This window comes from Mytilus trossulus, chromosome 10 (genome assembly GCF_036588685.1).
Source record: "Mytilus trossulus isolate FHL-02 chromosome 10, PNRI_Mtr1.1.1.hap1, whole genome shotgun sequence".
Classification (NCBI taxonomy): Eukaryota; Metazoa; Mollusca; class Bivalvia; order Mytilida; family Mytilidae; genus Mytilus; species Mytilus trossulus.
Window position 1 is genome coordinate 34,981,037 of NC_086382.1, and position 72,089 is coordinate 35,053,125.

General features: G+C 31.6%; 1 protein-coding gene across 1 annotated transcript in view; it reads right to left on the reverse strand.

Moving 5' to 3' along the window:
- Positions 1 to 70,827: 70,827 nt before the first annotated feature.
- The window catches only part of LOC134687853 (ephrin type-B receptor 3-like), an 8,043-nt gene continuing 6,781 nt past the window's right edge, over positions 70,828 to 72,089 (reverse strand). Inside the window, exon 5 of the mRNA XM_063548312.1 lies at positions 70,828 to 71,004. Within this exon, the coding sequence (XP_063404382.1) occupies positions 70,828 to 71,004 (177 nt within the window). The remainder of the gene's footprint in view (positions 71,005 to 72,089) is intronic.

Genomic DNA, 72,089 nt, shown 5'->3' on the forward strand with positions numbered 1-72,089 from the left:
GCATTGGTAGTCGCTACGATGGCCGTTCATTCGTTTGTGAAACGGCTGTTCTGACTCGCCAACATACTGTTTACAACATTTACACTGTAAGAGATACACAACATTTGAAGTCTTGCAATTAACATTGCAAAATATGGTGTATTGTGTGCCAGTGGAGTGACTGTTAAAAGTCTGGGTATCCTTGCTGATTGAGAGCTGATTTATCCTCTCAAGCAGGCTTATCATCTATGGGATCTTGCAAGGGTTGCGGAAACAAACGATGTCTGACTTGCAAACAAATACTGGATACCCAGACTTTTAACAGTCACTCCACTGGCACAGAATACACCATATTTTGCAATGTTAATTGCAAGACTTCAAATGTTGTGTATCTCTTACAGTGTAAATGTGGTAAACAGTATGTTGGCGAGTCAGAACAGCCGTTTCACAAACGAATGAACGGCCAACCGTACAAAGAATAGAAGGAATCTCCCCTTTATGTTATTTAGCTCATTCTAAACAATGATTCGAATTAATACAAATTTTCAGTTTATTCTTTCTAAAGCTTTGCATGTATGCGCCCAAGGAGGGGTCACTTCATATATAAAAGTATATATACAGACATTCCGCTGGAATTGGTAATTTTTTAACTCGTCAAAAACATGACTGGGTATGAAATTAAATCCTTATTATATGACTTGGCCGGTAATTTCAGGCCTAAGAAATAACTAGGCGAAAATTATCAGGCAAATCTATGATTGGGGCAGAAATTTTGAACTATGAGACCAGCCATTTGAAATGAAAATGGGACTTGGGGAAGGGCATGTTAAAGGAAGGACATGTTGAATTTTCTCGTCAGAAATTATTTTTGTCTCTGCCATTTATAGCCATTCTTTATTCGTTTAGTCTCTAAGAACTTGGAATCAAGTTTTTTATTTAAAAGAATATCCTCCTCCCTTTTTCCATGCAAGTTAAATAATCGGACCCTAAACTCATGTTTTGGTCACAATTTCAACGCGAGATGCGTGGTTTGGGAGAGTTTGGTATTGCATCCAATGAAAGTTGTTACTTGTTTTTAAAAGCTTCAAGTTTGCAATAATGAAAAATAAGAGAGCCTATCTTTTTATCCTTATGGCCTGTCCTGTCTTTTTATTTCAGCCCTCCCCTTACAAATCATACGGTCCTTTCCTACTCTGGGTGCTGGCCAGAATTATTTTTTTACCAAAATCAGAATCAAAATATTTTGTTCTAAACAATATAACCCCACTCCACTCCCACCAGAAAATGCTCCGTGACTGACGACGACATACAAAATAAAAGGAATAAAACAGGCAGTACGTGTATCAATCAAAACAAAATGCACTTATAATCAAAGCGAGATACTCATGAACAGTTAGGCGTCCTAACTTTAAATTAATGATCCCGCTTCGTGTCATACGTCAAATTAGGTGATACGTACGTTCTATTAGAGGTAACCGGTGAGATCACGAACCGACGAATAATGACGAACGAACGTATTAGGAGCAGTGATTTTCATATTGGGTAAAGTTTATTAAAATCGAATAATCGACTAAAATACCCCTTGACACCTCACAAAGTTCCCTTTATTAGAAAACAACGATATAATACGAGCTTTCAAGTATAAGGATGGATATAAAAGACTATGTTTCTTTAACTTGTATACCGGAAGTGCCTATGTACGGATCAAAACGAAACAGTATGTTTAAATGTATACCTGTGGTGGTCACCTTCTTCACTTTTAATAGTCACGTGGAATGATAGCATGATTTAATCATGGGGACACTCGATTGATTATCCACGGTGCATGTGTTTGAAAGAAAAGCATATAGAAGATATTGAATATATATTTGCTCAAAAATAAACATTCTAACTAGTAGGGACCGACCATTTTAGTTGAGAAAAAAAATTATGCGGCGCGACAAACTATTTTTGTTTTACATTTAGAACTATTTTTTTGTGGTACAGATTATCCAAGATAAGATTTGTTTCCCTTAGAATTCAAAATCAAATATATTATTTTCAAAAGAACCCCGTCCCTCTCCCCCGCGCCACATTTTCATATTAATCTAAAATTTCTTGCAAGGGACTGTAATGGACACTGCCCCTTACAAGAAATTTGTAACCAATAATAAAAAAAAGTTTATTAAAATCGAATAATCGACTAAAATACCCCTTGACACCTCACAAAGTTCCCTTTATTAGAAAACAACGATATAATACGAGCTTTCAAGTATAAGGATGGATATAAAAGACTATGTTTCTTTAACTTGTATACCGGAAGTGCCTATGTACGGATCAAAACGAAACAGTATGTTTAAATGTATACCTGTGGTGGTCACCTTCTTCACTTTTAATAGTCACGTGGAATGATAGCATGATTTAATCATGGGGACACTCGATTGATTATCCACGGTGCATGTGTTTTAAAGAAAAGCATATAGAAGATATTGAATATATATTTGCTCAAAAATAAACATTCTAACTAGTAGGGACCGACCATTTTAGTTGAGAAAAAAAATTATGCGGCGCGACAAACTATTTTTGTTTTACATTTAGAACTATTTTATTGTGGTACAGATTATCCAAGATAAGATTTGTTTCCCTTAGAATTCAAAATCAAATATATTATTTTCAAAAGAACCCCCTCCCTCTCCCCCGCGCCACATTTTCATATTAATCTAAAATTTCTTGCAAGGGACTGTAATGGACACTGCCCCTTACAAGAAATTTGTAACCAATAATAAAAAAAAAACTAGTTAGACAACCCACCCTCATTTTCCTCCGTCTTTTTCCTATATATTATTTTATATCGCAGTTAAAGCGGGTATCGATCATCTAGCTTTGAGGAGGGTATAAGGAGGCAATCATTCTGAGGGGACCGGCCTGGTATATTTGGTTAATCAGATTATTTCTTTTAAAAAAAAATCCAACTGCTACACGCAAGATTATTTATTACACATGTATCATTTTACCGTATAATAGAATTTGGAAGCCAGTTTATTTTAGGTGGGAGCCAGCATATTTATAACTATTATTTTCCTGACCAACAAATTTATTGACGTGACCTGCCAGCTCCGGTCCTAGAATCAAAGGGTCGTCTGCTAACCCCCATTTAGTATGCAGTGTTGTTGGTATTATTTAGTATATTTGGTCCGGGAAAAAAGAATAGAACGCCGAAAAGAATTGGAACTTTTAAATACGATGGAATTATAAAATTATATTATTATATCTCATTTAGTTATACATCGTTTCTTCTGCGAAAGAACACATAGTATATATATATGAAGTGTTCTGTTAAGTATTTGGTATTTGATTTTTTTCTTTTTTCCATGAGTACAAAGCGTAGATGGAATATCCCCTTTTTTGTTATTTATTTCATTCTAAACAATGATTTGAATTAATACAAATTTTCAGTTTATTCTTTCTAAAGCTTTGCATGTATATGCGCCCAAGGAGGGGTCACTTCCTATATAAAAGTATTTATATATACAGACGTTCCGCTAGAATTGGTAATTTTTCATCTCGTCAAATACATGTCTGGGTGTGAACTTTAAACCTTATTATATGACTTGGCCGGTCATTTCAGGACTAAGAAATAACAAAGCGAAAATTATCAGGCGAATAAATGATTGGGGCAGAAATTTTGAACTAAGAGACCGGCCATTTAAATTGAAAATGGGGCTGGGGGAGGGCATGTTTATGTAAGGACATGTTCATTTTTCTCGTCAGAAATTATTTTTGTCTCTGCCATTTCTAGCCATTCTTTATTCGTTCAGTCTCTAAGAATTTGGAATCAAGTTATTTATTTCAAAACATACCCTCTCCCCTTTTTCTATGCAAGTTAAATGATCGGACCCTTAATGCACAATTTCAACGCGAGATGTGTGGTTTAGGAGAGTTTGGTACTGCATCAAATTAAAATTGTTACTTGTTTTATAAGGCTTCAAGTTTGCAATAATGAAAAAAAGAGAGCCTATCTTTTTATCTTTTATGTTTTCCGTATGTCCTGTCCTGTCTTTTTATTTCAGCCCTTCCCCCTACAAATCAAACGGTCATGTCCTGTTCTAGGTGCTGGCCAGAATTATTTTTTTACCATAATCAGAATCAAACTATTTTGTTCTAAACAATTTACCCCACTTCCACTCCCACCCGCAAATGCTCCGTGACCGACGACGACATACAAAATAAAAAGAATAAAATAGGCAGAACGCGTATCGGTAACCCGCGTATCAATCAATAAAAAATGCACTTATAATCAAAGCGAGATACTCATGAACAGTTAGGCAATTAATGATCCCGCTTCGTGTCATAAGGCAAATTATGTGATACGTTCGTTTTTCGTACGTGATTCGTGATCTCACCGGTTACCTCTATTAAAACATCATTACGTAATGTCAAAACCATATTAAGTAAAGATAAAGTATCATTAAGTAATAATAAAACAACATTAAGGAATATCAGAGTTCCACATAAGACAGCTGTGGCGTTATATACATGATAGACAAATTGCAGAAAATAAACATAATTTTAAACTGTTTTATATCAATTCATCTACCTACTCTACGAAAATATCATTGAAAAATACATCATAATATTTCAGGAATTAGTTAAAATCGCGATTTTAGCAAATGCGTATTCCACTTTCACATAATCTTTAGATAAGTGAAGATACTATCATAAAACTAGGCTTTTAAGTTAAGTACGACAACAAACATCCAATCTACATAATCATATAAAAAGTTATAAAAATGGTCGGATCCGAATATCATTGGCTTTAAACTTGGTGTTTGGTAAATGAACAGATACACATTCAATTTTATATGTGTCTATACAAAGACAGGAGTATGTAATTAGTGATTGTCGTTTATGCTGTTTATCATATTCATTTATTTGATATGTTCGGGCACTTTAAAATTGACTATGCGGTATGCATATTTGTGAAAGGCATGGCAATCCATAGTTGTTATAGTGGAACTTTTTTTATGTAATTTGGTTTTCTTATGTGTATATGTAAACGTTTTACAAAATATCGAATCAAATACGATTATCTTTCCCTATTCTTTTTTTTTATAGAACGATGACTTTGGGCTTCTTCTCCATAATGTGTGATAAGTAAATTATGAGGTATATGATTTTGTAACCATGAAGTACTTAAAAGCTTTTTAAATAATGTCACAGAAACAATAACTAAAAAAGCATGATATAAAGTATTTATATTTACTGGTGTTTTTTTTTTAGTAAAATTGATTTATTTTCATATATATACGATTTGCTCTTATGCTATATATTGTGATAAACATATTACATCTATCGAATCTGCGTTATTGGTGTTAGACTGCAATATTAAGTGACATAACAGTTCTGTTTTTACAAGACTTTCTTTGTGGATACGGTTATGATTAAAGATTTGCTGTTTTTAAAACTTAGAATTTTTCAATATGTTCGGGATATTTCAATGTGTAAAGGATGTTTGATTTCAATACCAGAATATATGACAAACAAGACGATTTCATTCACAAATAATAAATATTCCCCACCTTACAAGTAAAATACCAACTTCATCTGCCTTTTGGATATACATTTCCCAACTCATTCAGTATTCAAAAGTTTGAAATAACTACTCAGACTTTGTAATACGTCACCACTGTCCTCATAGCTCTTTAATTTGACCTTTAATTTTGAAGGATGCGATCGTGAGCGTCACTGTTAAGTACAGAACACGCTTATCTGCTGTACACAATTATACAATCAGTTTAATCAAACTCTCAGTAGCCAGTGAGTTTGTAATGTCATGAAATTTTGTTGCTACATGTACGCATAGTTGGAAAAATTTCAGCTATATCAAACATATGTAAAAGGTATATTATGGACATTGTTATATAATAGGTCGTGTCTGTGTGTGTTATAATTAAATATTTTGTTTCTGTGGTGTCGTAGTTTTCTTATATTTGATGCGTTTTCCTCATATTTTTCTCGGATTTTTTTTTCTATCGATTTATGAATTTCGAACAGCGGTATACTACTGTTGCCTTTATATATTATAAAACTTACTGTTGACAAAAAGGTAAAGTCATGTAGAATCTTTTTTACTTCAAATCTGCCAGACAAAAAATTTATCATTACTTCGAATTCAGGTGGATAGAAAGAATGAAACGAAGATATTTCCGAACCTCGATTGTGGTAATTCATGACCAGATGTACAGGATCAATTTGACATCCACATGTCAAGCCAAGGTCAGTTATTGCTTGAGGACAGGCATTTTGAGAAGTATATCTACGTGCCATTTCACATAGATCGTCGTACACACTAAAATATACAAAAATAAACATCATGCATGTCAGAAAAATAACACAATACATTACATAACTTTCTCAAAACTCTTTGGATAAAAACTTAACCCGGCAGTAATTTACCGATGTTTAATTCTCGTAATTAGATTATGGAGAGACAAAAGGAGGTTTCAGTTAAAAGTGACTTGTACAAAGTCAGGAATTAAACAGATGTTATTCATTCGTTTGATGTGTTTGAGCTTTTCATTTTGCCATTTGATTTAACTACAGACTTTCCATTTTGTATTGTCCTCGGAGCTTATTTTGTTGTTGTTGTATTACTATTTACAGAAAACAAAATGAAACCGGATACAATTCAAGAGGAACGAGACATGATAAGCGTTTCCTTCGAAAGATGCCTCGTTCGTCATCCAAATTCCCGTTTAGTCCAACTGTTTAAATTGAGAATAGGATACTATCGGCAAAATCACGGATACAACGGCTGTACTAGTAACTTAAGATCTAAGGCTGCGAAAACATGCAATTAGTGAATAGCTAGACTGACAAGTTAAACCGGTCAACTGATTTGAGTAGTGACCGTAATTCTATCGTATTGTCGATTTTTACATGTACTTGATTTCTTTCTAAGTCGATTGGGATTAAATGCACACACCTGTATTGTATGAACATGTATAACGTAATTGCTGAAATATGAGTACGCCAAACGATAGACTTGAAGGTATGTGTTTGAGAGTGTATAGTTGACAATTAAAAGTTAAAATCATCTCGTTTGCCATATATTCCAGTTTGAAGACTACCAAATTGTCATTTTCGAAAAAGAAACAAGGTGGACCTTCTGTCGTTGGTAGTAGCTTAAATCTGGAGTTCACAGGCATACGAAATGTAAGCATTCATTGAAGTGTCAGTTGTTATCTTTTATATATGTGAAAGTTAAATAATTGTTTTCAAAGATGCGTTTTCGACAACAAGTACACATTTAAAAACCGACTGTCGACTAAAGATTGTTCTCCCAAACTAATTAAATATGTTGCCAATATGAAATCTGGTATTTTGATGATATCACTACAACGTAGATTTTTAGCGGAACAATCCACAAATTGCTTTTAAAAAAAAAAGATATAGAAACTTTGATCTAAATGACTGATTTTTATGTATTCCGAAGACGGACAATCGCACTTAATTTGTTAGAAGAGCAGACATTGGGTAAATTACTTTTGGAAGTAGTTTATAACATTCGATTACAATTGCATTACACATAACATTTCTCTTTTTTTACAAATGTAATAAATTACTTCCCAATTACTAGGCAAATGTTATTGATTGCTTTACTACCTTTGAAATGAACATTTAAAGAAAATTTTGTGAACATTCATGTTTTTGTTGATATGTACATAAGAATCATTATCGCTGTACAGTAATAACAAATGAAATCTACAGCGCCTTTTTTTTTTTAAATTTAGCCATTACCAACATTACCAAAGAGGAGTTAAAGTAAGATATCTGTAACTCGGAAAACAAAACATATGATACCTTGTCGGATCATTAAGACTGGAGGTCTGATTTTAATTAAGTCTCGAAATTATGAAAGGCTAATACAAATTTTGAAAATCATAATTTTTTGTTGTAATTACCTGTTGATTTATTTTTTTTATTTTGATGTATTTCCTTGAAATTAATAAAAAATTTCCTTGAAATTAATAAAAAAGAGAGCTTTAATTATGATATTTCGAAATGAATTTTGAGTTTGACAACTACTAGTTAAAATTGTTTTTCCTAAAGATTTTTTTTTATCACAATTAATTAATTTTAAAAAATCTACTTGTATTGTATATTGTATTATATCTCTAATTGGCTTAACATCAGTTAAAACACGTGAAGATTACTGTTTTAAAAACAGTCATTATATAAATAATGAAAAACAAATAGTTAGAGGTTCTATTTATTGAAAGACTTTGTCCATTAATGTTAATTATGTTAACTTAACGTCTAACACTACACATCTGAATACGCATTTAGGTAACAAGCTAATTAATGAATACGTCAGTGACTTACTAATGGTATTTTTAAGCACAAATTAAGACATGTCTTATCGGGGCCTTTTATAGCTGACTATATGCAGTATGGGCTTTGTTCATTGTTGAAGGCCGTACGGTGACCTATAATTGTTAATGCTTGTGTCATTTTGGTCTTTTGTGGATAGTTGTCTCATTGGCAATCATACCACATCTTCTTTTTTTATATTTTTTAATTATTTGTATTACTTCTTTTCTCTTTTGTTAATTCCATATAAGACAAGGAATCTCCCATGGTTGTGTTCATTTAAAGAGAATAATTTGTTGGCGTTGTCTTTTCAGCTAACTACGTTTCTAAGGCATGTCTTTTTTTCAATTTAAACACAAATTCAATATAACTGATCCAAACTCTAAATGTTATTGAGTTGTAATTATCAATTATTGCATATGTTGGCTATGCCATTCATTACTTTCAATTACATGTCATTGAACAATGTCAAATTACACATTAATTATTATTTCACCTAAGAAATTGAAATTAATTAAGGTGAATTACAATTTCACAGGTCAATAACAATAACCCATGTCCGTCTCGGAGAACATAATTTATATATTGGCTTTTGGACCAGCTTTCTTTTTGCGCCACCCATTTTGTCACTGTGTATCTATTGACTGTCTGTGTTTCGTATTAAGTTGAAAGTACAGTCGTATTTCACAGAGTTTACAATTGTTTTATCATTTTGTTATTTTTACCAGTGTCCCTGATTAGGGGAAGATTTAAAGTTTGCTATTGATGTACTTCGTGTATCGCATTGTAGATAAGGTACATCAAAAGTCGGTAATTGCATCTAGGCATCCTGTGTTGTTTTTTTAAGATCACGCAATTGTTTTTTTTTTTTTTTTTACAGATTTTAACCTTAATTCGTATTTTCCTAACTTATTTTAGATAAGGTTTGCACATCGTTAACTACTGTCATGATCAAACTGACTTATCTCCGATAATAGTAAATTATGCCGAATGTTGAGAATGATCTGCCTACCCTAGCTTCTAGGGCACTTAAGATCAACATCGGTTTTTTGTTTCATTATTGTGTCCAGTATTTAGTTACCAATGTTTTATGTACTGTTTATTTGAAAGTATTTTTTGTTGTTTTATGTCATTACATTATCGTGATAATTAATTTGGTTTGAGTTTGCATAAGCATTTAGTATCTTCTTATTTTCTTTAACTATAAAGCATAACACAAAGTGGAGAAATATCAATAAAAATATTCCTTCAAATTAGTGACAACTCAGCTTAAACACGTGTTAATATTTTGGTATTTATATGTTTATGACACAGATATAAATACTGCAATTTCAAAATGCTCAAGTCAATAAATCTCTAAAGTTGTTTTATTGACTGAATTTGTTTAATCATTATCGGAAGTTACAATTTTCATGTGCACCATGACGTTGATTATTTTTCTCTAGAATAGACAAAATTTAATAAAACAAACATTAATAACGAAATAATGAAAATATGTGTTGATACTGGAAGAATTATCTGAGTTTGAACAATGATATATATGAAATGCTAAGTTACAGGTATACAGAACGCTTTCGGGTGCGGAAATTTCTCGCTACATTGAAGACCTGTTGGTGACTCGCTGCTGTTGTTTTTTCTATGGTCGGGTTGTTGTATCTTTGACACATTCCCCATTACCATTCTCAATTTTATAGACAGATGGTAGATTCATGAATGTGTATATGTATAAAACATACTAGTAATATTTAGGTTGCTTTTAATATACTGATAACAAAATCAATATTTATACCAAAAAAAATATTCAATGGTCGTATGGTATAAGATACAGATACACAGCCTTACCATTAAAGCTTTACTCAAAACAAATTTTAGAGCAATAGAACAATCATGCTTTTCATGAGTATAATTATAAGCGTTGTGATGAAAAAAAGTTAACAATTTACGAAACATGTGCGTATCATGCATGTGATAATGTTCAAATAGTGGATTTTGAATAGTGAAAAGTATGTTCTTCTTGGCTTCATGTTGCATAAACCTTACTCTATAGATTAACCTTTTTTATTTAGCTATTGTGTTAATGTTTTTAGCATGTACTCATGTCCTGTCTCTGTTTATTTACTCGTATATGTGTATATCTTTCATACTGCTACACTCTTACCCCGTAAATGACCGTAGCAAAACAAGCATTCATTAATGAACTGAATCTTTAGATATTCTAAAACCTATAGACATTTATAGGAAATCTAAAAGTTCCTCAAATAGATCCTCAGAAGTACATTAGATATAATTAGGTGATTGGAAACTATTAATGTTAACAAAAAAGGCCGCACAGCCCTATGTTTGGACCTTTGTATAAAATAGTACAACTGTTCACACTAGGATATCATTTTTCATGAAATAAAAAAAAGAAAGAAGTGTTTTAGCCGTTTAAGGAGTTTTTATGGATCTATATTTACAGAAATGCAACATATGATTAATTAGTTGAAAAAAGGAAACAATCAATATTATGTGTACCCAAGAGCCACATAAAGACACAAGTTATTGACTGATGATTACCCAAAAGAAAGCCGTAACACCTGAATGTGCTTTCTTGTGAACGGCAAAAAAAAGGCAGTTGCTATTTGTCGGACTAGACGGACGAATAGTACCAGGACTATTTGTTCAACCAATACAATGCGCATGTCACTATTTGTTTGTGCTTGTAATATTATCTTCAGCAGCACCAGGTGGTAGCAAATGTTTGTATCTTTATTGTTGCTGTAGGGCATTATCTTGTTACTGGTAATTGAAATATTGTTTTCTTCATACTTGTTTATCATGTTTATAGTCCAATGTGGATAACGAATAAATAAAAACAAATCATATATATTCCATAAGTATCACCTCATCTACTGCAGCATGGCTTGACATTGTGAAAAGAGAGAAGAAATTACTTGTAAAACATACTTGCTCGGTTCGTGTTTGACTCATGCATTTTAAGTTCACGTAAAGGATTTTTCATATCTGAAAAAGGTATAAAATTATTATGTCTGTCGCTGAAGAGGTGAATGATAATCGTTTGACAGTGGGAGTCGGAGATTCTATAATGCCCCCCTTCCCTTAAAAAAAGAGTTATAACACTGTCAAAATCTTAGTCAGAAATTCCAGGTGGGATTTCATTTTATTTACGTGAGGGGGTCGGGTGAAAAAATGTGCTCCTTTTCCGGCCCAAATGTCGCTTTTTCCAGATTCTGCTTGTGTTGTCCCTTTTATTTCATTACCCCACTTTTTACAATCTTTTATCCAACATCTCTACCTTTTGTAACCTCAAATCACCCAACCCCATCCTATATCTTACTTCGAAGGCTACTTGCAAGATTCATTTTTGAAATATAATTAAATGTCATTAAGCATTTAAGTTAGACATGTAATTGTGAAGACCAAGTTCAACTACTCTTGCTTTGAGAACTGTTTCCGGCGTTTATACAGCCGTAGCAAGTCCGAAAAATTTTGCTATAGTATCCCGATTAATTATCTTTTATTGCCCATTTTCCCTGTGATAATTATTTTTTATTCCCTTTTCATGATGGGATTAAATCATTCTTTGAAGTTCATACTATAGTATTCCATTGTGAAATTCTGAAAACTGAAAAATTTATCACAAATATTGATATCGCAGTTTGCAGTCATGATCTAAAATTGAAGATCAGTGATCGGATTACACGCGCCACTGGGTGCTACTGAACATGATATTACACGCACTTCCGAACGCATATAATATGACATGCGCATTGCAATAACCGGACAAATAGCCCTGGCACTATTCGTGGGGCTAGCCGGATAAAAGGAACTCCGTAAAATAATGCAGGCTAGAAATAGAAGATACACCTATAAAACTATTAATAATATGATCTGTCATAAAAATGAACTAAATCTTTAATATTTGTGGAAATAACAGATCTAATTAGCAAGTTATAGGCTCCAATGGTGAAAAATGGTGAAAAATGCATACCCTTGGCTCATAAAACCGATAATTTAAGCTGTAAATGCTATGATTTTATTTGTTAAGAGAGTTTTGTATAGAAAACAATAACTATAATTAGAGGTTATGCAAACACAGATATATGCACTCACTTCTGTGAATTCATACATCACACTGCTAATTGTACACATTCAACTTTTGCAATGATGGCTTTGTTTACACACTTCTAGTTCCACAATTACATAAACTATGTTAGAAACAATGCAATATGCATCATTTTAAAAACACTCTGTCACACTTACATGTGAAACAAGATGTAAATTACAAAATACAATCACATACAATCAAAGATATAATTAATACAACTTAGAAATACAATATATATAATATATATTGTGAAAGGTGATATTTTTGTGACATGATTTCTAAACTAACAATTTGAGGCAGAAGTTGTGAACTTTATTGATAAATAGGCATACAGTTACATGTAGACTGAAGACAGATGCAGGATTGGATCTTTAATATAATATAGAATGTTGGAGCTACTTACTTATTAACTTTACATTTATGGTATTGTGACATAATTTTGGATTGTTGTCAGAACACTTTTAAACCCGTTCTAGACATTACGTGTCATGAAATATCGACATAGCTGATAATAGTTAAAGTCTTGTAGTCAAATTCTTTCAAAAAAAGAAAAAAGAGTAAAAAAAGGACTTTACAAGACAAATGAAAGTAAATGCAGTTATTTACTTTTGGCCAACATTCTGAAAAAATAACTTTTGTTAAGAGAAAAATTAAGTGTTTTTTCAAGATTTTTCTATTTGAATAAATAAAATTGAGAATGGAAATTGTAAAACCTAAACCTAAAATGTTAACCTAAAATGTTAGTTTAGGTTGTACTGTGTAAATACAGATGTTTTACAAACACATTCTATTCATAGATATATGTGTTGAGTACGTTATAGTTCCCAGATATCATCTCTGTGTTTCATTTCATAGAGACATATATTATGAATGGTACCAACATATATACATATACTAGTAGTTCCGGCGAATTTTGAATTATAAGGAAGGCATAAGGTGAAGGGAGGGGTAATACATAATTTAAGGTATACGTTTAAACACTACGATGTTTGTCGCATATACATGTTGAAAATATGCTGCACAGTCCTATGTTTAACTCTTTGAATAAAATAGAAGTGCATATCATCTATCCATTCTTCAATATGATTTTTCATGATACTTCAAGGAAAATTGCAACTGTTTAAGCCGTAATAGGAGTTTCTATTGGCAATTGCATTGCCGACATTTACAGAAATGCAACCTATATCGTACCTGGTATAACTATTATTATCGTATAGGTATTCTAATTGCATAATAGAAAAACATGAATCCAAACTATTCTATCTGTTTAACACACTATTAGCATGCTTATTTTGGGAAAACAACAGATCGGCAGAATTTCCATTATGTCGTTTGATTCTTCTTTTAATTGATACTTTCCAATCGGCGTTATTTTTTAACTCGGATTTGTTTTCTGTTAATCGATAAATGTTCTTTGAATAGCTGTACACTACTGTTTATCTTTAATTACAATAGCAATTGATACATGTCAAGTTGGAACTGTGATAAATGTATGGCAAATTGCAGGTGCTTAATATAAAATAGGGAATGGATCTATTTATTGTACCTCTTTTACACCTAGCTCTGATACATTGTCCAATTCGGCTGAACATTTTTATCTCTTCAATGTTTGAATAAGGTTATGTAGGTTTAATTTATTTCATCGAAAATATAACTGGAGGCACGTAATGTGCATATATAACGAAGTGAAATAAGTGATAGTTAATGTTATATTATCTATTACCCTTTTATGTGCGTGATCAAGTAGTTAGTATAATTTTATACTTAAAAAGTTCTAATTGTAATTTCATAGTTATGTATGTATAAAAAAAATTATAAAGTACATTTCAAATTGTTATACTCAAAGACAACACAATAACATTATTGCTATTACAATTTTACGTAAATGGTATGACTACCCATACCATTGTCCAAAATGTTTTTCAACTGACCAATGTGTGGGTGAAATAATTAATTCACCCTTAGATGGTCTGGGTACACTTAACATTTGCTAATAAGTTATTTGGAGATAATAAATACGTGCTTACCATGAACCCGTTGTATAACTACATGGAACATTATGCCAACGTCCCAAAAGTTTCCTACTCAAAGTGACGTTTACTTTATAATGATTCAGGTGAATCATTCTGTGAATCGTGATATCATAGGCAGTAGTAAAATTTCCGGGAAAGGCTATCGGTTTCGGAAAGATGTCAAAATATGAAACAGTGATTTCACGTGTTGCTGGATTACCTACAAGGATAATTATGGGTATAACATAACCAATACGATTGAGAATTGAAATTGAGAATATGCTAAATACACAACATCCCGAACAAAGAGCAGATAACAACCGAAAAAAAGATCTTCAACGCAGCTAGAAAATCCCCGTCTATTCTAGTTCTGTAAAAATAAACGTCATACCAAACAGTAAAAAAAATAACGAAACTGAAATAAAAAAAAAGCAAGACTAACAAATGCCAGAGACTCCTGAATTAGGACAGGTGCCAAATGTTGGAGAATGTTACATGTTTTGTTGGATTTGAATCCTCTCCCTATACATCTCACCAATATATAATAAATGAACAAAAGCAATACGCACACACACACACACAGTTCAAAAGAAGTTCCAGTCGAATGTCAGAATAAGTAATCATTACTTATAGCACAATTTCATTACCTTTTATTTTAACTCACCCATTTTTCGACAAAATTAGGTTTCAACATGAGATCACACGTCACGCATGAATATCTACTTTTTCTTTTGTTCCCATAATATTCCTGGTTACATTATTATGTACGGTTAAATAGTATTTGTTGGCTTATATAATGGACTGAAGCAAATCTGCCTATGATGGGTGAGGAATCTATAACAGATACCAACCCTTTCAATGCATCGGTTTTTTTTTCTTGATCAAATTTCGAGATCTTAATGACATATAACTACTATCTCATTATTGTTTGAGATTGCAAAGACCCAGGAATTGTCTTGAGGCAACGAATGTAAAAGTACTCATAGCGTGGCATCACAACCAAACCCCGCCTTGTATCGCGACACACATGTATACTATAGAGGGACAAGAGACAAGCGAAATTTCAGTCCTTTTTTCTAGTTTAATCCATTGCAGAAATAGCTCATATTATAGATAATTATCAAATTGTTTTCGTCTTAAAAATGCATGAAATACTTGCTACTGAAAGCAGGCAAACAAAGTTCTGCCAATTAAACAATCTGTCGTCCTGTCGTTTTGACAAAATATTCATATATTTACTATCTGAAATACATAATGAGGACGTTCAGAAGTACTTATAACGTTATTATTTCAGCAACTGCATCTTACATTAATCTGAAACATCCTTTGCAATAGATAATTCAGCTGATCTGTAACAATTCCATCTTAATGCCATGACATATTATGTACTGTGTTACGACGCTTAATTATAAAACTAACTTGGAAAGGTAACACTTTGCCACCGACGTCTTTATTGTTATGGAGCTTAGGTGGTCGATCGGTCTAGCGCGGTAGGTATAGTGCAAGGCGATTTGGTGCCACAATATCTCAATAGTACGACACTCGATGAGGGAAGAAAAAACATTAGCGAAAGCATAATTAACAGATAACATTATTGGGAGGATGTTTTGACGAACTATATATGTTTATATATATATTCATAAACGCATATTGAGTTTTGATATATAAACACCGTATGTCCTGTCATGTTGATTAATTTTCTTTTAAGGAGTTTATGTTTATAGGGAACAATGCCCAAAAGAATTGTAAAACATCATTATTTAGAACAATATCTCTCATAACGAGTTCAGTGATAACTTGGACCATCACGCTTTTCTTTTGATCTAATAGTGCTTTTTTTTTATATCAAAGTCTATTTATTATAGCTTTCAAGATAACAATCAGTCAACAGACTATATAGGTAAAAGTTGTTAAACTTCTATAAATAAGACGAGTAAAAATTGGTCAATGTTAATTGTTGATTATTATTGCATGTTATCTGTAGTTTTAAACATAATAGGCAATTGAACAAAATATTGGTAAACATCGTCAATAACGCAACACAACTGCAGTAATGAGTTAACTGACGATTTCAGCTATGTGACTTGTCTTTTTTTCCAAAGAATTCAAGACTGTAGGCATAAATGAAATTAAACGGCTAGCATGGTATTTTAGTACAAAAACTGTCGTTTGACATTTTTTTATGTTAATTGGAAGAAAATCTATTTTTAAATTCTATATTCTTAAATTAGCTAAGTAATCAGAGTTTCTCCGTATATAGCATATACAATCTTGTTCTATTTATGTCGTCGGTCTTTATGGTTGGGCGCCGTAATCATCACACACAATCATATTTATGAAAAAATAATTGTGGTAAAAATTCGTTCAAATTGTGTCAGCATATGCAGAGAAGAGGATTTTTGTGCAACAATACAGTCGCCACATAGCGTCGAAGGCCAAATAATGAAAACAGCTCAATGACATGTGGATCTATATGCATTGTGACCCTTAAAAGGCAAACAACAGTCATCATATTTCTACACTGAAAACGAGCATTAACAACTAAACAAAATTCCTGAGGTAAGCTCTAGTGATACTAACGAGAAAGCAATCCAAGCTCCCCAATCAGATCTAATGTATAGACAAAATTATAAGTGGATCAAAAAATTGACGCAGTCATGGACATATATTCGTGGGATTTTTTCTTAGCAGTCAACACAATCACATCGACATCAGTCAAAGTATCAACGCGTTTTTTTTTTCCATTACCAACAACAACAAAAAAACCAATTGGTTTAAAAGCCTGCCAAGTCGGAACCAATAATTTGATAGCTTTTCTTATAAAAAGCAATTGTCTATCAAAACAAATGATATAAGGGAAACGTGTCATGTTATATATACCAAAATTTAAGATGCATGTATATCCATTATGCAATTTGCTTTACCAAGATTTGAACTTTAAATACTTTAAATACTCGCTTAGTATACAAATTGTTTTTAAGTTTACATACCACAATCTGTCCATTTCCAATATTTGCTTTCTAAAAAAAATCAAAATACCTTTTACTTTTTTAATAATTTTAAATTGTGAATGCATGTATGTTAAAATGAATCCTGCGTATATAATATCCTAATTACCTAAACGACTTCATGTTTTGAATCAACCAATAATTCAAGTTGAAATGAGACTTTCAAAAATTATAATATTTGTAGACCCCTTTCAATTTTTTCTTACAACGGTGCTGCAGAGATAAATACACTCAAGTCGATAATCATTTGGTTGACCGAATTTATATGTCAGAAAGTACAGTTTTTATTGCATGTTAGAGCAATTTGGTTGCTTTTGGGAAACAAAAAAATGACAACCAAAACATCATCATGGTTCTCCTACAAAAGTTACTAATGTAGGTGAACCAAGCAGACATTCAAAACTCTTCTTATGAAAAACTGTAAAAATATAATAAAAAAACAACGTATAAATGAAGCAAACCTTCCCTTGTGTAAAGAGAATGTTATTGCATACATTTCAACAACATACCCGTTAATATGTTTCGACAGAGTTATCGGCCCTGACTAGGACTGATCTAGTTGGTTTTGATTTGCACTTTTCTCTTAATGATGAAACAGCTGTATCCATATTTTGACTATTTTATTTATTATGTCTGTTTCGATTAAGCATCGTTGTAAATATAACGGAATTTGATGTGACTGTTGTCAAAGTGAGTGATATATCGATATAAAACCAGGCTCTACATTTAGAAATGCCTTTATAAAGTCAGGAATTTGACGGTTCGTTTGATTCGTTTTGTCATTTGTTTCGCAATAAGTCGCTAAGATATTTTTGTATGGTATCATACAGTTTATGTCCTTTTAGCCTTTACCCATTCTAATCGGAACAATTTTCTTTGTAAACGTTATCTCCCCCAAGCACTGGTTTTCTTGTGACCCTATCTCCTCAGTAACCGCAAAAGAAAACGACAAATTTATATTATAAAATTGCTCGTTATATCCTTCACATGATTGTCCTATTTTGACCGAAGCGATATGAACACACCATACGACAGTTATTTCCCCATATGCATTTGATATAAGTTTACATTTCTATCTTGTAAACAATAAGTGAGAGAGACCTATGGTCTTTTAATTTAAGGTCCTTGGTGAAAAAAAATAAAAAATTAGGTCAAGGTCAAAGGTCAAGGTCAGATTCTAAATTTTGATTTTGACTGATTTTGACTTATTTTCATTAACCTTATAAGATATCGACTAATTATGACTAAATTGTTAGTTACGACATGTCTAAATTTTGGTTGAGAGGATGGGTAGACACTAAATGGGAGTTTTTGCCAATCTTACATTTAGAATAACACGTAAAGTATTATCACTCATTAACCATACATATTAAAAACCTATGGTCTTTTGATTTGAGGTCCTTGGTTTATGGCCTTGAAATTGATGTCAAGGTCATTGGTTGATTGGACGTTCTAGATTTTGACCTTTGATTTAAACTCATATTAATACATCATAAAGCAATGGAAACTGACATTTTAAACTGAATTTTGATGTTTTCTTATCAAAATATATTGTTAGTTTTGAAAAGACCTTTAATTGTTCTCTGAACAATTGCTTTTTAATTTTAACTTTGATTCAATTGCTGATAGCTTAAACATGTTATATGCAGCATCCCTGGGAGTTCTTCATGAGTTTTGGACAATAAATTAATGTTGTAGGTAATGGGTATTGATTTTAAACAACTGAGATATTGCTTTTTTTGTACAAACATTTGCTGAAAAAATATTGCTAGTGTTGATAGCCTCTAATTATGTGAAAGATTTGTTAATAGTTTCGTTTTCAACATTTCTGTCTAATATGCACACATAAGGATTACAGGTGTCAAAAGTATAAAGGTATCTGAACATTTGTATGTTATGAAGTTATGAGATTTCTTAAAATCATGCAATTTTGTATTCAATTAAAACAAAACTACATGAGATTTGCACAGTACATTATTGACAATGCTGAAAGTAATTCAATTAAAAGGGGAAAAGCAAGTTTTGGTGAATACTAAAATCTGTTCCGATGACCTTTACCTAATAATGATTTCGTAACTAAAGTTTTACGGTTGATAGCAAATTTGCTAGCAAAAGAGTCATTAATAAACATTGTTGACTGTCCTTTGGTATATTTCGTCCCTTTTTTGTATCATATATCAATTTCTGCATTAAGTGTTCGTCTACTTGTAATAATATGTCTTTTGATTGAGTTAAGCTACTCAATTGATATATTATAGTGTATCTTTCTATGTTGATATGTTTTACTATTATTTTATACTAGAACACACCCGTGATACCGCGGGTCTGTGACTAAATTAAAGTATATAACTATGCGCAAGCCTTATTTTAGTATTAGTATTGTCATTTGATAAAGTCAAGGCGATTATAAGATACACAGTAGTTTTCTCTGCTTTCAAATCTTTCTGTTTGAACCCGTCGAACTGGAACTTTTCAAGTATTGGTAATATTAATCATTTGGAAAACAAAAGGTCCTGGAATGGAGTATTTTTTTATCAACAGCATTGTCCTATATAAGTTGTAAATAAAGTTGAATTCTTTGATTCGCTGTTTTACGTCATGTCCGTTAACAAATTGAAAACTGTACTTATACGCTTTATTTTTAGTCCAGATTTTTAGTATTCGTATTGTTATCTTAATACGTCTTACTGATAGAAATACTACAATAGGTAACAATTTGATTAAGTAGTGTCAACCCTGTGATTATGACCCGTGTAATACTATATAGCATATTAATCCTGAATACACCGTTTGGTGGTGCGCCTGTCAGATGCGGAACGTACAGATAAGGTAATCGGTAACTGGTGAATATACTATTGGTATCGGTATCGGTATCGACCTCGACCCGGAACTTCTTAATTTATGGCAATATTAATTACGTGGAAAACAAAAGGGCCTGGATTGGTGTAATTTTCAATCTACACCTTTGTACTCTATTAGTTATATATAAAGTTGAATTCTTTGATTCGTCGTTTTCAAGTGATGACGGCTGACAAATTGGACCTCATAATTTTAGTATTATAGATAAGGGAGAAAGTTTGGTTCCATTACAACATTTAGACCCGCTGCCATTGTTTGCACCTGTCCTAAGTTAGGACTCTGGTGTTCGGTAGTTGTCGTTTATTTATGTGGTTTATCCTTAAGGGTAAGCATATCCTGCTCCACATGTGGCAGCCGTCGCGTTGCTCATGTTATTACAAACCCTGTAAATAGTCTAATACAGTACGTCACATTCATTAAAAGGGGATTGTACATGTTGTTGTTATGACGTAAGGAACATATCCGATATCATCTGTAAAATGGTTATACCATAACGGTCAACCAACTCGTGATGGCGTCCATAAAACTTACGAAGGAATAATTTCAACTTCACCATTTGGAACTATGGGTTTAATAGCTTCCTTGTGAGCAGCAAACTTCTATCAGGAAAATCATATTAGAGGTTTCTCAACATCTTACGAACGGACGAAACTCTACGAACGTATCGTTATGGAGCAGTAATTTTGTTATAATAAAATCCATAATAAATGTCTACCGATAATGCAGTGTGTTTAAAAGACAACAGTTAACAACTGAATATCCTTTTTTGCAACCTTGCATTTTATTGTTGTCATTAAACATCCGTGTTCCAATTTATTTTCTGTTGTTGACTGTTTCGTTTTCTAACGTTGAGTTCCGTTTGTTGACATGTCGTATATATGCGTTCGATTTATCTCCCTTATCCATTCAAAAAGATTTTTTTTTATAATGTCCTTGATTAAAAAATTCAACACATCTAGTTTGCAATTGGTTGATTGATTGTTTGGTGTTTAACGTTCAGTGGCAAATAGTCCATTCATTTCATTGCGAAATTACCGTTTGGTAAAGGATTGATAAGTGATCGAGATAACACAACTTTAATATATTTCATATATCCACACGTCCCTTCTATGGGTCCAAACGGTTTGAGTTACTATGAGTTTCATTATTTCGTATCGGAGAGTATCTTAAATAGATAAGTCGTAATATAGCTTTTCTATTTCTATTATTTATTGGGAATCAGTTAAAGAAATCCAAAGGTGCACTCGATATATCGTTAGAAATAGAGTTTTGTGTGTTCTTGTTGAAAGTATGAGTGCTACAGCCCTAACACAACTGGTAGTCACATAGTTATCAAAATATGTATTTTTATATATTACACCCCTAACTAAAAAGAAAAATTAGAAATATGAAAAATAGAGGAAATATGCACAGTATGCCATAGAAGCTTAACGGAAACAATAAACAAGAAAAAAATATGTATATACTCATAACTATACTATAGAGGAAGCATACACATATAGAATAAGAAAAGCCATTATAACAAAACAAAAAAAACACAATATATAAGTTAAAATATGTATTTCAATATTTTCCTTTATTTTTCTTGTTAAGTCTACCAATTTATAACAATATATCAATAAGAAGAGATCATTTTGAATTTAGTGGTTGGGGCAAAGAAGTTATCCCGGAACTTATTGGAATGTTTTCTTTTCAAATTTAAATCGAAAGGCGTTCACTCCTAGATTTATTTTACCTCGTGTCCACGATAACATTTCTACCGTTAATCAGCTTTTAGCTAAGATAAAACAAAAATCCTATCCCTTTCGATCCATATACATGAATCTATATTCACCTTTTTCACATATAGTACTGCAACTGACATCGAAAAAGACGCTTAGTTAACGAGTTTAATGGTCCGGAATAACACACGGCTGCAAATTGTTATAAATGATACAATACTATCTATATTTTAATTTCCGTCAGGTCGTAAAAAGTTTATTTGGTCACATTTTTTTATTTCATCCCTTTAATTGAGGTACCCCTAAATTTACGGTTTTGGGTAGTTACCATAAAATCCAAAAATATATTTTTTGGTTAAATTTCCCGCTATTTTCATAAATATTTTCTGTGCACATATCATCAAGGATCATCAGATTGATGTAGACATAAATATAATACCATCTCCAAGTATAACTTTCAAACTTAAAGTTGGCAGTTTTTTTCAGATAGAAATTTAACGCATTTTTCTTTAAAAACGAGAAAACATATCATTCAAAAACAGTATTTGACATTTGAGAGGACAAAACATATTATTCTGATACTGCATGCAAATTTTGTTGGGCAAATTCCAAACAGTTTTGTCAAAAACTCAAAAACTAAAACATCATGTGTACCTTTTTTAATTACGGAAATTTCCTATCCGTCAATCAGCTCCACCATTTATTTTTTCCTTCACAATGAATTTGATAGTTTCGATGTGATTATGTAGATTTTGTACGAGAACTTAATTTATTTTTGAGTGATTTGAATAAATATATAGTAGTTCTTTCGTGTATTTTCTGTAAATAAGTTATATTTTTGTTAATAAAATTTTGACTTTTTATAAAAGTTAACCAAATCCGTCGGATCAGATGTTTTTTTCGGATATTGACTATAGTTGACATTGTATGTCAATGTTTCACCTCAGAGCATTTTATATGCATGCAAGTGGTTGGGAAAAAAAAAAGTACTATTGAAGTTTCGCATATATTTGGTGTGTGACAAAAAGATGCTGCAACCAACTTCTCTTAATATTCTGCTTTCTTTGGGCGAAATTCATCAGTGATGTTATGAGACTTGCACCAGAAGGCAAAATTGTTGCGTCATTAAATTAGATTGATTGCTTGATTTTTGGTTGCTTAACGTCCAGGGGAAATATTTCATGCATGTTCAGGACGAGAACAAGTTAACAATAAAAACAATAGGTAGGTCTTGTCATAATGGAGGCCATTCGGGATGATAGTCGGGGAAATGTGGACTGCCACTGGAAAATGATGGTATATTGGATTGGAACAAAAAATTTCCATTGCAACAGGCCACCTACGGACCTATCAAAGAGTTGTTGCAAGGGTTCTTAACGTGCAAAGAGGCATCGGATTTAAAGTCCCCATTCTGATGGGACGTGACTGCGAACTTGATACATCCCTCACAGCCAAACGGACGCCTCAGTTCGTTTTACTGCCGGTCGGAAGAGAAGACCAAGTGACCATATTTCGATTCCCCAGTCACCCTTGGGGAACTTTAGATTAAAAACAACAGAAATACATACATGACTTTTGTGATCAAACTGATCGACATGTATCCTCACAACCTGACACTTTTATACGATCTCGCGCTAAGTTTCTTCCTTGTAGTTTGGATATAAAAACAGTTTTTTTGTGTAAAAGAAAAATCGTTAAAAACCCCCAGAAAACTACACAAAACTGAGTGCTCTAAACTTGTTGACAGTCTTTTAAGTTGTGCCAATTATTGTGAGTAATCATTTATCCATAAATTACCAAGTACTTATTGAAGTCAACACCTGTGGAATAAGGTAAAAAAGTTACTGCAAAATTCGAATTTGAACTTGCTGTCAGTTCATTGATAACGATTGTTAGTGATGTGATCTGTTTTTCCATAAGAACAGCCTTTCTCATGAAGCACATCCTCTACATATACTGATCACTTTTACCCAAGATTGTCTCTGATGCTTACCAAACTGCCAAACTCCAGAACAAACTTGTTATTGTGACATCTTACAATTTAAACACAGTGGGACCAAGGATTATGAAATATAGAGTTTAGGTTTGAACTCAATATGGGGAATGTCATATCTGCTGCAAGAAAATTGAAGTCTATGTTAAGACTTTCAAAATTTAACCAAGGTGTGTCTGAAAATATCAAGGATACATTAAAAAAAGAACAATAACTAGTACATCAACCTGCCGCCAGTGCTGTTATGGGCTATATCTTCGTTTTGGTATTTCTATGAAAATGATGCCCGCATAGCTTCTTAATAGATATAGTAAGATGTGGTATGAATGCCAATGATACAGCACACCATCCAAGTCGCAATTTATAAAAGTAAACTTTTATAGATCACGGTCCGGTCTTCAACACGGAGCCTGGGCTTTTAAGTTTATTTGTTAGTTTATTGATTTAAAATATAACACAAAGGCGCTTCTGAACCGTATATTGTCCCTAAAGATAACAAAAATTCGTAAATGTATGGCTATTAAAAAAATCAATCGTTTCTGTAGCAACATTCGCCCGATTACATTTGGGATTGGCCCTGCAGATATCTCATACATATGCATATGGGAATATGAGCCACGAACATTGATCGATACTTGGTACTCACATTGCTTTTGTGTTTCCTATGCAAAGATTAGACTCTATCTGACGTGTTTGGCCGAATCAAGACGGTATTTACGCTCAAGATGGCAATTGTACTTAAAAACTGTGTTTACCTTGAACAAACTCTGTCCTGCGCCGAACTTATTCTTGCAAAAAAGGGAAGTGTGTTGCAATGCTAATACGCGTACTGAATCCGCATATGATGACTAAGAGATTGATTCGTGTCCCTATATTTAATGAATACTTGAGCTATTGTGTGTCGTTTTTAAAAGTTATATAAGGATCATGACTGATTTTGAAATCAACATTAAAAAATTGGCATTACATTATATAATTTTTTCATCCTACCCGTAAAAAAATAATGAGTTATCGTTTTTACAACGATTATCCCACTAAGGCAATGTTCATGCACCAAACTGGCATTATCTTACATTCAACCAAACCCCTAATCAAGGCAAGTAAATAGATATCAAAGTACCAGGATTATAATTTTATACGCCAGACGCGCGCGTTTCGTCTACATAAGGCTCATCAGTGACGCTCAGATCAAAATAGTTAAAAAGCCAAACAAATACAAAGTTGAAGAGCATTGACGACCCAAAATTCCAAAACGTTGTGCCAAATATGGCTAAGGTAATCTATGCCTGGGATAAGAAAATTCTTAGTTTTTCGAAAAATTCAAAGTTTTGTACACAGACATTTTATAAAATTGAACATATAATTGATGTAACACTAATGATTTTTTTAAAACCTCGCATTCGCATCGGGTGACTATGGTATATTTTGTGTGATAACTGATTTGTCTTGACTTTGCAAATACACAATATGTATTTATCTTTAACTAGATACTAATTTTCACAAAATACACAACCTTTTAGATGCAAAATTAAAATCACTGTTTCAGCGCTTGAATTTTGTTTTTTTCAAAGATAGAAAAAATATTAAAATAATATGATATACTGACGTTTTATAGTTTAGAAAATAATTCTGATATATACTTTAGTGAAACATTATACACAATATGGAAGTTTATGAATTTGAAAAGGTCAAGGCCTCTTATTCTTTTGCTAAGTCATAAATGGAAAAAAGTTGGAAGGTTCGAAATCAACGCTATTTTTAAATGGCAGTTCTTCATATAAGTAGTCAAATTTGTCGTTTTAACATCGTTTATAGCATATGCTTGTAATTGAATCGTTTTTGTAGTATTCTATTGAATGAATATCAGAAAAAATCTCCTTTTTGTCCTTGTGGTTGAAATATTGATATTTCTAGGTCTGACCTTTGACCTCAATTTCACAAAAATGTGACCACTCTGGATTTTTACGACCCATTTTTCTTATTGTACACGTTTTCCTCTTTCCATCGATATATAATTTAGGTGTGTGTTCTTCCGGACCATTAAAGCTTTGAAAAATGAGCTCTGGTTGCAGTACTAATATACTAAATAGTGATGTTGTCATCATGTTTATTAAAATTTCTTGTACGATTACTGTCCTTTGATTAAATTTTCTTCACTTAAAATAATAGATCAATAAGACTTTAACTGTGTTGATTGAACAGTAAATTGTATATTATATATTATATAATATCAAATAAATATAATATGTATTTGATTCAAAATTGTTTAAAAAAATCAAGCATGCATATTTTACACGTAAAAGACATTTCAAAGGGAAGAAGAGCACAGCCGATAATCCAAAATTATAAAATAAAATTACTGCTCCCTCTTTTCTCGTTACGGCAAGTTACGGCGATTTTCGTTCGCTCGTAAGATGTTGAGAAACCTCTAATAGGAAATACCGCCGAATATCGTATCATTTGGGAGATATAAACCAATATGCAGATGCTGCTAGAATGTTGCTACATTTTGTACTTAGAAATGGAAATTTCAAAAATCGGAAAGCTGAAATCATCTCTTTTGTCATAAAGTTTCGTTTTCAGCCGAATTGCATTGTCAACTTCTAGATATAAGTCAAGATATGAGACAGACTTAACTTACAAGCTATTGTTATATGTATCTATTCCTAATGTAGAAAAGCCTTAGTTTTTCAAAAAAAATAAGTTTTGTTAAAAGTTAATTTATAATCATGACCATGTCAATAATAACTACTCGTAAATGACTATGTTTTTTATAATTTAAATTTGAGTTTTTCTATTTACATATGAAGAGAGAGAAGGAAGAATAGAGTAATTGATACAGCATCTCATCGGAATCAACATAGAAACATAAAGTTAGAACACAGTCTTCAACTTAAGACATTTGTCAAGTCTTACATTTACATTGTTCTGAACCTATAGAAATGTATTGAATTAAAAATCAGATAACAGACTACCGAAAAGAAAATTAATAAAATGCATGCATTTTGTCAGCCAGCATCGTAAATTCAATAAAATATATATACTTACGAGATGTAATAATCTCTGAAATAAAGTAGTTCGTATTATTTGTCAAAGGCATATTTCTATTCTTCATATTTTCACCACAAAATAAATGAAATCATTTAATTTCTAAACATTTATTGATATATGGGTCTTCATATATATATGCTGAAGCTTTAACGATATCTATAGTCCAATGAAAGGTATAATTTACATGCTGTACTAGTCCGTTTGAACAATATATAAGTACTGTCAACTTTAAAATATTTAAACAATACAATATACTGATATTCACTGCACGTTAAGCTATCATGTAGTATCGAAAACATAGCAGTAATTCACATCAAACATAATCTACAGCGAAATAAGATAACGTATATTTAATTTTAATAGTAATAACGATAATATATAATATAGTTACAACATAGTCATTCATTTATAGACTAAACTAGAAGCAATATTAATATTTTATAACATTTATGTAGCAGATACAAAACATTTATAAGATATGGTGCAATTTTATACATCGATGTGTACGTCTAGTAATTACCTAAAGCTACTTTAATATTCCCTTGAATTTGACAGTTGTAGAAAATTAACCCTGCATTTCAATGCACTTAAATTTTTATGAGTCGTAAATATGTATGTTGGAAGTCTGAAAGCATCATTCTTTTTTTATTTGATGGTCTTTTAAAATATTTTGGAACGTTAAGGTTACATAGTTACCAAAGCAGGTAACCAGTAAATACCAGTGTAAAATTGGGTTGTTTACCTCCGGTGTTGGTTTATTCTTATATGCAATGAAATCAAGTGTGAAATTTTCACTGTATCACTGGAAAGGATTAAACTTTATATACACATGGAAAAAAGTATTGCAACACCTTGATTTTTTAAAACTTGAAAAATCAACCTCTTTTTTTGGATGAAATATAGTAAAATATTTGTATAATATTATTGAAACATAGTTTATGATAACATTGGCATTCAAACGAACAAAAAATGTTTAAAAAAATAAGATTTATATAACCACAATTTTGATAACAAAATGAAGTGTTTTTTTGTTCAAAAAAATGCATTTTACAACTATTACTGAAGTAGAACATTACAATGTCAGACATTTCAAAATTAATCTTCCGATGAATGTTCACATCATGAGTGATCGTTATACGCCAAAGATTTAGTACTTTGTGCGCAGCCTCCATTCAAACGGATAACCGCATCATAACGTCTTCTGATTCCTGCCATGAATCGACTATTTTGTTTCTAAGGTAGCAGCAACCATTTCTGATGAAGAGTATTGTTTATTTCATGATGTTTTTGAACTGTGGTGTCTTTCCGCGCACTGTTTGCCCAATAGTGTCCCATATAACCTCACAGATTTCTTGTTGTAAACAAGATATTCACCTAGCTATTCAATGGAATTTACAATAAGACCGACAAGAGTTAAAAAAAGACAATCAAGCAATTTTTACCCCAATGTTTGATTGATTTGTTTCACTCAACACAATCAAGGGAAGTGAGGTGTTCCAAAGCAACCATAGGCAACGTATGAGTTTTATGGCAACGAATTTATGAATGACGTTCGACAAATGGAGACAATACGGCCACACTCAGCAGACAGGTTGCAGTCTGGTCTTGAAAAAAGTATTCAACATATTAGTTCGACGAAACAGACATTCCTGTCAGACATGCAAACCACGGCCACAAAAAAAAATCATGTTCATTTAATGCTGAATAATTCTGTTGGAAAATTCTGTTTTAATAGCAAAAAAGTGGACAAGATTATTGTTTTCAATCTAGTTCAGCCAGAACTTGTTGAAGACGAAAATCAGAGTCATTTGTTTTCCCTCAAATATCTAAGACTGCCTCCTTAATTCAAATGGTTCGTACCTTAAACTTTAAATTATCTTGAGCTTATACAGACTTTGAATCATTATTCAGCTATGTTATTTATAAATAGGCTCTTATATGGGGGAAAAAAGATGATTATATTGTAAGTTCTTTTGAATTATGTAGTACATGGTTTGATACTGACTGTCATTTGATATCAATGTGCTAGTCGTTTTTTTTTCTATTTTGTTTTGGCTTCGATTGTGAATGAGGCTTGCGGTGTTACAAAGATAATTCGGGCCCCGCCTTTATGCGGATCGCCCTATAGTGATCAGTCCGTTCGTCCGACCATCCGTCCGTCCGTCTGTCCGTCCATCCGTCCGTAACACTTTAACTTTGTGTCCGCTCCATATCTAGAGAACCATTATGATTTCATACTTTATACTTTACATGTTCATTAACCACCACCAGAGGGCGTGTCATGATGTATGTACAACTTCCTAGGTCAAAGGTCAAGGTAAAAAAAACTTTGGTTTCAGTTGACAACCCTGTGTCCTGTGGATAAGATCGTGCTCGCTCTATATCTTGAGAACCGTTATGATTTCAAAGTTTATACTTGACATCCATTTTAACCAACACCAGAGGGTGAGTCATGATGTATGTACAACTTCCTAGGTCAAAGGTCCGTCTGTCTGTTGGTCTTTCCATCGCTAACAAATTTTATCCACACTATGTTTTGAGAGGACAGCTGTTATTATTTCATACTTTATACCTGACAAACATTTTCAACTTAACATATATATTAACCAACACCAGAGAATGTGTAATAATGTATGCATCCTAGGTCAAAGGGCAGTCCGTCGGTCTGTCCATCCGTTCGTTGTTCTTAACAAATTGTGTCCGCTCTACCTCTCGAGAACCGTTAATATTTCATACTTTATACTTGACCGTCTGTCTGTCGGTTTGTACATGACACCAGAGTGTGTGTGACACCAGAGTGTGTGTTACCAGAGTGTGTGTCAAAGGTACGTCCGTCGGCCAATCCATCCGTTTGCTGTTCTTAACAAATTGTGTCCGCTCTACCTCTCGAGAACCGTTAATATGTCCATGAAACTTTGGTGAATTGTTTATATCTATTGATGTAACAAATAATACTCTGATGAAAACATAAAATTTGTAAAATCTTTAGTTCAAATTAAAACATTAAATTTCTGGTAAAAAATAGGTTCCATGAATGTCATACGTTTGTACTATTATTGAATGGTTGCAAGGATGAAAGCACATTAGCAGTACCTGAGATACTAACTGTTCCCTGAGGCATATATCATTTTATGATAACATTTTTACTATCTAATCTATGGATAAAAATCAAATACTGTTTTTGCATATAGGATGTTTTACTCTTATTAAAATTGGTTGCAATTGAAATCACAAATGATACCTTAGCATTGCAGCTTTTTTATTGAGTTCGGTTTCGGTGGAAGGGTTCAGCGCAATAAAAAATGTTATAAAACATAACTAGTCTACAATAGCACATAATACGTGAACAAGTGACAACATAAAAATCCTAACATGTGACTAAATATTCCTTAAATGTTTTAAAAGGGTGTCATTTTATGAAAAAAATAAGGAAATCAAGTCTCCTAAACATTTATCAATATGATCATCTTGTGAATATTCTAAACAATAAAAAGGTTCAATCAAACTATTGGGTTGTCGGACTTATGGCGTGTAACCGTTTTTTTTTTGTTTTTTTAGGGGGGATGGGCTGTTTCTCCTTATTTTTCATTTTCTGCTATGGTAGAATTTTTAAATAACATTAACAGTACCAATTTCCTTGCACTAGATGCGCATTTCGACAATACATTTCTCTTCAGTGATGCTCGTGGCTAAAATATTTGAAATCCAAAGCTTATATAAAAGATGAAGATCTATAATCCAAAAGGTCCAAAATGTATAGCCAAATCCGTGAAAGGAATCAGAGCTTTGCTTGAGGGAGATACATTCCTTAAATTATAATAATTTCTATCATTTTGTTACAGCAAATTTTAATAACACAAAAATCCTTATTTTCCTGCCAGTACCGAAGTACTGGCTACTGGGCTGGTGATACCCTCGAACATAGAACATTTTCATAGAAAAAACTTAAATGAAAATAAAGTTATAAGTATATGAAATTATTCTTAATGTTGTCACAACAAATTATTCACTGAAAGAGAACCCTTTAATGTCCCTCTATGGAACGCGGCGTAAATTCAATATTTACGTAAGGACTTATTGAAACCTACTTGGAGACAGTGAACTTTTATATTGTTTTGTTCATTCTGCTAAAATACTTCAATTTCTCATTTCTTATAATAATTCTATCATAAATGAATAAAAGTTATCCCATCATTTTTATTCATTGGCCTTAAAATTTTGAGAAAATTGGAGAAAATTGGAGTAATAAGTTGACCAAAATGATAAACGAGACAAAAAAGGTTCATTAGTGGTATATATCTTTCTAAAATCATCTTGTGTATCATATTCAACTGTTTTTAGGCAGATGTGATAAATATTAATGTTGATCCTTTATTTGTCCACACTATAATCTATCTTGATGCGTCTTGGTTTGGAATTTGTAGATGTCGTCTTTCATTATACTAGATTTTTTTCAAACTACTATTGAACTGATTATGACAAAACTTGACAGAAATGCTTGAAATAACCATTATTACAAATGAATAAAGTCACATTCATTTTATTAACAATAATGTCTTCTTCAGGTGTCATACCACCAAATCATAATACATCACATAGGTCGGGAAAAAATACTCCCTTAAATATGACACTTGTAAGTGATTAATCCTACATTTTATTGAAGTAAAACATTTCTGTGTCATACACTCATATTTTGGGTATTTCAAAGCATCTTGAACAAGGACTAGTTTAGGGATGGGTTGACCGCTCTATTTGCATGCATATTGCATGTGCCTGTCCCAAGTTATGAGCCTATAGTTCTGTGGTTGTCGATAGTTCATGTCTGTCGACTTATTTTTGATGTTTTGTAAAAAAAAATATTGCCGACCATTCGGTGTTGGTTTTTGTCATTGTTCAAGGCCGTATGGTTGCATATAATTGCTAACATTTCAATATTCTAGATGAAAGTCATAAAATGCCGGGAAGCTCACCATATCATATTTGGCATTTGGTTTTCAGTCACTGTCTTATGTACATTTAATTCGAATTGAATTTAACTCGAATTGACAAGCCCCCCCCCCCCCTTTCCCCCCCCCCCCCCCCCAACCCCCCTATATCGCTAAATAATTGGGAATGCCTTAATTGAAAACAGCATAACTCGATCTAAAACTAAAATGCAATTGAGCTGAAAATTTACTTGGCCTCACAGGCACATCTCTAACCGTTAAATTCAGGTATCAGTAATATTTTGGCAAAAGTTAAGAACGATCAAAAACAGAAGTACTCGAAAACTGCAAATGGAATGGTGCTTCAAATAAAAATTGACCTGTATTTCTGATAGTGCTAAATCATTGTACAAGACACCATTTGTTCCAATCTCAACTTGTCATCTATTTTAATGTATACATTGTATTCGACCTTTTAACCCTACACAGTAGTGGAATTTTCATTTATGCAATCGGTAAAAAATGTACACATTGTATATTTATAGCACCGTTAAGGGTTAAAAGATTGAATACAATGTATACACAATTACACATAGAATATTGTTTAAACAAAAAACACGTGTCATGAATTTGAAATAAATTTTCCAACATGCATGCGAGACTTAAATTCTCATACAAAATCTGCTTAATTGGTAACAGAGACGGATTTAGCGGGATGACAGAGGGCCACAGTCTCCCTATTTATATATGTAGTTACAGTAAGAAAAAACATTTATTTATTTGAGAAAAGTGGTTATTCCTTTTTACCAGAGAAAAGTATAAAAGTAGTTAAGAAAGCGAGATTTTGATTGGATAAAACAATTAATTAAGCATAAGCTGAATTCATTTTAGCATAAGCTAAAATCATTTTAGCATAAGCTAAATTTATTTTAGTATAAGCTAAATTCATTTTAGCATAAGCTAAAATCATTTTAGCATAAGCTAAAATCATTTTAGCATAAGCTGAATTCATTTTAGCATAAGCTAAAATCATTTTAGCATAAGCTAAATTTATTTTAGTATAAGCTAAATTCATTTTAGCATAAGCTAAAATCATTTTAGCATAAGCTAAAATCATTTTAGCATAAGCTAAAATTATTTTAGCATAAGCTAAATTCATTTAAGCATAAGCTGAATATTAATATTTATGACCTTAATTCCGCGCCAAGATTTATGTATAACCTAAACAATTCAGCATATGCTAAAATGATTTTAGCTTATGCAAAAATAAATTCAGCTTATGCTAAAATGAATTTAGCTTAAGCTTAAATGAATTTAGCTTATGCTAAAATCATTTAAGCATATGCTAAATTATAATATAGCTTATGCTAAAATCATTTAAGCATATGGTAAATTCAATGTTTATGACCCTAATTCCGCGTCATAATATGGTTCAAATCCGGGCTACGATCGGGCTTAGAAAGATGAACCGAATTCTATAGGAACAATGGATCTTCCTCCACGATGCTAATTTTCAACTTTGGCGAGCTCTGCACTACATTGGATACGGAAAACTGTGTGTCTGTTCGTAAGCAAAGGTATCCGAAATGGTCTTATCGCACGATAACCAGTAGCGATTAGTCGATCTCAAACAGTTCTTGTTAAAAGGCTCCTGTATACCCACCACTCTCTTTTTAGGATTGTATTGTATGCAATGGGTTTCCCTCTGACCAACCTTCAGTATGCCTAATTTTCCCTAGCAAATGGTATAGGGGGTCGTCTTTATATCGGAAGGTCTTTAACATCGTTTATTGCCTGATTTTTATTCTCAAAACGACTTGTAGTGGAATGGTGATGACCAACAATACATGCAGCTGTTACAGCGGCATCCCTGTTTCGCTCATGCTGATAATCTGCCATCTTGCTGCAGTTAAGAGTTGTCGAGGATCCATTACAAGGTGTCAATCACATAACTTCAACAACTTGGTTATTTAAAGTAGTGAACACAATGAGGATTAAAACACCTGTTTTGCTGTTTACGGGTACAGTAGCTGCATGTGCAAATAAGAACATATCGAGTCGATATTTATTGATCAAACTCAGGTAATACTTAACTAATGTTTAACTTATTCTATTTTACCAAATTATATAAAAAAAATAATTTGAATTTCAATTTGGTGTTGCAATACTTTTTTCCAGGTGCGTACATGCAAAGTGTTTCTTTGGTTGAAATAAAGGTAAATACTGTACAATTTTTTTAAAAGTTCTAATTTAACAAAGACTTATTGGGAAAAATCAATGGTGGTATTACACCTTGACACGATTCAGCTTTTAATTGGAAAATAAATATCCTATATTTTTATTGCACTACCATAATCTACATAAGTTAAAAATATAAAATTGAGAATGAAAATGGAACAACAACCCAACAAAAGAGCAGATAACAGCCGAATGTCATCATTGGGTCTTCAATGCAGCGAGCAATCCCCGCATCCGGCGGCTTGCTTCAGGTGGCCCAAAAACAAAAAAAATATATACAAGTTGAGAGTTAATGCACGTCATACTAAACTCTATGATATATATAAAATGAAGGGCTGCGATTTCTGCATTAAATGAATTTATATGATCAACTAGAAATAGTGTGAGCCCTGTCAAATACCCCCCCCCCCCCCCCCAAAAAAAAAAAATTAAAAAAAATGCACTATTAAGGCTTGATATAAACAATTTATCAAAGTTGCATAAAATTTTGTGAAAGTGTTAGTTATTGTCCTTAAATTGGAAAATCCCCCCTTTTTTAAGCATAAAAATTCATGACAAAGAAATGTAAAATCTGAAATTTATAAAAATTGAAAGGGAGCTTACATCAATAGATATTAACAATTCACCAAAGTTTCATGGACATTGGTGAAAGCCTTTTTGAGTTATTGTCCGAAGTGTTAAAAATCCCCCTTTTTTATGAATAAAGCCCCATAAATCCAAAACTTAAAATCTGAAATTTATAAAAATACGAAAGGGAGCTTACCTCAATAGATATAAACAATTCACTTAAGTTTCATGGAAATTGGTGAAAGTGTTTTTGAGTTATTGTCCGAAGTGTGGACGACGGACGGACGGACGGACGGACGACGGTATACCATAATACGTCCCGTCTAAAAGACGGGCGTATAAAAACACTAAAATTAAAATTCTTACAAGACCAAGAAGGCCAGAGGCAAAAATGCGACGGGTCATCTAATAATTCAACAGGTTAACAGGTTTTTTTTTAAGGAATAATATGTTCTATGAGCGTAAACATGTAGCTAGATGTATGTGTTTGAACAAAATAAAAGCAATCAGATTCAAAGATCGAAAATAAACTGACGATGCCAATGCCATTGCTAAGACTAAAGACTTAACATCACAAACCCCTCTACACAATTGGGATGATTACAGGTGCACTTGAAGGGTAGAAAGATCCTGGTACACATGTGGCACCCATCGTGTTGCTCATGTTTTTAAATGCACAAACCCGGTTTACAGACTAGTTCGGTAAGTTTTATACGTGAAAAGGGAACGTGATTGACAAAGAACATATCCAATATCATCTGTGAGACGATTATTCTATAACGGTCATACAAATCGTAATGGCGTCCATAAATTATACAAAAGGATCATATGAACTTCACCATTTGGACCATTTGGTTTCACAGCTTCCTTGTGAGAAGTATTCCTCTATCAATAACTCATTATAGAATATACAGGTACGTGAAAAACGTATACATTGGGTAATATATAATCCGTATGGAGGCGTTGCAAACATGTCACTTTTTGTTTCATTTTAATACTACTTGAATATTATTACCTGTATCACATATAGATCCAGTAAATCCACTGTCACAGGAACAGTAATATCTACTATGGCTTGTGTGGCAGATACCGTGTATACAAGGACGAGCAACGCAAGCTGTGTTATAAATGTAAGTAGTTAATATGTATTTTTGAAGATATATAGCTAAATGTATATACAGTGCAACTTTGTATGTGAATATTATGGAAGCAGACTGTATTTCTCCTTCTTTTTTCTCTTAGTTATAAGTTGATCCGTTTAACGTCTGAAAACGTATTTCAATATAAAAAAAACCTATAATATATTGACAATTTAGAATGCACGGAATTGTTAAAATGGAGTAGTATTGTATATGTGTAGTAATTTCAGATTAAACACCGTGTACAATGAAGATGATCAATGAATAATACCGATTTTTTTACGACTTGATATAAACATGAACATTAATATACAGATACACAGATAGCCATGTCCAATCATAGGACAGTGATTTTCTAGTCATGTCTGATTTATCGTTTAACTAAAACATATGTAGAGAATCGTCTCTTTTTGTGAGGGAAAAATGCCAACGAAAGAGATGTTCTTGTAGCTGTTCCGGGTCAATTTCAAATCTTGATATACAAATCTTTGAATGACCGACCATGATTTCAAAACAGTATTCTATGTCGATTAATACGTATTGAAATGAGGTAAAAAAAAATAAAATTTGAAAGACATAATATATAACCGATTTTCTTGCTTATAATGACGAAATTGAAACAAACTGACTGCCTTTAGCGGAAGGTTTTTCAAAAATACCGTTTTAATGAATATTTGAAACAAGAAAATTCGTATTTTGTTTCTTTTCGAATACAGTCCTAGCTCATACCCCGTTTTTAATATAGATTTCTATTATGTACCTCGTACTATCTTCTTTTAAATTTCAGATGTAACAGTTCCAGTAAAGAGTATACATCTTTTAGAACTGAATCAAGTTGACCAATGTATGTGTAAAAAACAAAATATCTATAAACCTCTTCTTTTTTTTTAATTTGTTTTAGAATATAAAAGACAAAATTTATATTTAGGAAAACAATTTTAAGATCAACAAGCTGTAAAAAGAAAAGATTTATTACAGCCGATCAGCCAATGTAAAATTGTTAAAAATCTATCAAAATTTTAAAATGTTTCTAAAGAAAAAAAGGTAGTTATGTTCATCACAATGGAATGAATAGATAAGTCATGCTATCGTCAGATATTTGTTGAAAGACACTCTTATATTTTTGAATCATGGAACTTTGGTTGAAATATATCTAAGTTCAAACAAGGATTTTTCAGATATATCATGACCTAACAATATAATACACTTGAAATAAGTTCATAGGAATTGAATACAAAGAAAGCTTCTACAAGTCTTTCTTCTTTAAGCTTCTTTTGAGCAGCTATATATGAATAAAAAAATGGTCTGATTTAAAAAAATACCTATATATAATATGATACCAATTAAAAAAAAACACCTTCAATAGACTTAATAATGTATACGTTACAATCTATAAGAATTGCATTGCAAATTATACTTACGGCTTATTTCTATGAAAAGAAAGAAAGTATTCAAGAATCAAAATAAAACTAGCACAAGTTTAAATTTAAGTTACAATGTTAAACAATTGTATTTATTGCTGGGGTTTTAAACGGCAACAAACATTGGTCTTATTGTAGAGCTGTTATTAAAAATGTGTGATTTTCAATATTTGTGGTTCCACTTTCACTCCAGCAAAAACAAACACTTAACAAATTATAAATCAAACTCAGCGCAAATCTTTTAGAAGTATTGTTATGTTTTCATATATTTTTTAGATAAAAAAAGGTAGCTAGCATAAATGTAATAAAACAGTCGGAAAAGTATCATTTCTTTCAAACTATAAATTGATTTTATTTGATGTAAAAGGGCATTTGGTGAGTTAAGCCTTCAAATTGATATCTTATAGTGTGTTTTTTTTATGTTGTGATATAGTTTCAGAAAACGGAGAAGGTTTGGCGTCATAAAAACGTTTAATCCCTCTGCAAATGTTTGGAATCTGATTTCAGTAGGTGTCGTCTGTTAATGTAATTCATATGTGTTTCTCGTGTCTCGTTTTTATACAGATTAGACCGTTTGTTTTTTCGTTTGAATGGTTTTATACGTCTAGTAATTTTTTAGGCACTTTATGGCTTGCTGTTCGCTGTGTGCCAATGTTCCGTGTTGACGGCCGTACCTTGACCTTTAATGGTTTACGTTTATAGATTTTTACTTGGATGGAGAGTTGTCTTATCGGCATTCATACCATCTCTTCCTTTATACATTTTTTTCTGCCTTTTAAATTCGTTTGTTCATAAACTATCAATTTTAAAACTTTAAAGGAATTAAGATAATACCGACCGTGCAATACCCTTATCGGTATTACAGGTCGTAAAACAAATCCTCGTCGTCTAGCTTGAAACCAGGTCGGCGATATAAAATATGAAGGATTGATATATTCTAGTTTATTCACCTGCACATGTAGATCCCACATAGGCAGAAGAACAGCTACAGTTGTATCCCTGCGGACTGTTATTACATACTCCATGTATACAGGGATTTGAGATGCAATCTTTATTTCAAAAAAATAAAATAACGTAGAATGTAACGGACAATAAGACCGGAAACGAATTGCATTTTTTTGTGCCCGTGCATTTTTATCTTATAAATCACTTAGTTTATCCTATTATTTTGGAGGGATTGTTAGTGAACTTGCTGAAGGTGTAGTGTGCTGCGACCTGCTTTTATATATATATATTGCGTTTTATTCACTGGCGTTGGTGTTTGTTCGGCTCATGATTCGTATTTTAAAATTTGATATCTTCGTATTACTTTCTTTACTTTTTTAGTTAAACAAAGTCGCGTTAAGAATAACGATTTGAAAACTAACCATTCTCATTAAAGGAATATTATTGTAATTTATAAATTATTAGCCTTTACTGTTGAATCCATTTTTGCGTGGCTCGGTACTTATGCAACCCACCAATATGTTATGTTCTGGTGTCAATTATTTATGCCTGTCTTTCATTTTTGTGTATGTGCTTTGTTTATATACAATGTTGTGTTACTTTGTTGTCACATTTTTTTTATGATGATTATCATTATTACACAATACTGACTGCTATTTTTTTAAACGTTTTAACCTATTATATCTTACTGTCACTGTTTTTGAATTATATGCGACTGTCATTCAAGTGAGAGGTGTAGCTAATTAAAAAGACATGTTTAATCCACTATTTGCTACACACAAAAATGCTGGTATCAAGTCAGGATTATGATAGTTGTTTTCGATTCGTATGATGTGTGTGAGCTTTTGATTGTGCCTTCTTGGTAGCGACTTTTTTCTTTCAATTCTTTATTGCACTTTATGTTAGATAATCATTTCTGTTTTGTTTTTGATTGACATATTTTTTTTAGATCAAATATAAATCCTCTCAGAATATATGTATATATTTAACTTTCTGCCGCCTCCTATCAAGTTGATTTGTCGTCAGGAAAAAGTTTATTATCACTTTTTATGATATATATTGTCTGCTTAGGGAACAAGTATCTCTATTGAATTCATGTTGGAGATTTCAGATTTCTACAAAAGTATTCATAATCCTATTAGAAATACCAGGCTAAAAACTTGTGAACCCGTTTCGTCTTCCAAATGTTCATCAGTGACACAATGACAAAATAAACGATTTGAGTGCACCCTTTCCGATTGGTTTTGCCAAATACAACTGTTGTCAGGAAGTTTTAGTAGTTGGAAATATTCAAAGTTCTGTAATCAGTTTGTTTATGAATGGTTACCAATTCATCAGACATCAAACGTAATGTATACTTACGGTTTATAACTGTATGTAAAGAAAAATAAAGGTAAATAAATGAAGACAACAATAAACTATCAAACTAGTAAATGAATCATATAAACAGTATTATACAAATACAGCCTTTGTATGAGGTCGATACAAGGATATATTGACCTGAAAGAAGTATATTGACTGAGGACGAAGTCCGAGGTCAATATACTTCTTTGGGTCGATATATCCTGTATTGACCTCATACAAAGGCTATATTTGTTATATTATTAATTTCCGACCATATTTGTATCAAACTCGTCATTTAGGTTTGTTGGAATTTTATAAATATTACAATTTGTCTCCTTGACAATAACAACATGTTAGTTGTTATTTCATTTACCTTTTTTTTTTTTTTTACATCTAATGTATTTGAAGATTTTTTCCGTCAAATTATTGATCACAGATATCATGTGTTTCAAAACGTTAAACAATATCCTGAAATTCATTACATGACGTCACAAAATATATCGGTTTTTAGATATTCTAAAAATAACCGTGCGATATGCATTTTGCCGGTGAATATGCTTTTTGCTATACGCCGTTTTCTCTCTACCTTCGAAAATATAGTTTAACATGTGACTATGCCTAAACGAATCAAATTTGTTAAATAATACAAATTAATAATATTAATGTTTAAATCCTATGAATATACACATATTGAATTCAAAAACCTAAAATATGCCCTTTGTAACATAAGTTTTCATTTTATTAACTTTTTCTTCCTCTAGATATGTTTGATTGGTGTTTAACGCAACTTTCTGCTATTTATATATTTTGTTGGGGATAATGTCCATTTGTAAAGGTAGCTCGGAGTGCTCGTATGTATTAATAACAAAACTGACTATCCTAGTCAATTAGGATTGAAGTTGAGAGCACCTGCTACGTGCTGGTTTTGAAGGCACAACCTCAGTGGTGACAGGCTACTCATATAGTAGTTCGACATCGTAGACCAATCGGCCCAAAGTTCCCTTCTTTAAACTGTAGATGAAAGACACTGAAGAGTTATTCAAACTCATAAGTGAAAATCATAGTGACAAAGTCATGACAAAAAAAACAACAAAAAACGATCATATGACAAGCAACCCAGAAGAAAAAATACTAACAACAACTGAAAAAATTATCGTCGTATGAATTTTATAATAATATGCGTCGCATTTTAGTAAATGTTGGGAATTGAACATGGATTCAAACGCAATATCATATATATTTGAAAGCTATATATATAGAAAGAGAGTTTCCATTCTCAATTTTAGTTAAAAGGTTTATTACACTACACATTGGTAAACATCGATTCCCAGTTTGTTTTTTGAAACATCATTTTACATATTTGTAATCCTCATTTAAGTTGAGATATATATATATATGTCTTCTTCGGATACCATACAGGTTTGCAGCTTTGAATTCATTTGAATTGAACATTGTATATCCTTTTTGCTCATTAAGTTGTTCAACTCTTTCGGTTCTTATTTATTCTCAGCGTTTCTAATGAAGAAAAATTCACGACGCATGCAATTTTATGTGTAACATTGTTTCAATTTTTATAAAAATGATGATGCTTGCTAATGAGTGCATCAACACATTATAAATAAATAACTGTTTCTTTTTTATAAACCAATCAGACAGGTATTCTCAAGTTACAGAAGCGTATTCAAATAATTTATATTATAATCTTAAATAAGTTATACATATCACAATTGTTTATCATTACAATAGTTACCTCTGTTACATATAGATCCTGTATACCCAGATTCACACGTGCATTTATAGCCCTGTCGACTGCTTGTACAAGCCCCATGTATGCAGGGGTTTGGGTCGCAGTCTGTATATGTATAGAAAAAGCAATAATGAAAAAAACGTATTCGACGGAAACTACTGAACTACATGCTAACGACATTACACATGATGCTATTAACTATAAAAAAAAAAAGAAGATGTGGTATGACTGCCAATGAGACAACTATCCACAAAAGACCAAAATGACACAAACATAAACAATTATAGGTAACCGTACGGCCTTCAACAATGAGCAAAGCCCATACCGCATATAAAAGCCCCGACAAGACAATGTAAAACAATTCAAACGAGAAAACTAACGGCCTTATTTATGTAAAAAAAATGAACGAAAAACAAATGTGTAACACATAAACAAACCATAACCACTGAATTACAGACTCCTGACTTGGGACAGGCACATGCATAAATAATGTGGCGGGGTTAAACATGTTAGCGGGATCCCAACCCTCCCCTAACCTGGGACAGTGGTATAACAGTACAACATAAGAAACGAACTATAAAAATCAGTTGAAAAAAGGTTAACTCATCAGATTGACAAAAAATAAAAGTGGACATTGCCAGGTACTTATACATCCCGACACAAAAAGACACAATGAACAGATCTGAGAGTACTCGCAGTTATCTGACAGCTAGTTCAAAGCCACAAACAAGTAATAAAAAATCATGTCTCTAAGACTAAACACTCAATCTGTACACATCCAATATACAATGGATTTAGTGTAAAGACGTCATAAACAGCCAGAGAAAAACATGACCTTGTGCAATGCCAAGTTACAGGTATCGACATATTGTAGATTCATAAAAATGTATATGTATATAACATACGAGTAATGTTTAGTTAGATTTTAATCTACTGATAACAAAATCAATATTTATACCAATAAAAACAATATTCAATGATCTTATTACAGTTTTGAAACTAGTTTGACAATGCACAAGGTAACGCGTTTCCCAAACTGTCTATGTCTTCATTATATTAAATACGTAAGCTATATACTGATCAGTACTCTATGGTTTTCTAAACATAATTCATTTATTTTGTGTAGTTGGCTTTTAGCTGAATTTCAGTTACTGTGAATATAAAAGAGAAGATGTGGTATGATTGCCATTGAGGCAACTGTCCACAAGAGACCAACATATATTAACAACTAAAGGTCACCGTACGGCCTTCCACAATGAGCAAAGCCCATTCTGCATAGTCAGCTATAAAAAGCCCCGATCTGACAATGTAAAACAATTCAAACGAGAAAACTAACGGCCTTATTTATAAAAAAAAAATGAGTACTCATATTTTGTCAGATATCCTAGGAACCAACGTATGTGAATGTCCAAAATACAACATGAATGGTGAAAAGTGGTTCAAACCAAAAAGGATAAACTGTCAAGCCAAATGCAGACAAGAAATTCCTTTATATGAGAAGATATATCCATAAATAAATCTGAACTATAACTTACGACATAATCCACAAGACCTTGGACAGGTATCCTGAAGTTGAGTCTGTGAACAAACAAACGACTGAAATGTTTTGTTTAAACATGTTAGGGACTTATCAACACACCTTGCTTCTACAAAAAAATTAACAAGATAAAATCAGTCCTCTGATCATGAAAGTAAAAGACACAAATAATGTCGAAGTATAGGTTTTTCCACATTTATATTACTCAAATTGTACAGTTCACAATTAATACGACAATATGATATCGTTATTACAAAATGTATTCATCTATACTTAGTTATTGATCTTGAAGTAAAGGTTTTCTATTTACTATGTATGAGCAATAAAGATGCAAAATTGATATTTAATTATCAAATATCTATCCATTATTTAAGATCAATAGATTGCAAGATAAATTTTACTTTAAGCAAGCTTAAATATATTAAAAATAGCAAAAGCTTCTGATAAGACGCAACAGACATAGTAAAACATTCTTGAATGGTGACAACAGCTACCAAGGCATTTTTGCTAGATTAATCTTGTAATAGAAAACGAAATAAAATGTTCAATTTCGCATAATATTTTTGCACTATGCTCACTTCATTTCTGATATTTCATGATATGTAATAGATTTCAAATGTTAACATTAGTAATTTATGTTTGATTTATCGACATCATCATGCAGATGGGGACAATTTACAACGTCAAAAGTGTATAGACAGCTGTTTATTGTTAGAGACACTTAATTGAGTTCTATAGGTTTCTTTTTCATTATTTGTGTCTTTGGTTTTGTGTCCCATAGGCGTTTCCCCCAGAGGGTTTACGTCTGTCTCTTCTGGATATATGGTGACAAGTAGGGAAAGATCTCGGAATCTTTTGAACCAAATACTCAACGAACACAAAATCAAAATATCAATTATGAAAAAAAATCTATGGTTTAATGTATTACCTGTATTATTATTAGTACATTTCATATTGCATAGATCTGAACTACAACAGGATGACACACACTCTGTTCCTTGATGCGATTGTTGTTGTTGACACTTTAATTGAAGTAATATGCAAATGTACAAAAAACAGTCTAGCATATAATAAAGGATGCTCGCTCCTCTAGGTTTAAAATTTTTGCCAGATATTCAGAAACCCCTAATTATGATTAATGATTTTTAAGAGCAAATGTTATGGAAATGCGCGCAAACGTAATGCACCGAGTTTTATCCTTGTAGTTCCATTGGACATTTTCCCACGACTCCCTACTTTTTATAGATAATTTGTTTATGTATAGTATGAAATATCATCTTTAAGAATCTTATTAAATCCTAACTTGTTATCATCCATCTTCTTTGAAAAAAGGTATCTCTGTAAAATAATTAAAAGTATGACGAATTAGAGATAAATATTTTCCACGAAATTTTTAAAGGTACTAGAACACACCCGTGATATCGCGGGTCCGTGACTGAATTAAAGTATATAACTATGCGCAAGACTTATTTTTGTATTAGTATTGTCATCTGATAAAGTCATGCCGATTATAAGATAGTTATCACAGTTTTCTCTGCTTTCAAATCTTTCTGTTTGAACCCGTCTAACTGGAACTTATCAACTTTTAACAGCATTGTCCTATATTAGTTATAAATAAAGTTGAATTATTTGATTCGTTGTTTTATGTCATGCCCGCTAACAAATTGAAAACTGTACCTATACGCCTTATTTTTAGTATTCGTATTGTTATCTTATAAAGTCTTACTGTTTAAAATACTACAATAGGTAACAATTTGACAATTTAGTAGTGTCAACCCTGTGATTATGACCTGTGTATATAGCATATCCTGAATACAACGTTTGGTGGTGCGCCTGTCAAATGCGGAACGTACAGATAAGGTAATAAGTAACAGATAAATATACTATTGGTATCGGTATCGGACTCGACCCGGAACTTCTTAATTATTGGCAATATTAATTACGTGGAAAACAAAAGGGCCTGGAGTGGTGTAATTTTTAATCTACACCTTTGTACTATATTAGTTATATATAAAGTTGAATTCTTTGATTCGTCGTTATTACGTGATGACGGCTGACAAATTGGACCTCGTTATTTTAGTATTATAGATATATTTCTTTATCCGTACGCAATAAATACAGAATATAAATTTAACAAGCTTTTGAAACAGAGTTGTGAACATCCTTCATGTAGAAATAGTCACATCTGTAATATAAATTATTATTACATGATACACTTACTTTCTTGTCAAAAAATTATCAATGATGTAGCATGTGCTGTAGGAATTAGGATGTTAATTCCTATTGATTTATATGAACTGTGTTTTTTTTTGTAAAACTGAAGTCCAGAAATACAGTATTTTCTATATATATCTATACTATGTGGCCCATTTAACATACAACATACGTATTGGTAATCCTTAATTTTAACGGAAATTATTCTATAAAACAATTAAAAGGGCATAAAAAAAAGTTGATATTGAAAAAAATCGTATAAATAATGTATGAATTACATAGTTTCTCTGGCGTGTAAATAAATCAATAATTCTTTTTTTGGATATTCTTAGTTGTTCGTATGATTTCATTTAAATGAAAATGCCTCGAATTTCACTATGTTATTAAAATGACCTATTAAGATTTTTTCGTAGCTCATTTTTAATACTTGATACATAATGCATTGTAGATGTAGAAAAGAAAGACACATAAAATGTACACGAGGACGTTGTGTAACCATTGTCCGAATATCATGAATGATAAATGATAAAGGTGTTTTGTAAAGTCACATTGTTTTCCTTTTTTATAAGCTTCTAATTGTATTATTAAATATCATCACGTAATACATTTCGATTACAAAAAAAAAAAATAATTAAAATTAATCCCGAACAAAAGTGCTATTGTTAGGCACTATAAATTATAAATGTTGAAACGGTTTTGTGAAGTATTGTACACAAATAGTATTAATAAAAAGCAGGATGTCCTAAATTCTTTGTTTTGAAAAATGTGAAATTGATAGAAAAAATTTAAAACAATACATATGTATACCACATCTTTATGTCGGCATCCAGTCTTCCATGTAATACTCTTATCAATTTTCTCGATAAAACATTTCTGAAAATATTTGTAAATAGCTTAAAATGTGATACTTTTAAACAATTAAAATACCAAAAAGAATGGCAATTATCTCGGAACATAAATGCACTTTATATGTTTAAAGTTAATGTCGGAAATAATTGTTTATTTTAAATATATAAGATTTTTGAAATTCTTGAAATTCAGATGTGAAGAGGAAACAATAAAATAATTGTACCTTGTGAAGATTTAAGAAACAACCGTATAATTCAAAAGTGAACTTCTCAAAAAGTACACACAAGTACAGTGATTATATGTTATTTCACACTTGTAATATAATTAAGTTGATGCATTATATTTGTATTATGGGAAATATTTAGTATATAAGAATTGATTTAATTTTTATCCATTATCTGTCTTCGTAGAAAAAAATAAAATTTAGTCATTCAAATTTATTCGGTTTATTAGGTTTATTCACTAATCGCATTTATTTTGTCTGTCCGGAAGTAAAGTCTGTTTACTTCCCAATTTAGAAATGTGGTGTTGGTAACAGATAATAAATATTCTGTCATATTCTATACAAACTTGTCTATTATTGACCTCGAAATGTGTTTTTTTTTTGTTGTCGATTGGCCTCATTGATTGATGTTAGTCAACATATAATACTGAAGTTATTTTGCAATAAAATAAGGAACTAACCTGGTCTTTGTCACATAAAGCGATTGTATTACATTCGTTTTCCTTTGACGAAACACAATTCAAACATACCATTTCATGCAGAAAGCCTGTAAAGTTTTACAATTGTTCGTAATATGTCAATGCATTTACATCAATCTTTAAGTTCATAAAACAATTCTATTTTATCTGTTTCTAATTTTGATACCTGTTTTTAAAACTACAATCATTTAACTCTAAAATTTTATAAAACATTTCCTTTACAGCACAATGGTATTTAATTGTGTATACTTTTAATTCAATGTTGTTTTTTTTACATAAAATACACAGCATAACATATAGCTAAAGACATGAATATTCGTCGTACGGCGAAAATAAGTAGACAAGGGACCTAATGGTTAAAAATTAAGAACAACAAATTAAATGGCAGACAAACTTCAAAATATAACATAGAAAGCCAAACAGAAGAAAACACCGTCAAACATCTCATATCCCCCAAAACAATTACGAGATTCTGATCTCATTATGGCACATGTCGTGCTTTACATGTTAGTAAAACCAAATGAAAAGTATAAAGAACAGAGTCGCACTCGAAGAGGATGTGATAGTAAGTACCACAATTGGAACATATCAGTCGTCATCTGTGAAACATATATGATGAAACAGGTAACTCGTGATGCGTCCGTAAAATTTTTGCGGGGATGATTTCAACTTTATTCCTTGCAATTCTTGGTAAATGAGATTCCTTGTTAGTAACAGCCTTCCTTCCATTTCTAAATGTCGGCATGTTAATTTGAATTATAAGTGTGTATTTATAAATTTTGTAAATCTCTGTGCGTTTTCTTAAATTAAAAAAAATGTTTTGTATGTTTAATTGTTAATCTCAGAGTTATATGTGATATAGATACAATGGATAAGCGTTGATTCTTGAAAAAGAAACCATGAGCCCGCAGGGCGAATGGTTTGTTTTTCATGAATCAACGCTTATCCATTGTATCTATAACTTAAACTATTGTGATAATGTCTTTTCAAAATTAAAGCCTATTCTTAATTAGAAGGTATTGTTAGTGAGTTTAAATAACCATGTTATCGTGACAAACGATGCATTACAATATATCATATATTACATTTAAATCATTATGGTTAAAACAATACAAATACATGTTGCACACATAACGTCTGCCCTTAAAGATTTTCATTTATCAGGCATCTGAACATAATATGTTTTGACAAAATAATTTATTTGATCTTATTTCTAATAAAATTGGGGAATGTGTCAAAGCCTGGGACAACAACTTGACAAAAAACATATATATGGCATATATATTAAGCATGTGTCCGTAATTTCTAACAAGAAGTCTCATTACCTACATCACGTTTTTCTAGCATTGGAATTTGTGAATAAACAAATGTAATCATACTATATTGATTTATAAAACAAAAATAGACACCTATAATGTTAACATTTCCGTTTTAAACATGTAGAATAGCTAACAATCTTCCAACAATAAACGACCAAACTCGCTTTTATTAAACAAAATATCCAAAATCACTTAATAAACAAGGAACAAACCAGGAAAAGTCGATAACAGGGACAAAAACAAAAACAGGATTCGAACCTAAGCTGACAAGTTCTAACTCATTGAGCATTTCCAAGAAACCTCGCGGCTACCAACTCATACTATATGATTGCCTATTATTGTATATATAAAGGTACAATCTACGTGTGTCCGTTGTACCGATGTATATCAAATATTCAATTTATATATATGAATTAGACAATTGAATCGTAACCAATTGGTAGCCGAGAGGTTTCGTCGATGTGTTGATGTAAGTGACAATGAAGAGAATTCATGGACGGGTTCGACTCCGAGTACAGGCATATATAAATTACAAAAATTAAAGGTAAGTTTTTAAAATAATTCCATTACTGAACAGAAATCAGTAAAATTGGCCAATTCAACCTTAATGTAATTAGGCACACAAAGGAAACAAAAGAATGACAAAAGGTGAGTTCATTTCAGCGACGAATTAAGGAAGCGTTGATTCTAGAAAAAGAATCCACGGTAAATGAATGAGCTGACGTCACCACAATGGTTTAATTTTGAAAATACGCTTTAACACAGTTTTGACGAGAAGGTTTTATCATTGGAATACTCAGAATTAGGATTTTTTAGAATATTTCTGAAACATTGCTTTACCCCCATTAAGACAATTTAAGGATTCCTAGTTAAGGTAAAATTGATATATGTCTAGATAAATACTAAACTACTAATTTATCATACCAACAGTTCCACACAATGACCCAGCATTGCATATATCACCAAAACAGCATTTTTCACACACTATTGTATCCACAGCTGACCGGACATAACTTGATATACTGTTATGCATAGAACTTCTTCTTAATGTTGATGACGCAATTGGCAATACTCCTTCATCGTAATTCCTTTTCCCTAGTATAGATGTAATTGGGGTGCATCGCTTAAATAAAAAATGTTTTAATATTAAAAACGGAAGGAAAACACAAAATTGATGCAAAAAGTAACATTTAAGTTGTCATTTTTTTTAAAATTGGTCAGAGGCGTTAAGGGGATTTATCGGTAACGTTTATGTTTGATAGTCAGTCATAAATTTTATAACTTATTAAACCAAAAGTAACTCATAAAACTACTACTTTTTAATAACAATTTTCGAAGTTGAGTTTAAAAGTCCTTATTTTTTTTAAAATACTTTTTGAAATATCGTCCATTACATTCGACGTCCATCTGAAGTTAAAATGATCCCGAGTTTAATACGTGCACAACATTGAATGACACTTTACAAAATTGTCAAACATTTCTACATTCCGAAAAACCATGATAAACAAAGATTCATTTCTTTTCAGAATTTGCATAACAAGATTCAGCTAAAGAGAATTTGGAGTGACCATGACGTATTTGTCAATTTTATTTGAATCTGTTTTGTTTTTTTGGCATAACTTTGTGCTCAAATTATTATATATTACCAAAGAGCTGCTACAGCCAACATCGAACCATATGTGGCCGTCATCTGTAATGTATTTCCGAATTATACATAACTGAAAAAGTGAGTTTCATTATTTAGAAACAAAGAAACCTTTCAAATAAGTATATTACTTACATTGTAGTTAGGGTCTTGTAATTAAGTGCCAGTTTTTGTAAGAATCAGGCCATTTAGGTAAAAATCAAAACATGATCAGAAAAAACCCACCGAGCTAATCATTCTATTTCATACTAACCATCATCCTGAGTTAAAAATTAGTAGTCTTTTGTTTGTGTGTGTCTGGTAATATTAAATAACTCGGTTAGAATATTGGTTAGAATGATAGCAAATCACAGAGTCATCTCCCCTTTTTTGTTTATTTCTAGTACATTTCAACCAAATTGTATCTTCCATTACCAGAACAGATAACAGAAATGAATGTTATTTTTGTGCATAACTACATATTATGAACTGAAATTAATGTCAAATTGAGTGGGTTTTTTTGGTCATGTTTTCATCATTGCCTGATTCTTAGGCAGACTGGCACTTAACACTGAAAGTTACATCACATAACTCGATAAAAAAAAGAAAAATAAAAGATATCAATTTCCAAGGAAATGTTAAAAACGGAAAGTCCGTATTCAAAAGGCAAAATCAAACGCTCAAACACATCAAACGGACAAAACTACAGCTTTATTTATGTAGAAAACTTTTGATCTACATGTTGAAGCCTGATTTTATAGGTTTCAACCTTTTCTCTTATATATCTGTGCCATTACTGTCTTTAATGCTTACGCATGTTTTCCATACAATTCAGCAATATAGAAGTTGCAATGCTTACAAATAAGTTAGCTATGATAAACAGGGGATATTATATTTCTTTATTTAAAATGTTTGATATCCATATGTGTTACTGCGTCGGTTTCATTAGCATAACAAGTTACAAAAAGAGTGAGAATATTCTGCTATTATGCTTCAGCTGGCAATGTTTTTTCACGTATTGTATCAATTATCAGGTTTTTAAAGAGAGATAATTACATCGGCATATAGGAAGGAAGCTAAGACCCAGTAAAGCTTCTAATACCAGTTGTTGGCACTATACCAGTTATGTTCATCTCACATTTTGGTGTGAAACATAAGAGCTAACGGGAGGGATATTTTACTTAATTTTATATGACAAAGAGATACAGGCGACTAGAATATTGTAAAAAATAATTTATTGATTTGAACTCCACCAGGCAAATCAGTCCTTAGTTGAATATTGTTTTCTTATTGAAACCTTTTTGTTCATATACATGTAGCTCATATCGCTTTCCTTGTATTAATGCATTTCAACGTTTATATGTAAAATTGGGTGCGTTCGGAAGAAATGCAAATCCTGGAAACCGATTCGGAAGCACGAAGTATATAAAAGTGTTTATTTCATTGAAATCGTTTCTTTTGTGGTAAAATTAAAATTTTACCCAACTTATCTGTTGAGATTTTAAAATGCAAACAATACTACATCTAATTAATGTCAATGCCTGGATAGTTCGAACCTTCTTTTATTTATATTAAAAAATGTAAACCAACACTTTTAAGAAGGATAAGAATGATTCATTTCGTACCGAAAAGCTGATGACCGAGTTGATGATAAGACATATAAATTTCCTTCGTTTAAACGCTTTTCTGAATTTTCTTTCATCTGGTGCGTTCAAAGCCGAATATTTGAAAGATAAGGATGTACAAGAATTGATACAGCAGAAGAGATATATAACCAAAAGGAACACAAAGGAATAATTGGGTCAGCTCCGTCTGAGGAAAACACCGGAAATTAAATCATTTACGTATAAAGCAATGCAATTCATATTTCATTTTCTTCAACAGCACATAAGACAAATATACAATTAAAGTAAAATGTTATCCATTCAAACGAAAAGAGCTACGCATGGCATTTTTTTTTCATAGATATCTAGTTGTCGATTAGAACAAATAATAGAAATGATTCTGACATTATAGTTATTCACCTCTTGGTCTCCACATCGTTTTATATTCTTGCAGTCCGAAGGTTGAGCTACCTGATCACATTGTAAACAAACTGGTCCTCTCGCTGAAATATTCATGATATAACATACATGTAAGTTTGAATAAAACAGTATTTCTTATTATGAAAAACGGTTTTAGAACAAGAAAAAACGGGTTTACAGCGAAAGTGACTATCAACGCATAAAAAAAATCCTTTTAAGCATACATAATAGACTAAACGTATACATCTATTGAAATATAATTGTACGTATGTGTTTGCCCCCATTTATACAAATCTATATGTGAAAGTGTTTAAGACCTTGACTGGCTTTTCAGCCCTCGCACGGTCGGGGGTATACAAATCAAATTATGATGAACACTTGAAATAGACATTTTACAAAAAATTGATAAAGCTAGAGAAATTATTGCAAGTTACGTCCCCTTTTAATTATCGTGTACGAATCCTTTACTCATAATTTGTATCTAACACAGATTCACTAGAGGGGCGTTATTTTCATTTCAAAAGAACTTCGCGGATGTTTTTTTTAATAAGTTTGATTGGTAGGCGTTTTCTACTTAATGTGTTATTCATAATCACACACAATCTCATTATCCATTCATCTTTTGATAGATAATAACATGTCGCCTTTATACTGAAATTACAATATAATATATGATATACTTTTTTGCTCGGGAAAAGTAACAATATATTGTAAAACATGGTTATAAGATTTTTAGATCTTTTAGATTTTATGTTTGAATCTACTGCTTTTAGGAGTAATTGTTTTAAGTTTTAGTATTGCAAATATGTGTACAGAACAAATTTATAGTCAAAACTGAGTGTTCTATTACAGTATCAAACCAAACAACTTTGCAAACACACATATTTTATTCATTAATACAAATAGTTTGAGCTTTAGAAATTTAATTATATATCTGAACTATCCTTAAGTTTATAAATGCTTTTATGAGACTTATTTATTGTCAATTAAAACCATTTGCTATCTTGAGATGATCTCTCTTTTATACTGCTTGTACTTCTTGTTGTTGAAGTTTGTATCATATAAAATTAATTATTATATCTACTAGAGTTCCAAAACCTCTCGTTGATCATAACACCAGTGGATACTCTGTTACATCAACAACTATTTCATCCCGTTCTGTTTATTTTGTGTAATCTGACATTTTGAAAGTATTGTTTACTGGAAAGGTGGCTTATCAGGCAAATCAACAACACTGACTGTCGTAAAAAATACGTTCACCACCAGCTCCCGTTCGACCAGTACTAAAACCCTTGGCCCATTGTAAAAACTGATGGTTCTCTGAGATACGAATGGGCAAGTAACCTAAAGGCTTTTAAATGTGTACAGCAATATTGTTCTACTAGATTATGAATTTAAATTGAAACTAAAAACCAAGGAAGAGTCAAAAGTACTGGAGTTCTGCTTTGGAACCTTATCCTGGCAGCAGTGATAGACTGCAGGAATATTAATATCATACAGTAAAACATCACAATAATCAATTCGTGACGTAATCAGAGAGCATGTTTAAGGATTTTAAGCGTGCTCTGTAATATGCGATCGAATCCGTCCAATGTTGAGAATCTCACGAAAATAGATAACGCAACTGATGTTATCGTTTCGTTTGAATGAATTCGCTTGACTCTGGATGACTGGATTTTTTGGGTTTATACTATTACAGTGAGTGGTGGTCATTTTCGAGTTGACCTAGTTGTTACATATGACTATGACATCTGAGTGCTCGTCTGACGTTGGGTGATTGTTATACAGTGAATATGTATTTGTAAGTATGAGTATTCCTAAAACATTGGTCTGTTGTATGCCATATGTAATCGATCTGTACGTATTGAGGAAGTTTTTTTTTATTTGTATCTCTTGACCTTATAAGTCAATAATGTGTAAATAATTTATAAGCCCTATATATTTTTGAAATAATTGAGTTTAAGTTTTTACAATTTATACTATTCTATAGTATTTTGCATTGAGAATCAATTGTTATTTTACTCACTTTCTGACTGATGTATTTGAAGCAGAATCAAAGTTAAACAATCTGAAATTGAATACATAAGCAATCACTAATAGGATAGTCTACATTAATCTATGTTGAAAATATAACAATAACGACAGCAAATGGAATAGAATGCATGTCGAAAACGAAATCATATCTATTGGGTTATTTATATGTAAAGATTAATATACATCTATGCAACTGAATTGACAATTAAATCTTACCACTGGAACATTGTCAATAACAATTTTCTGGAAAACCTATGATCCAAAATGGACGAAAGACCGCAAAATATCCTAAGACTAAACACATTAATTGGAAATTAAGATTCAAAATTTCGAATGATCCAGTCAATGATTATGTCAGGCAACTTTCTCAACACGTCATATGCGATGAAGGCTTTGTTAATTATTGTTGAAAACCACACGGTTTCCTATAGCTTATAATTTCTGTGTCTTTTGGTTTTTTTGTAGAAACTGTCTCGTATGCAATCATACCGCATCTTTTTATTTTTGTAAATATTCCTTCCGAATGGATTATGGTTTTATGGTGGTTAAAGTATTAAGAAAAAATGAATGGGTCTATGCATACACATTCTACGTGGAAGTTTAAAAAGCCAAAATGTTGCTTATCACATATCCTACCTCTATGACAATTATGTATATGTCTCCGCAGATAAAGCCTTTTACGACATTGACATTGTGAATCACATTACATAAGCTGCCTTATAAAGTAATTGGTACATGAAAATTCAAACATATTACCGACGACACTTATTTACACTTATTTACCATCAGGGAAATATTATATATGTTCCCTTTGAATTTCAACAAAAGGTTGATAATTCGATCTTTTAGTGTTGTCCTTCCAAAAAACGTTGTATAGCTAGGTCTTAATTATTTATATTAATTATAAGCAATGAATGACATGAAATATCTAGATTTGCCGTGAATCAGATATTGATACTTAAAATTTGTACATACAATCTGGATATCTGTCCTATTGACCTAAATGTAAAGTTCGTAACTTTTTTCCAATTTATCCCAGTATTCTTCATTCCAAAATAAAAGACAAAATGGATTGATCCTCCTATATAGATAATGATATCATCACTCAAAACGAATATAAGTTTGATGATTATGTAAATATCATACTAGTATACTCCATCGAACTTAAAATAAATGATAATACAGATAATACCTGTGCATATGCAGTATAAATATATGATAATTACAATAGACATCTTAATGGATGCCATCACGAGTTCGTTTACCGTCATGAATTATCTCATTCACATAAGCCGACGGGTCTATTCTCATTGTTATAAAAACATTCCAGTCCTTTTTACTCGAAAGTGACCAATCGTTATATATTTATCAGCGGGGTTGTAATTATATGAGCAACCCAAAACACTGTCACAAGCAGAGCTGAATTTACTACTCTTCTTGAGCACCTGTAATCACCCTCAATCGGGTTGGGTTCGTGTACTCATTTTTATTCTTTCTTCATTTTGTTTTATGAACTGTTGTTTGTCGTTTCGTCGCCTTTCGGTTTTTTGCTATAGCAGTGTCAATTATCGACGAGTTTGTGAGTTTGAATATTCCTTTAGTATCTATCGTCATGCTATCTTCTTTAACAGGTTTATGCTTTTATGAATTGTTGTATCCTTTTCGTATTGCTTGTGCTCATACTGCATTAACGTAATTAATAAGGTTAACTACTGTAAACTTTAAAAGTTAGTCTTGTTTAATACTTGTTTATTTTTTTTGGCAGATATTACATTGTAGCTTATTCAGAATTATTCAGAAATTTCGGAACGAGTCTCGTTTGGTAGCTTTCTGACGATTTAGTATATTGATGTTATCAGTGAGTCTTAATTACTCAACAGTATCAATAAAGGCTACAGTAATATGCCGCTGTTCAAAATTAATAAATCGATTGAGAAATAACAACCAATCCAGATTCCAAACAAAAACTGACGGAAACACATCCAATACAAGAGGGGAACAACGACACAACAGAAACACAACACTTAAATGCAACACACACATAAACGAACTATTTTAACAATGCCCATATTCCTGAAAGGACATTTTAAGAAAAATGGTGGGTTGAATTCGGGTTTATTCTTTTTTTGTTTGTGGCTGGCCAAACCTCCCGCTGTCGTGGCAATGCTAAATATAACATAACAATGACAACATTACAAGACAGGAATACAATACAAATAAATGGGAGAACATATAGGACAGAGACACACACGAATAATAGCTATCAAAAGGTACCAGGTTTATAATTTAATACACCAGAGGCGCGTTTCGTCTACACAAGACTAACCAGTGACGCTCAGATAAAAAAGTTCGAAAACCAAAATAAGTATAAAGTTGAAGATCATACAGGACCAAAAGTTCCAAAAAGTTGTTCCTAATACGGCTTATGTGTTCTGCCTGGGATAAGAACATCCTAATTATTTAGAATAAATTCAATACTTTTGCAGAAAATTTATAAAAATGACTATATAATAGATATACATGATATCACCAAAGGTGTGACTAACTACAGAATAGAAACGAATACATGAAAACAGCCGAAACCAGCACAATAAAAGAGACAGCCGAGTTAGCCGAAGTAATCGACGCACAAAGTGATGTCACCTTTGTATTTCAAAAAAAATCCCCAAAATCGTGATATAATTAGAATAAAATTCAAGATTACGTTGTAATACTGAAATGACATTTATTAATCACAATGAAAATTACAAAACTAATTAATATAAAATTGTGGTAGTAAAAAAACAAGATTTACCACTGCAAACGATAAGACATTTGACAAAGATTAAGAGCAAAATTATAGTTATGAACTGCTATCAAATTACCGGACCATTATTGACATTAACCAACTCTGAATAAATCAGAGATTTGAAATAAGTCTTAACATGACGGAAGAATTTATGCAATTATCAGAAGAAAACCATAACATGCAGAATCTCCATTTTAGCTCTTATATTTCTGGACCACCAAATATCACATCCACGTTTTAGTTGCATGTATTTCCGAACTTTATTTCAAAGCCATACGAAAAGCGTAAGTTTAAAAGGAAACATTTATTTTCAATAACATCATTATTTTGTATAGTTAACATGTATAATCATTCAACAAAACAGACGAACAAATCTGAAAATTTAGAATGGTTGAAAAGATGTAACGTTTGGTTAACAAACTTGTACAAAACGTTACAAAATCGTGTGTAAGAAAACCTGTTCTTAATGCGAAAGAAAACATTGGTTAAATTGTTTGAATAAAATTCTTACAATTTCATTACCACGCTACCTTTTTAACATGCATGAAGTAAGGTTAAACATATAAGCTATAAACATATTTGTCATGTATTTGTTGAAATTACATTTTAAAATTCAAAATGCATTCTCTAAATGTTCCCGACCTACAAATCCTGAAATGCAAGGTTAAAAACAAATGGCGAACAAATTATTTGGTTTTAATAATTTCCAGGTTATTCTGTAAATGCGCTTTTTACATATATATGGTATATAGGTTATCACCTGCTTTGTCATTAAATCATAGCTTAGTAACATTATACTTACAGAATATGTGTATAAGGGAAAACATTGCCTAGTACTAAATGACAAGAACGCTTTATTTCCTTAAAGATAAGAGTTATAATTGAAGATAACACTACACAAGTGTTATGATAACCTTGTTTTGTCCGTAGTCGAACAATTCAGTCATTTTGTGAACGGCTTTAAAAAAGTCACAGCAATACGTTTTTGATATAAATTGTAATTGATATGTAAAAATCATTAAAGGTAGAACTACTTAAAATCCAAAATTCATTATCATATCACAACAGAGCAAATTAATAATGAACTTATAAAAATAAAAGCACATGGTAATTAAGGGGGCTCGCGGGTCTAAATCAATATTTTTATTTAATATAGGATTTCTCTATATTTTTCTATAAATTAACTTTATCTTATACCTAATGAAAAAATGAAATAAAAAAATGGGTTCACCGTGCATTTACGCTCACAATCTGCCTTCGAAAAAAGCATACATTTTTGTTAATGTTCTTTTTTTCTGTTGAACTAATAGGAGAAATATTGGTAATATCGAAATAAAAAAAGAACTAAATTACAGAAATTGGTTAAATTTTACAATTATTCAGTTTATGTACAGCCTATTGGAAAACAATAATAAAAAATATAGGTCACCGATGAGTTAAAAAAGATATTTCATTTTTAGAGCCAAAAAATAGCATTTTTGCATCAAAGGGAGATAATTTGGAGCTTTTTCAATGATACCTAAATTTTAAAAGTCACCTGGGGCCAACATGTATTGATGTTTTTGAAAAATTCTTGTACCATAAGATAAAGTAACAACTTCTTAAGGCAATTGATACAATTTGTAAAGAAAAATGAATGTTTGATTTTTTTCTGAAAATCTTATACCCGCGAGCCTCCTTAAAGCATCTGACTGCCTGTATATTTTTCTTCTTTTATTTTTTTGTTAGCAGTATAAGGTATTTTAACCAATTTTAAGTTCATGTTAAAAATCATGTGGGAAAGTCTATTGACAAGAAGGGATGGTCTTTATCTTTTTATAACATGTCTTTTAATGCACAACTTTAATGTTATAACCAATATCAGTCATAGTATATTCCTTTCTAAAATACAATACAAACTATTTCTTGTAGTGAGAATAACTATGTTAAATAATGATTTCATGAAGCTGGTTAATCCTGTTATTCTCTTATCTTACACTGTCTGGACAGAGGCAGAGCTTTGTCTATATTAAATTACTTCATCACAGATGTTGATTAAATATGTGCACTCATAATTCAAAATTTACAACATTAGAGCATCACAGACTCAAAGTATGTGGTTCTATTGATAAAATAGTGGTGTCAGAACACTCTTTGGGTGTTACCAATGACATTTGCATATTTATGCTTCATGTAAAGGGGTTTTAATTGGAAAATTCCGTTTGGCGTACTAAATTATAATCTTAGTACCTTTGATAACTATTTACACTACTGGGTTGATGCCACTGCTGGTGTACGTTTCGTCCCCGAGGGTATCACCAGCCAAGTAGTCAACATTTCGGTGTTGTGATGAATGTCAATATTGTGGTCATTTTTATAAATTTCCTGTTTACAAAACTTTGAATTTTACGAATAACTAAGGATTTTCTTATCCCAGGCATCGATTACCTTAGCCGTATTTGGCACAACTTTTTGGCCTTTTGGATCCTCAATGCTCTTCAACTTTGTACTTGTTTGGCTTTATAATTATTTTGATATGAGCGTCACTGGTGAGTCTTATGTAGTCGAAACTCGCGTCTGGCGAACTAAATTATATTCCTGGTACCTTTGATAACTATTTACACCACTGGGTCGATGACACTGCTGGTGGACGTTTCGTATGAGAATGAGAATTGTTAGGAAAAAATGATAATATAAATTTTATGGATATCCCCTTTGGCTTGACTTTTATAGTAGTGAATGAATAGAGTATTTTCTACAATACCGTTTCCCAGTTTTTGGATAATTTGTTTGTAAATAAATTTGTAGGTCTACAAAGATGAATGGTGATATAAGATTTGGCAACTATCAGTTAAATCAGTTTAACTTTTTACTGGAGACATATATAAAAAATCTGAGACACAGTTTTGTAGATTGTGTATGGTTGATTTAAGGGATGACAACTATTTTTTACCACCATTTGACCTGAATGTGCCACTTTCATCTAAAGTTCGAAGACCACGTTTTTGCAATTAATGTCCTATATCATGTATATTATTCAGATTAACTATACCATAAATAAATGTATCTAAAAACTAAAAAAGAGTAATTTTTCCTGTTAAAGAGTTAAAGATTTTAAAAATCCATTGAGTAGTTTTGGAGAAATTAATCTGTACAGACTGTTGGTTGGAGTCGGCAAATTCTGATTATCGACAATATCGACATTGTCGACACGATTTCGAATCGATATAGACCGTGACAAAACACACGATACGATATCGATTCGATATCGACATAGAAATTTTAGACCTCTCCCCGATGATATATGAATATACTTTAAAGGGGAAAAACTTAATCTCAAAAGAAGTGTTGACAACCCAGGACTATGTAAGAAGAAGGACAAACAGAGGACAAAAGACAAATAAGACATACAAGGACAAACAACAACATTTGACATTGAAACTAAAAACAAATGAAAAGCGCGGACCCCGAAATATTTAGGCGATCATACCATATTTTTAACATGATCTCTTAAATACAAAAACCGTATGTTAACTGGATTTAAAAGAAAATTTACGGATTAACTTCAACCAGAGGGAAAAAAATATAAATGCACATAGTCCCCCTTTCAAATGATACAATCAATAATCAAATTACCTTTATGCGTTGTTAAATGAAAAGCTTCAAAGTATTAAATATCTTATATGATGTAGTTTTAATACGTTATAATCAACATAAAAATTTACATAAAACAACATCATAGACAAAATGTCAATTGTGTCGAAGTTTCAAATTTTATTTGCTCGTTTAGCGTTTTTCCCCATTTCTATAAAACTGACGATAATATCGACAGAGGTTTCAGGCTGTTTTTTAAGTAATGGGAATTTTATCTATATCGTCGATATCGACAACAAAGACAGATATTTAGGGATTTTGAAATACTTGTCAATGTCAATATCGATTTGATATCAAAATTCAGGACAGAGGATTCAGGCCATGTGGACATAACAAAATACATACGAAAAGTCGTCGATCGATATTGAATTGATATCATCGATATCGTCTATATCGACACAACATCGTGTCTTTGACATACCTCAGTTTTGTAAGGGTTATTTATTTCATATAATTATGTAACAGTGTTTAAAAAGTGCAAAATATTCAACAACATGTGTAGTTCTAGTGCGTTATGCATATTGTTTGCGCTTGAAGCTCTTAAACAGTTCAGTGTTATTAACATAACTATTTCCTTTATGTTTCAATTCCTATATTTTATTGCTTGGTTTAAAGTTTTGTTTTGTCAGTTTGTGGTTAGTTTATAATTGTCCACTTGTGCATAACGATTTAAAAATCTAAGGACTGAAGTAGGATACTAAATGTTTATTACCAAACTAGTATATTCATTCAAATAGTTGCATTGAAACCAATATATGAACTATATCCTCTGAATTTGGGAATTTACAAAATGTTCTGGTGACCAAGGTTACACATAAAATTAATGTAATAATTTGTATTTCACTTATTTGAGATGTTCAAACACATGTTTTATGACCCTATATAGCTTTCTGTTCGGTATGAGTCAAGCCTCTGTGTTGAAAACCGTACTATCCCCTTAAATGGTTTACTTTTATAAATTGCGACTTGGATGAAGAGTAATCTCATTGGCACTCATACCACTTCTTCTTATATATAAAACATATTATTTTTTAAAACTTTCATATGACTCCAACATGTCACATAATACTCTTAAATTGCATGTCAGCGTGACATGATTAATATTAACCTATAATACAAATGAACGATAACTCTTCAATGATTGTTATTGACAAAAATATCAGAAAAGATATGAACGCTTTATTCTGCAAATGTGTCCTCATTTACAATTATGTGTTCCTTCTGTGTATAGAAAATTCTTCCAATCCACGAATAGATGCGTTGCTTAGCACATCAGGGAATACTATTACACAACGAAATTGATAAAAAAAGATTTGATAACTGATTATAGTTGCTGTTTCATTAAGTACCAACTAAGTCCTCCATTGAATACATCAAAGTTAATTATTACAAAAAGACATGAAATCTAAGTTTCTATATTCTTCAGAATGAGCAGAGTTGTCTATCTCTCTAAACGAAGAAATGTATTCAACGGTATATGAATCAATATTCTTTTCAAGAGATGAAATGCATATTCATTGGTATATATGAACCTAATGAAACAAATTGAGTTGAGTCGTCCTGATATCCAGGAAATTTACCATTTGCACAGTTTTCATCTGAAATTTAAACAAAAATTAAAATGAATATTACATAATTTTGTATCAATTTATCTGTCTCTATTTAGAAGCAGCTGCAATCTGTTAATCGGGTTCTGAAGAATACAAGACATTCGAAATCTCTTAAAAAGAGTAGAAATCTACCTTTAAATATTCGAATACATAGGATTGTTTTTCCGTCAAATAAATAGGGCCCGTGCTTTAAAGATTTTTAACTACTTAAACCAATGAGAGAACAAACTACCCAAGGTCTTCCGCGAGCCACCCGTACTGACTTTCCAATGGACAAAAGCTTTAAAGACTTGCTGTTAATAACATATTTATACTTAAACTTGACACCCTTGTTAAAAATACCGTAAAATGATATCTGTCATTTAAATCACGGATAAACTGTTTGAAACAATTTTCAATTCAATAAATCTTAGTTAAAAGAAATTGCAAGGTCCATTCTTACAGATGGAAAAAATATAACAAATTTAATAGGTATTCAAATTAATACGAAAGTTCATTTGCTCTTTAATAGTTTTTGAGTAAGACGGAGTACCAGGAGACAACCACCGACCTTCAGAAAAAAATATAGCCTTAACAATTCAGTATTAAGGGCATACGACACAGTTACAGGGGAGGTAATAATGTTGCTAACGTAATTTGTTATTTTTGCGACGTCAAACTGTGACATATCAGGAAAAGATGCATTTTTCGACTGATTTTTATCATTCAAACTGATTCAATTTGAAAACGAGTTCATGGACCCCTAGTTTTCAAAACGGCATTTTGTTTCATTTTGCAGGGAGATTATGTGACCCAAATTTTATGAAACTGTAAATAGAGGATTTTTTTTTAATTTTGATAAACATGCAGTAAAAAATGACGTTTTTTCCTCAATTCATGAACATTTGATAAATATGAGTTATTTCTGAAGAAAAAATTTCATATTTTTTTAGGATATTTATAAAATATAGAAATTACCAATTATTTAAAAAAAAAATTATTGTTTATCTTTTATAACAAAAAAGTTATGTCTTTCTTTCGCAAAAGAAATTACGGCCACAAATCTGAATTTTGAGCAAATATACAAAATTTCGACCTCATTTTACTCAACAAGTAGCACATGAAGGTATAGTTTTAATGACATATTTGATTTAATCAGGTGAAAAATAGCCTATATGCAAATTTTCATGAACTTGTAAATACAGGATCAAAACTGTATCGTATGCCCTTAAGTCAAGCTGTCACGTTCGGGATCCGAACCCACAAATACTTCAATGATTTATTACCAGGTTTAATCCACTATTTTTTACATTTGAAAATGCCTGTACCAAGTCAGGAATATGACAGTTCTTGTCCATTCGTGTTTGATGCGTTTTGTTATTTGATTTTGCCATGTGATTATGGACTTTCCTAATTGATTTTCCTCTGAGTTCAGTATTTTTGTGATTTTACTTTTTATTGTATAACCTCTTTATTTATTTTGAAAATTTATCAATGATATTAAGATATATCAATGATATTAAAACATTGAAAGGTTTAATTCTACATTGGAATGAATTACAGTTCTAATATGACGTCCATATTACGCTTAATAGAGAAAGACATGATCTTATTCATAGATATTTTAATAGGATGTTATACAATCACTAATTATTCCAGAGAATTTACAAAGTTCCGTAAGGGATTTGTATTTGTCTACATAACAATCTAATGTTTACACTGTTGGGTTTAATTTTGAGTCTATAGATCTTACCTTCGAAAAATATCTCTTCAACTTCGTCATGTTCATTTTTCTTTTGGGTGTTGAGAATCTTGCTGTTAAATACATAAATAAAGGCAACAGTAGTATACCGCTGTTCAAACTCATAAATCCATGGACAAAAAACAAAATCGGGGTAACAAACTAAAACCGAGGGAAACGCATTAAATATAAGAGGAGAACAATGACACAACACCGAAACGCAACACACACAGAAACGGACCAAGCATCAGACAAAATCCCATGAGAATAACACATATAACATCTAAACCAAGAACCGTGCCAGGTCTTATCTTAATATCTCAAAAATAAGAGAAAACAAACGACACAACATTAAAATGCAACACACACAGAAACGAACAATAATATAACAATGGCCATCTTCCTGACTTGGTACAGGACATTTTCAAAGGGGAATAGAAATGGTGGGTTGAACCTGGTTTTGTGGCATGCCAAACCTCGCACTTTCATGGCCAAGTTAAATATAACATTGCAATGACAACATAATATTACAGGACTACAATACAAATAAATAGGAGATCATATTAGACAAAGAAACACATGCTTAATACATAAAAGATGTATTATTTCAATAAGATTGTTCAATATATTAGTGCAGTATTTTCATATTTCAAGACACGTTCATCACGTTTATACAGCCTGCACTTCTGTTCTCCAACAAACTATCATACGGTAATACTGTCACATGGTTACAATCCTTATTAAATAGTTCTTTAGGCCGTTCAAGTGTTCCTATTCTTCAAGTTTTAACTATCTCATGTCGTGAGGTATTGGCAATTTTTGAGACTCACCTTTTCTCATACAATCGTTATGAGGATTGAAATTGCTTTGTAGTCCATCTCTCGAGTAATGGATCTAATCGTTTATTTGTTACGTTAACAGATATAAACAAATCATCACATTTTGTTTTAAAAATGCTCAAATTACTCTCCTAATACTTGAAAATAACTTTTGTTTTAAAAGAAATACAAACCCATAACTCAGAAACTTAAAATCTAAAATTCAACAAATCGAATAGGTGCTCAGGTCAGCATGCACATTGTTAAAAGTTATTGTCTGAAATGTTGACGACGGCCGAATTGACGGAGGAAAAACAGGACAGACGGAAAATCAACGGTACTAGTATACCAAGATATGTCTTGTAAACGGGCGTATACAAACTTTATTTCTCTAAAATGGGGTTTTGAAGTGCATGGAGGGATTTGGCATCATTAAAGCATTGGAGGAAAATAGTTCTTTTGTATTTCTTACATATCGGAACTGGGGTGATCGACAATAACTGCTCAAAAGTCCAAAATAAAATTGGATAGCAAAGTCGTTTGGAAAATTATTTTTATTGACAAAATTTCGGTAGATGGCATTTGTCGTAGATGTGTTTATTATTATTTTTTTTTGTTTTACTTTTTTGTTAATTTGTCAAGTAATGCCTTTGACAGCAATAGCTTCAATGATGTTTACTAAAATATCATAAGAAAATATTGAAATGTTATATCCAACGTAAGCTTTATTGAAACGTTAAATCAAAATTAAGCACTAGGAAATATTGCAATATTGTATCCAAATAAAGCATAAGGGAATATTGAAATGTTATATCCAAGGTAAGCTTTATTGAAACGTTAAATCAAAATTAAGCACTAGGAAATATTGCAATATTGTATCCAAATAAAGCATAAGAAAATATTGAAATGCTATAACAGAAGCGGCCTGAATCTCCATATGAGAGTTATTTCCCCTTCTGTATTTAAAAAAAAACTAAAATCTAATTGTAACTGGTAACGGTTATGGCACAACGAACATATTTAAAAAAAAACAAAAAAAACGTTTTCTATAAAAAAAAAAAAAAAAAAAAAATCATATACACATTCTAATGTTTCATGGGCTCATACTAGCAGTAAAACATTGATTGAAATCATAGGTGAAAGGGTGAAAACAAGCTCTTATGATTATATATTAATATTTTTGTCAATTCCGAAAAGGGTTCTCAGAACATGTTAACTTTTAACATGGGTAATATATATTTGGATTTTACAGCAGAATTTGTGCTAGTCAGCTTTCCAAAAGTATGAGGTATGATGTGTTTTATATATTACTATTATTTTTGTTACAGCAAAGACGATATGTACTTTAAATTTAGCCGTATAGACTGTAATCCATGTACATTTTGCAGGGAAGGTCCAAATTTGAACATACTTTATCCAAATTCCTTTTAAGGGTGCTTGCGGGTCTAAATTATTTCTTTTTTAATGTATGATTTTGCTATATTTTTCTATAAATGAACTTTATCTTATACTCAATAGAAAAATAAAATAAAAAACGGGGTCACCTTTCATTTACGCTCACAATCTGTCTTCGAAAGAAGCATCCATTTTTGTAATAGGAGATAAATAGGTAAAATCTAACAAAAAACGAACTTAATTACACATGTTACAGAAATCGCCCAAATTTTACAATAGTTTAGTCAATGTTAGTTTAAGTACAGCTTATTTGAAATCATAATAATAAATATAGGTCACCGATTATTTAAAAAAGCCATTTTAATTTTAATGCCAAAAAATGGCATTTTTGCACCAAAGGGGGACAATTTGGAGCTTTTTTATGATATATACATTTAAAAAGTCATCTGGGGCCAACACGATTTGTTTTATTTGAATGAGTTTTGTACCATATGATAAAGTAACAATAAATAAAGGTAATAAATAAAATTTGTAATGAAAAATAAATGTAATTTTTTTTCCTGAAATTGCAATACACTCGAGCCTCCTTAACTGTTATTTTATCCTTCGTAAAAACTGCAAATAGATTTTTTCATTTTTTTTAATTTGTTGACATAGTAAATCGTTTTCAGGTCCTTTTTGCCAAATTTTACGTCGAAGAATTCATGTTGTTCGTAACTCTTAATGGTTCGCAGATCTTTATATTGTCTTATATCTATGTGTGTAGATGTAAATTTGAATGTTTATGAATGTATGGATAGATATGTATATGTTTTCTTGCACTATTATAACTTCAATTAAAGGGTAAATCAAGTTAAAACTTAAGTCTATCATACTTTAACCCTAGATTTCATACTGGTATACCCTATAATAATCATTTCTTATTGTTGATCCTTTTGCCAAAGATAAATAAATCTGAATTTATATAAATATAATTACTATTAATATCAGTGCAACTTTGTAGAAACTGCCAAATTGCAAAATCAAATATTAGTTATTCCATCGTCGACGGGATTCGAACTCAAGCTAATAGAAAATAGTAACAACACCGCCTGTACCGCGTCCAGCGCTCTACAAAATGCTCTACACCAATCGGCCACCTAGAATGAACATACATTCAGCGTTCGGTACCCTAGTGTTACCTATTCTGGTCAATAGATTCTAAGAGTTGTTATACAGTTCATGCGATATTTATAGGCAAAAAGGCAGGAATTTAGTGCAGATAAGCTAAGTATCTTGGTTACAGGACCGAAAGATGCAGTCATAAGAACAATAACTTGACCTATTGTATGACTAAATATAGATTGTTATTTACTGTTTGCAAAAGTAGGAATTATTCTAAATAATAACAATGTTCTAATCCCAGGCATATAACCCTAGCCGTATTGGTCACAACGTTTTGGAACTTTTGGTTCTCTGTGCACTTCTACTTGCTACTTGTTTTTCCTAAGTCAGGAACCAGTTCTTCACGAGTTGTCGTTTATAGATGTGATTCACAAGTGTTTCTCGTTTCAAGTTTTTTAAATATTCTAGACCGTTGGTTTTTCTTATTGAATGGGTTAACACTTGTCAACTGCGGGGCCCTAAAAACCTGCCGTTTGGTGTGAACTAATGCACTGTGTTGAAGGCCGTACTTGGTCCTTTTTAATATGGTTACTTGGATTTGGAGTTGTCTCATTGGTACTCGCTCCGCATCTTCCTATATCTATATATTATATAATAACTTATTATGTAATAAGTATTTAGTATTTACCTGAGTAGAACATAAAGCATATTAAAGTCGGGTCTTTCAATAGTTTTTTCTTCCCAACAATTTGTCATCACTGCATAAACATTTGTCGGGCAGTTGTCAGTCTGTGGTAGACGAATTTTCTTTTCAAGAGTGAATATAATTTCTCTTGCGTCACTACAAAGACTGGGTGTTTTGCCATGCGTAAATATTTCCCACATTAATACACCGAAACTCCAAACATCTGACTTTATTGTAAAGATTCGTTTCAACAATACTTCCGGAGAGCTCCTGGTGAAATTAATAATGACTTTGATTAGATATGATAGTCCTCTAACAAAATCATAATAGCTATGAATTTGAAATAATGCAAAAACTTAGCAGTTTTTCAATATATTTTTTTATTCGTTTAAGGTACTTAATATAAAAAAAAACCACAATACCCTATTCTAAAACTTATTTTACAATATGATTATAGGACCACGAATTAATGATTCAGATAGTATGTTTTGTCTGGCTATGATGGAGGCAAAAGGCGAGACAAAGGCAAGTTGTTACCGGTGTCGTTGGCCCGGTGGTGTCGTCAACAATGTATTAGTGATTAGGTCTAGTTTATGGTGAATCACAAGTGGTAGTTCATTCATATTTGGTATTCAGTTGCATTATTATTGGCACATCTCAATTCATGGCAACTGTCTGACCCTGCCCCCTCAATTATTATACAATGCCTTTGAAACTCTTGTTTTATTATATGTATTAGTCAATAAATAAAGGCAACAGTAGTATACCGCTGTTCAAAACTCATAAATCCATGGACAAAAAACAAAATCCAGGTAACAAACCAAAACCGAGCGAAACGCATTTAATATAAGAGGAGAACAACGACACAACACCGAAACGCAACAAACACAGAAACTGATCAATCATTAGACAAAACACCACGAGAATAACAAATATAACATGAAAACCAAATACATGAATTTGGGATAGACAAGTACCGTGCCACGTCTTATCTCAATGTCTCAAAAATAAGAGAAAACACAAACGACTCAACGTTAAAATGCAACACACAGAGAAACGAACAATAATATAACAATGACCATATTCCTGACTTGGTACAGGACACTTTTAAAGGGGAATAAAAGTGGTGGGTTAAACCTGGTTTTATGGCATGTCAAACCTCGCACTTTAATGGCAAAGTTAAATATAATATTGAAATGACAACATAATATTACAGGACTACAATACAAATAAATAGGAGAACATATTAGACAAAGAAAAACATGATTAATAGATAACAAAAAGCATCAGGTTTAAAGTTCAATACGCCAAAAACGCGCCTTGTCCACACAAGACTCACCAGTGACGCTCAGATATAAAAGATCGAAAGTGAAAAAAGTACAAAGTTGTACAGCACTGAAGATCAAAAGTTGAAAAGGTTTCGCCAAATACGGCATTGTTTTTATGCCCGGGATAAGAATATTCTTATTATATAGAACAATTCATGCTATTGCAAACAGTAAATTTTATCAAATGAATATGAAAGAGATATACATAAAGAAACTGAAGTATAAAAAATTACAGAAAACTAAACCTGAATACATAACGCCTAGATATAAAAGATCGAACGTGAAAAAGGTACAAAGTTGTACAGCACTGAAGATCAAAAGTTGAAAAGGTTTTGACAAACACGGCATTGTTTTTATGCACGGGATAAGAACATCCTTATAATATAGAACACTTAATGCTATTGCAACCAGTAAATTTTAACAAATGAATATGAAAGCGATATACATAATGAAACTGAAATATTAACTAATTACAGAAAACTAAACCCAAGTTTATCACAAAATAGACACACATCCGAATCAGTTCAGGCGTCAAAGTAATTAAAAAAATGTGACGTCACATTTATATAACATTTTATATATGCAATTTTTTTGGCATTTGCATGACTTGTGTCCATGGAGATTATATCGGCCCATCTCCTCTAAATGGTTCAATTAGTTTGAAATTTTTATATAGTTTACAAGTAACTGTTTGTGTTAAGGTTTGTTCAAATGAACAACTCATAATAAGTCAATAGTATTTGGTATGCAGTTATATCAGCACATCTCATTAACATGGATATTGTTTAGCCAAGTTCCTCAGTCATGGCTCATTGACTTTGAATAGTTGCATTACTTATGTAACTTGTTTAAGTATTTCTATTCAAATTTCAACATATAAAAAGCGAGACATATTTATAACAGTTTATAATATTATCTAACAGTTTACAACTTGTCTGTCATATAATATATAACCAGCATAGCATTCGTCACCAAAATAGATATGCTACAACATGTACAATTACCTTTTTTTTCAGAATAATACAAATATTATAACATTGTATAAAATATGAATTGAATTTTTCTAAATCCGCATCGATACTTGTAAAAAAAATTCTCTCCTGAGAATTTTTCAATGTGTATGAAACTTTTTTTTAAATATATTCAAAATATCAATAGACGAATCAACTGATATCTGAATGATGAATAGGACATAACTATGTATGGGAAATTAAGTGATAGTTGAATGCCGTATATGGTTTAAACAAATGATGATTTTTTTCAAAAGAAACTAAACAAAAAATATCCAAAAAGTATAAGAATTGAGCTTTTTGTCAAGCTACAAGGTTGATTAATTTGTTAGATTTTGTAAAGATTATAATTATTAACGCATACATTCCTAAACAACAGAAAGAAAGGTGTTTTAAGTCATCTCTATTTACGGCTAACTTGAAATAACATTAAAAAAACATGTTCTTTTTCGGGTCCCTTTATTGCTTGCTGTTCAGTGTGAACCAAGACTCCGTGTTAAAGACCTCACATTCACCTATAATGGTTTTATTTTACATATTGTTACTCGGGTGGTGATTTGTCTCCTTGGCACTCAAACTAGATATTCTTATATCATATTATCATGATTATCATTTGGCAATTTACAATTTATAGTAAGAGACGGATTATAATTTAATTAATGACAAAACATATATTTCATTTTTTTTATGAACTTTTTTCTCCGTGTAGCAGCATTTCAGTATCACCTTCATGTCTAGTAAAAATCTCAAAGTTGAGACATGATCTTGTAGTGTTTTTGTTGATGCCCGTCATGATATTTTAAAAAGAAAAATCCTTTAAACAATCAACCGATACTTTGTGAATAATTTGTTGATATAATAATAACGTGTAAACTTAAGGTGGTCTTATTTGAACGATTTGTGATTGATTTTTAATTGTCTTTACAACCTTATCTATATATCTTCCAAATATTAAGTTCAAACCCAATTTTGCTTCTTTTGTCAACTTGCAACATTTCATTTCAGCAATAGGTTTAATTAACACTTACCACCAAATAGGTGATATTTCGCCAGCTAATTTTTTGACAAAACATGATCCTTTGTCCAAACGTCTTGAAAGTCCAAAGTCTGTTATCTTTGCTTGAAAATCTGAGTTTAGTAAAATATTTCTAGCTGCTATATCCCCGTGTATAATTCTTAAATCTGCTAAGTACTTCATTCCCTGAAAACAAAATCTAATAGATTTTCAATTTGGAGAATTGTTTCCAAATCAAGATTTTTGTATAGAAAGTAAACGAATAACACGTCTTGCACAATATTGTGTAATATTTATTTAGAAAAAAACGATGTACTGTTTGCTGCTGCTGTATGTTAATATACATATATTATGGTAAGGTAGTCATATTGCACAGGTTTTTATTTTAGTACAATAAAAGTGAAAATGACAAAACTTCCAAACTCCAAGGAAAATTCAAAAAGAAAAATCTTTTAATAATTTTAAATCAAAAGTTCAATTGAATAGACATAATGCATTTATCTCTTAGAAATGTTAGGTAAAAAGATTTATTGAGGAAATTATTTTTCCAAGTTCCAAAATTATTTAAAAATCTGTCCTAAGTCCTATTATCATTTATTAATCACAATTGAACCAATTTGACTGTCATGAAATGTGTCAAAGGAAATGTTGTCTACGGGTACCCTTTAATGTAGAATTTAACGGCTTTACCTCAACAAAGACTATCTTTTTTTGTTTAAAATGGATAAAAAGCAAACCTTGTTCAAGATTATCTGAAAAACAAGAACAGTAGAATGACGCTGTTCAAAGTCATAAAGCAACATATTTAATAACAACCCCAATATTCCCTACTTGTTACAGGAATTTTTAGAAAAAATTGGTTGGTTGGATTGGGCTATCCAACCAAACCTCCTGCAATTCAACGTAATAAAAACAACATTACGTGACAGGAAAACACTGCATTACATCTGGTTGACATTTTAAATGAAACCCACTTATTAGCATTTTGCACAGTTCTATCAAAGACTGTTAAGTTTATTAACAATATTCTCACGGGGGGGGGGGGGGGGGGGGGGTGGTTAACTTCCTATTATTGGGTATACGGGGATGTGCCAAAAATATGGGTCATAATTTTGCGAGATTTTATATAAAAAAAAACTCCTTTTTAATGACATCCTATATTAAAATGCATTTACGTTTGAAAACTTTATATTGATTTGGGGTATGTTCTACACACTAATCCAACAATCCGGGCGTATATATAACGATAAAATATATGTACACCAAACGAT